The 52,073-nt window shown below is 40.0% G+C and overlaps 1 protein-coding gene and 1 pseudogene across 2 annotated transcripts; both read left to right on the top strand.

Moving 5' to 3' along the window:
* The first annotated feature begins 8,383 nt into the window (after positions 1-8,383).
* Positions 8,384-51,490, top strand: ZNF133 (zinc finger protein 133). Of its 2 annotated transcripts, XM_074317234.2 has the most exons (5): positions 8,384-8,765; positions 9,952-10,194; positions 45,468-45,594; positions 45,732-45,827; positions 49,562-51,490. In XM_074317234.2, exons 2-5 carry the CDS (start codon positions 10,159-10,161, stop codon positions 51,157-51,159), a joined length of 1,857 nt encoding a protein of 618 aa, XP_074173335.1. In that variant the 5' UTR covers positions 8,384-8,765; positions 9,952-10,158; the 3' UTR covers positions 51,160-51,490. The 2 variants fall into 2 exon arrangements, with proteins under 2 accessions (XP_074173335.1, XP_019566284.2); XM_019710725.3 differs by lacking the exon at positions 9,952-10,194 and having other exon boundaries at positions 8,390-8,765.
* LOC109434050 (refilin-B pseudogene) lies at positions 30,771-32,871 on the top strand (annotated as a pseudogene).
* Positions 51,491-52,073: the final 583 nt, after the last annotated feature.

Consider the following 52,073-nt stretch of genomic DNA (forward strand, 5'->3'; position numbering starts at 1 on the left):
TCCTTCCTTTTCCTAAAATGATGGGATGATCACACAAATAATAGCCAAATTATCAGGTTTTCAGTTCTACATCTCCATGTTTTCAGAGTCATTCAGTCATTCTCATAGGACTTCCTGTTTTCTAACAGAGTCACTTCAATTTCCTTTTGATATTATGTATCTGTGGTTTGAATTGATGGGTCAAAGTATTTAATATCCTATTAACAACACACTGAACAGCAGCAACAGGAATAAAGATATAAATAGCCTAACTAACATTTGTAGAGGATACTTCAGCTGACTTCCTATTTGGCCAAACCATGTCACATAAAAGAAAATTTGACAGTTGAGTTTGTCCTACCTGGGATAACCAATTGGCTTGTTTGTGAACTTTATTATTCATAAGCATTTACCCAAGTGATTGCGAGCACACAAATGACAACTTGTTTGGTCTATAAATATCCCAAAGCAATTCCTTGTCCAGTATCTTTGCAGCAAGTGATTTAAGGCTTTTCTGTTGTTTGTATAGCAGACCCAGATTACAGGGGCCACAATTGCTATCATAAGGGACAGGTGTCACACGCATCCTACTAAATTCAAGCACGCAAAACCTAGGGAGAAACCTGGACACAAAGCAATGGAAACCAGTTATCTCCAACTCCTCCTGGGAAGTCTGCATTTCAACAGGCACATTGATGAGAGAGGATTAAGTCATTTGAGATCTCACCAAGGAGTATAGACATATTAAACCAAATAATGACATAAAACCATTCCTCAGGGGCAGATTCCATCCTCTCTCCAAAACCAACATTGTGTGGTGATCATACCTTGGCATGAATACATTAAGCCAGGAGAGGTACAACCAGAGCAAATTTGGTGCATTCTATAAGTATATTTCTCAGATGTCAGAAAGTCAATGTAACAAAATGTGCCTAAGGTTCATTCAACCATAATAAGGACATTGAATGTTATACTATTAATTATATCCTGCAATTTAACATCAGCACAATTATGTATTAAAAGGTTTTACAGGAAAGCTAATATATAGTATAGCTGAAATATTCAATCTGTATTTTCAAAGATAATAGTAATACCAACTGCATGCCTGTGAAACTTTTAACTCATTAAATGAACTTATTTTACCGAATATCACTTACCTGTGAGGTGTATTTTTGTGAGTCAAGATGAAACATTAACTTTTTCTATGGATGAGTTTTATCACAATCGTAACTGATGACTTTTTAGTAGGTGCCCTACTAAGGTACCTATCTCATTGGTATTCCAGAGAAAGGGTGACAAACCCAACACTTAAAGTTCCTTATGCAGCTATGGCCTTAATAATTCTTTTTTTCACCAACTTTACTAGGTAAAATTTAGTATACACATTTAGAAAAATGCATATAAATAATGTATATAATTTGGTGAGCTTGGACATATGTACGAGTACACACTTACGTTACTATCATCATAATCCAGATAATAAACACATTCATCATCTCCAAAAGTTATCTTGTGCCCTTTTATGTTTGTGTGTAGTAAAAATACCTAGTATGAGATATACCCTCTCAACAAATTTTTAAGTGCACATTACCTTATTGTTAAGTATAGGCTCTTTGTTATTTGGCAGATCTCAGAACTTACTCATCTTGTATAACTGTAACTTTATACCCATTGAACAACTCCCCATATTCCCCTTCCCCAGTCTCCTGACAACCATCATTCTTTTGTCTACCACTATACCTTTGACTATTTTAGATGCCTCAGATAAATAATGTAGTATTTGGCCTTCTGAGACTGACTTAGTTCACATAACATAATGTTTTCTTTTCCTGGTCCATCCATGTCATTACAAATGACAGGATTTCCTTCTTAAGGCTGAGTGGCCCTATTGATTCTAAAAAGTAGTTGCCTATGTAAAGCATTAGTCCTAGAATTAGAATTACCAGAAAAATAAATATAAATTTTGTGATTAAAAGTAATTATCAAATGTACTTGCTCTGCTGGCCATGATGGAATAATTGGTATCAGATCATCAGTCCCATCATAAATAACCATACCACTGGAGAAAGTATGAGATAACTATTTTCATATAACTCATAAATGAGTCCAACACTTTCCCTGGCTAACTGCCAGGCTTGACAATTCCTGACTATGATACAGGGTAGTGGTGCCAGAGCACACTGGTCCCACTAAGGTAAGAAGGCAGAAAAGCATTTGGGATGGTAAAGAAAATGAAATTTGTAGAGCTGATCAGAGGGGAGGAAACTGTGTAGAGGGGGCAGAGCCTGTCCTTGGCTGAGGGTGGGCTTTACCTATGGATGTTGAACTATGCAAGGATTACCAGAGAACAGTTGCTATGGGGTTAAGAGAACAGAAATACTAAAATCTGAACAGGGCTGGCAATTGTAGAAGTTCTGACCTAGCCAGAGTGGATAGATTTCATTAACACCTCAATCATTCATCTGAGAAACCAGAAAGGCCATGCCACAGCAGTAAAAATCACACCTTATGGAAAGATCTTCTCTAGACACACTAATTGAACCTAAAATAAAGACTTAATATCTGTATGGGTGAAAGAACTTGGAGTTTGAGCCCTGCCAAGTTAGAAGGGCTTGATAAATACCTTGAACTTTCAAAGATCTACCCTACTGCCACATAAAATGAAGCCTACACAAGTTCAAAATGACCAGCCAATAATTAAAACTACCTACAAGAACAAAAAACATTCTTAAGAGGAACATAAGAGAATTTAGTGTTATCAACAAAAATTCCCAGCTTAAAAATTTTTAATTACTGAACACACAGAAAAACAGGAAGTATGACCCATAGTCAAGAAAGAGAAAGCAGTTAACAAAAACAGACCCTGAGATGGCCTAGAGGTTTTAGCAAACTGGCTTTACAACAGCTGTTGTAAGTATATTAAAGGAACATACGGGGGCAGCCGGATGGCTCAGAACAAGAGCTGAGCTCTGAACAGCAGGGTTGACGGTTCAATTTCCACATGGGCCAGTGAGCTGTGCCCTCCACAACTAGATTGAAGACAATGAATTGCCATTGAGCTTCCGGAGGGGCGGGCTGATGGCTCAGTTGGTAAGAGTGCAAGCTCTCAACAACAAGGTTCAATTCCCGCATGGGATGGTGGGCTGCGCCCCCTGCAACTAAAGATTGAAAACGGCGACTGGGCTTGGAGCTGAAATGCGCACTCCACAACTATATTGAAGGATGACTTGGAGCTGATGGGCCCTGGAGAAATACACTGTTCCCAATATAATTTAAAAAATAGTAATTTTTCTCTCTTTTTTAAAAAAGGAACATATGTACCCAATGAGTGAACAGATGGGAGGAACCTCAGGTGAAGGGTATAAATTATGAAAAAAGAACAAAGTGGTAATTTTAGAACTGAAAAGTATAATATATAAAATTTAAAAATTCACAAGATGGGCTTAAGAGATTGAATATAGCAAAAGGAAGGTCAATGAGCTTGAAGACAAATCAACAGAAATTAACCAATCTGACAAACAGAAAAAAAAATACTGGAGAAAACTGGACAGAGCCTCAGTGAACTATGGGACAACCAAATGGTCTAATATATGTGTAATTGGAGACACAAAGGGAGAATAAATTGAGAAAGGGGCTGAAAATTATTTAAAGATACAACAGCCAAATTTGAAACATCAGAGTGGAAATTAGGGTGTGGGAAGGGAAAAGCAGGGTCACTCAAGCAATCAGTTATCTAAGTCACCCAGGGCTTTCTGAAAGAGGGACCTTCATGGATGGGGCAGTCTGATTCCCTATCTAGTTCTGTAGCTGGTAGCTTTGTCATACAGCTGGCAATATTTATTTGAGATGGATGTCTCTGAAACGCATGCTTTGGCAATAAAAATCTTAATGTTAAGTGCTGACACTACAAGATTTATTTTTTCTTAATTTCCTTATAATACAGCTAACTCTTTAAATGTAATGCCATAAGACAGGGGTTCATAACATAAGGTGTTGGACAATTGTTTGCGAACTCATCCTAGAAAAAGTGCTACCTACCTCGTTGCTGAATATCACTACAGTCACCTTCGAAGTACTCCCCTTGGGAAGCTATACACTGATGCCAGCACCTAACCACCCTACAAAGCAATTTTGGAACTCTTTTTCTGGAATGGCCATCAGAGCTGTCGTCGTAGTACCCTTGATGTCCTGAATGTCATCAAAAAATCTTCCTTTCAGTATTTCCTTTACCTTCGAGTAAATAATGAAGTCATTGAGGGCCAGATCAGGTGACTAGGGAGGGTGTTCCAATACAGTTATTTGTTTACTGGCTAAAGACTCCCTCACAGACAGTGCCGTATGAGCTGGTGCATTGTCGTGATGCAAGAGCCATGAACTGTTGGCAAAAAGTTCAGGTCGTCTAACTTTTTCATGCAGCCTTTCAGCACTTCCAAATTGTAAACTTGGTTAACTGTTTTACGAGTTGGTACAAATTCATAGTGCCACAAGATGGTCATGGGGGTTTGAAAATTAATTTGGGGAACGTACAGAGGGATAGTGGATGGGGGGAGGGGGGTTCACACAGTGTGAGGGATATAAATGATAAACGTCTAAGTTTTGCTTTGTCTTGTGCACCTGAAACTAATTAAAAAACAAATAAATAAATTTGAAAAAAATATTCATAGTGAATAATCCCTCTGATATCAAAAACATTGTTGCAACAAGTTCATGAACTTAATTGTCAGACCTTGTATATAAAAAATTAAAGGTATAAATGCCAAGAGACTGGGGCTTCTTCTTGTTTCCTCACAGGGCATATTAGTGCCACTCTTTTCTGTTTCAGTGTTTAGTGCACTGAAAACCATGATTTTGACCAACTTGGAGAAGGCAAGCACTAGACCATGACCACATAGTCAATTGCAACCAAATGTCCTAAGGCAAACCTGTTGGCTTAGAATACAAGAAAGCCAAGTAGGATAAAGGTATTAATTGCCTCCCTCTGACATTTGACACACAATTTTTGGGGCAGCCTTGGCCACACAGAGCTGGTGCTCATTTAAATTAGGGCAACTGAAAGAAAAGCATGAATAGAGAGACTGTGTAAGCTAGAGAAGGAAAGCCCAGGGAGAGGAAGCGCTGTTTCCCAAAAGGGAAAGGAGACAAGTATACCAGAAACCCCTCTCTTGGGTAAAGGTGAAAGTCTGGAAAGAAGGCAAGGCCAGGCAGTCTAAACAGCAGCCTAGGAAGCGAGTAATTTCCTCCCTAGTACCTCAATGATGTCTCCTCCTTCCTGACCTGCTGACTGCTGTGCCAACTGCACTCAACGCCCCCCCCCCCCCCAACACACACACAGCTGGACAGGGGCCCAGAAGATGTTGTGGCTTCTATTAGACAGCTCTGCTGGGGAATGAATTTTGGTGTGGAAAAATGGAATTCCTGCTCATAGGGGGGAAAAGAATGAGGCAATTCTAGGAAATGGCTTAAGCTGCCATTTTAGAACTCAGAGCTAAACTGGGTAGGGGAAGCCCATAGTGTGGCACCTCTGAAGAGTGAACTCTCAGCAGTGGCAAAGGGGATGAGTAGGGAAGGAAACCTCAGATCAGCAGACAGCATATTAAGTCTACTCCCTAATAGGTGGATGAAAAATGTCCCCCACTTGAAGCAAGAATATCTAGGAAGAAAATCCAGCCTGGAGAAAAAGCTTGAAGTTTACACACCGCTCTTCTTCCCTCCCCCCTGCCCCACCATACACCCACACCCCTATCTACCTATTGTCAACTGTACAAAAACAAACAAAAAAAACCATCAGACTATCCCAAGGGGTGAGGGGGAGACATGGAAATGCAAATCGTTGTTGTCAAGTCCAATCCTATGGCACAGGTCAGTTATGCCTGGCAGCTGTTGCATCCATTGCCTTTTCTGCATTTAAGGGATTTAAGCTGCTCATTGGGTCAGATTTTAAGTTGTAAGGGAAGCAATTGTTACTGAGTGAGACCAGTCTGCTGGTAGTTCTTCGGTGTCACCTCTCTGTATTGATTTTTCTGAGCAGCACTCTACAGCCTCCACACCTCCTAGATGAAATCCAGTCACAACCCTGAATGCCATGAAAGCCTGCTATGCCAAACAGTTCTCCTCACTGTTGCCAGACTTGCTCACAGTTCAAAGTGAGGAGCAAGAAGGCTGCCTTGAGGAAGAGAGGTAAAATGTCTAGATCTTGCTTTTGAATCCTGGTACTTAGATTCCAAAACCATTAACTCTGTTCTCTATCCAACCAGAACCACATGTTTACCATCTAGGTCCTATTCTGGCTATTATGGGGTTTACAAGCAAAAATAGATTTCCTAACCTTGAGGTGTTTTAAATTTAGGAAGACTACACATAAAAATAAAACATCTGTTTTAGGAATGGGAAGATTACTTGATCTAACTTATTAGCTTTAAGGATCTGAGCCCTGAATGGACTAAATCTTTGCTACTTAATGTGGTCTGATGTTGACAAGCTTAGTCAACATCATTTGGAAGCTTGCTAGAAATGCTGATGCTGGGGCTCCACCCCAGTCATGCTGATTCAGACTTTGCATGTTTATAAGATTCCAGGTGATATGTATGCACATTAATATGAAAAGCACTGGGTTAAATAATCTACCCACACACACAGTTTAGTAATAGCAACAATTAACCAACAACTAAACTTGATTTTCCAAAATAGGGTCTTTTCTCTACATTATCACGTGACACTTTCCTTTCTTGGGGTGAAAGCAGCTTTGTTACAAATAATGGATGCCAGGGCCCCACTCCAAACTCATAATCTTTTGAAGGTGGTGTTCAGGCACTGTATTTTTAAAAGCTCCCATGGAGAGCCAGGGAGATTCCTCTGAATCTCAAGAAGTCACCACAGGATAGAGATCAAGGAAGGTTTCATGAAAGATAGCTGGGAATTTGGTGTTGAAGGATGGACAGGATCTGGAAGAGTTAGGAAAGAGGAGCAGGCAAGGTATTCCAGATGATGTATGGAGTGGGGTAGAGTGGGGTGGGTAGTACTGCAGGGAAGGAGGAGATGGAGAAAAAGGCAAGGAGGATTTTAGAAAGCAGGCAATCCAGATTTCTACATGGAAACTCCTAACTATTAAATGCTGACAACTCTTTCAAATGTGAAACATGAGGCTGGCCAAACCAAACATCTGTATGCCACATGTGGACAGTTAGAGGGCATCCTCACCTATATGCATGGAAAATCAGCCAGATGCAAGACCATTTGCTACTGAAAACCACCCTCATTGAATCTAGGACAACCTTCCCAGTGGCTCAGACCGAGACCCTGGCCTTGCTACCTGCTCTCTTCCCACTGGCCTTTCTCCAACTCTTCACCTTGCCTTTTCCCATCAGGGAAGCTCATACAGCCCCTCATCTTGGAAGTCTCTCCTGGTCTCTTATTGCAGGATGCTGAGATTCCAGCTATTCCTGTAGGTCGCATATAGCACCACTGGACACTTAAACATAGAAGTCCTTGCATTGTTACTTTGAACTTGCTTGTGTGTTAACAGCCAATTTCTGGGTGAATGACTGAGTTACAGGTGTGGCTCTCTGAGAGATGTCCAGATAGGGTTCTAAGACTAGGCACTTATCTGGGGCCTGCTGGGCGGAAGTGAATTCATTACGAAAAAGGTAGCCTGGGGGGAAAAGAAGGGAATGGATTCAACCTTCTAGAGCTTAGAAAGAATTTTATAAAATTTGCATCTCTCCCTGGTCTCTAAGACACGTGGACATTTTCTTGGTCTTCCTAGAGAAGGAGTAAGTTTAAAAAGCATACCTAAGTAGAGAATTTAGAGGGTGCCGGCGTGGAAATGCCCCCCTACATGTGAAGTGGGGCTTGCTCTCGGGCTCCCCAGTTGAGGTGTCCCAGGTGGCACCAGCGCAGCCCTGTTCTCAACCAAAGCCCCGAAAAAAGACCAGAGCCAAGCCGACAGGCGGGCTCTGCTCTAAGCTATGGCCTAAGAGTGAGGTTTCTGTCCCCGCAGAAGAATGAGAGTTTGACCATAATTTGTGGATTCCAGCAGAAGAAAAAGGTCTCTGGGCACTCGCAGTGAAGTGTTCGGGTTGAGGACGAGTGCTCAGAATCTGGGTCTACCTCGCACTGACGAGACCCTGGGAAGACTGCTGTATCTCTCCTAGCTTCGGTCTCTCCATGGGGTTAGTCGCAGTTAAAAAGGTATGTCTGCTAGCCGAGAACACGCCTGCCAAGCGCTCACAGAATACTGGGCACAGGTTTGCAATCCGTAACTGGACCCGCGAAACTTTACTACCGCACGGTATCCGATCAGCGTCAACCTCAGAATCCCAACAGTCAGTCCCGGGACGTCATTTCCGCGCGCCGAGGGCCGGGCCTGGTGCCCGACGCGGAAATTACTACAGGCGTCACTGGGAAGTGTAGTCTTTGAGGCCAAGGTGTTAGAAGAGGATCACAGCATGACGGAGAACTTCAGCCAGGTTCCTGTACATGTTTTGTGAACGTGGTTTTAAGAAAAAAGAGGATGAATACAGGTGCCACAGTGGTCATTATCCAGTGACCGGAGAACGTTGCCTGGAATCAGCAACCTCGGAAGCCAATGGGAGCTGCTGGCCGTGAGCGTGCTTCTGGGTGCGCCGTGGGCCCAGCGCCAGGCCGAGGATTCTGGGTAGTGTAGTTCCGGCGCGGTGCTGGAGTAGATCCCCAGCTGGAGGCTGAAGTGACCCCTTGTTCTTTAGTGGCGTTGGTGAGGGAGACTCCCGGGACCTTTGCCGCAACCGTGCCCTTCCCTGCACAGAAAGGTAGGTACTGAAAGGCTGGCCTGTGGACAGGCTGGGGACGGTGCAGATGGCGGGGAGAGGAGGTAGTGGTGCGGTCGCGCTGTCGTGGCTCAGGCCGTGCTCTCCCGGATGTCTCATTTGGGGGTGTGGGCGCGAATCTCCGAGGGACGTGGGTCAGCTCAGCGGTGAAGTCTAGTGGTGGTGGTGGGTGCTGGGCTCCCGCCTTTCGTCCTAGGGTTCCTGTGGGTCGGACATGTTCGGCCTTGGCCGAAACAACGATATAAGGAGAGGGGTCGCTTATGCCACAGGTCCCCGGGTTTTGAGGAGTTGAGTAAGCAGGCTTTGGGGGCCTGATATTTCCCAGGTGGTGGAGTGGAAGCTGCCCCTGGGTCCATGTATTTGGGTTTTTGTAGGTGGAGGCTGATAGTTTTACTTTGGGCCCAACTACCCTCCGCTTTGCAGAGGCGGGGAGAGGGGCCGGCGGGCTTGGTCAAACGTACCCGGCTTGGACTAGGTGTTGAAGTGGCCATTTTGGTTCTGTCTTAGGGTCTCTATTTGGCAGGCCGCCCCTGGGTTCGGGCCTTGGAGGATGAGGTCGGGTTGGGGCCCACTGGGCAAGTTTTTGGAAGGTCCCGGGGACTGTCACTGATCACAGGACTCACAGATTCCCACATCTCTGGTGTAGTCAGGCTTTGGGATTTTAAATTCCATTTTAACTTTTTGTTACAGAGAAATTTCAGACAAAAGTAGATAGAACTTCATAGACCCGTCATACAGATTCAATGCTTATCACCTCGTAATCACTCTTGATTCGTTTCAAAATGACGCGCTGAAAATCCTTACAACTCACAGTTGTTCACCATTACTGCCCTGTTTAAGAGCATGGCCTCCTCAACCTTATTTCATCCAGGCTTTGTCACTTAATATCTGTGTCACCTTGGTCAAAAGACTGACCTCACTGTCTCAATTTTCTTATCTGTAAAATGGAGATAATAAATCATATTTCATTGGGTTGAGGATAGAATAAGGTAAAATTCTTGCAGTGCCTGAGACAGTCTCTGGTATTAACTTTCCTTATTAAGAGCAAAGGTGACACAGGATCAGCTCAGGGTCAGCGTCAGTAGCATGTCTGGGCAGGCAGTGTTCACAGCCCACATATCAGTTCTGTTTCCAGCAAGTTGCCCACAGTCTTTTTCTTCTGTGGCAGGTCCATTCCTGATGCCTTTAAGGAAGAAGAGGCCCTACCCTGCTGGAACTTGAGTGTTTCTAGTGACTCTCCTGAACCTTTTTGTTCTTGTTCTGTGCCTCCCCCACCTACCCACCCATCCTCTACCCCGGCAGCTATTGCCTGCCCCAAGATGGTTGCCTGGTGGGCAAAGAGAGGACTCCTGGGCTCCTGGAAGCCCAGCTTTAGATGGGAACCACTTACCTTTTGTATGCTGAACCACTGGTAGGTTTCCTTCATCAACTTTGACGTCTTGTGCCCAGATTGTCCCATCCAGGGATTAGAGCCCCAGCCGGTTTCCCCAGGAAACAAGGCCTATTGTAAAGGTGACAATTTTCGGAGGGCCTATTCTTCAGACCTGGTGTCCTCGTTCATGACTCCTCCATCCTTCCCCTAGCATTTCTTCTCTCAGCATTTGTTCAGACTGCTCATTTCCAGGGCTTGTCTGCTTGTGAAGTTATCAATATTCTGTTCTCATTCTATCTAGTGCCCTCACTGACTCTTTTCCCTGCTGGAGTAGTTTGCAGCAAATCCTCATCATGTCATTTGACCTTCAGTAGGCATCTCTAACACATAACCACAATTTCATTGTTACACCCAACAACAAAATTAATATTTCTTTCCCCAGTTGTTTAAAAAATATCTTTTATTTATTTATTTTGTCAGTCAGAATAGCCCTCATCAAAGGTAGGAGAGGGAGACATATCTGGAATTTAGCATGGTTGTTTTCCCTGTCACTGCCTCTCTTTCCTCCCATTTCTTCTGATCTTACTGATCTAGGGTAACAGCTGCAACTACTAGTTGTGGTACAAGCATTTTGAATTTTCCTTGCCTCTTTCTTCTTTCCAAACCTACCTCACATTTGGTTGGCTGTTGTGTCCTCTCAGTTCCACCTATATGGTACCCCTTGATTCCTCCTCCTTCCCTTTGTCTCCACTCCTGCATCACCCTACTAGCTTCCTCTCTGTTCTCCACCATCTTCTTCTTTTTTTCTCCCACCTCCTGAGTTGGGCTCCTAATGTATAAATAAATATAAATGCTGCTTAACGATGGGGATGCATCCTGAGAAATGTGTTGTTAGACAATTTTGTTACTGTGCAGATATCATAGAGTATACTTACACAAACTTAGATGGTATAAGCCTACTATACCTCTCGGCTATATGGTATAACCTATTGCTCCTAGGCTACAAAGCTGTACAGCATGTTATTGTACACAATTTTAATACAGTAGTAAGTATTTGTGTATCTGAATATATCTCAACATGGAAAAGTTACAGTAAAAACACAGTATAAAAGATAAAAAATGGTACACCTGTATTTACCATGAATGGAGCTTGCAGGACTGGAAGTTGCTCTGGGTGAGTCAATGAGTAAGCAGTGAGTGGATGTGAAGGCCTTGGACATGACTATACTCTACTGTAGACTTTGTAAACTGTATACTTAGGCTACACTAAATTTATAAAACATTAAGGCCTTTGCACTGGCTGCTCTGTTGCCTGCGGTGCTCTTTTCAAAGTTACTCACTTGGCTCATTCCCTCATATCCTTCAGATTTTTACTCAATTATCATCTCAGCGAGGCCTTCCCTAACCACTATTTAAAATTCTAAAACCTACCCCACTTCTGCTACTTCTTTTTTCCTTCCTGCTATATTTTTCTTCATCTTACTCATCACTTTCTGATGTACTATGTGTTTTATTTACTAATATGTCCGTCTTCTTCCCCCTAGACTTTTACATCAGTGAAGACAGATGTTTTTGTCTTTGTTCACTTCTATATCCTGTGTCTAAAATAGAGCCTGTCACACAGTTGGAGCTCAATAAATACTTACAGAATGAGTGAATAATTCAACCCTGTGTATATAGAGCTATTCTTAGAGGAATGGATTAGGCCAACTGGGATATAGTCTCCAGAGACTCTGTCAAGAGGGACTGTTGCCACTCTCCTTGTCTCTCAGCTGATGTGGTGGTGCCGAGGCATTGAGAGTTCTCAGAGGTGGAATTAGTTGGCCTTGGTGATTGATTTGGTATAGGAGGCAGGGAAATACTTGTGGTGCCTGAATAGGCATGTGGATGATAGGGAAGGTGCTTCTGTTGTTAAGAAAGTTGAGGATAGAAAAGGCACAGTATGGCTGGAAGGGTTCTGATTATTGATTGCTGCACAACAAACCATCCCAAAACTTAGTGGCTTAGAAGAACCATCATGTTATAATCTCTCACAGTTCCTTGGGTTTACCAGGATCAGCTGGGCAGTTTTAAGTTTTACTCTGAGTTATAGATGTGGCTTGTGACTAGTCATTTGCAGATTCCTTTGCGTTAGAACATTGAAAATAGTTCCCTCATGTATTTGACAGTTTAGTGAGTTGGCTAGAAGGCTGAGGTCAACCGGGACAGCTGGGCCTCACTCTCTTTCCATGTAGTATCAGGGGCTCTGCCTCCTCATGGTCTCTCCAGCAGAGATGTTAAACTCGTTATATGGTATCTCAGACCTCCCAAGAGCTAAAGCCTTCTTAAGACTTAAGTCTGTAACTGGTACAGTATCACTTGTGACACATTTATTGGTTAAAGCATAAACAAGGCCAGCCCGAAGGAGCTCCCAGTGTTTTGAAGCTGGAATAATTTGAGCAGCCAAATAAAGTGATAATATTGTTATAAACCATAGAATAAGATGTGAATCCATACTGACATAAATAAATAAATAATTGAATAAATAATTGAATAAATAAGTAAATAGGTGGGGTATAAAGGATAGTTTTTGCTTACAGAAGAATTCCACTTAATGAATTTATAATGAAAGAGGGAAATAGAACATCATCATTTGGCAAGCACCACAGTAATAACTCTTTCAGACAGTTCCCACAAATGTATGCTAAAATTATTGGATGGAAGTTTGAAGAGAAAGAGGATATTTGAATAATTTCAAAGTACCTGTCTCAAGATATTTATTAATTATAAAGGGAAAAATAGTGATTTTACAGTGGAAAAACTCAGCAGACACTGACTTAACCAAGTGATCAAGATCAAGGTTAATATCTGTAATGAGAACTACCAATATCATGAACCCCTGATATGGTTCACTGAAAAGACACATCACTTCTGAGGTATACTAGCCAAAAATGGACTAACCTCCTTCTAATCATGAAAAATCATCCAATAAACTGAAATTGAGGGATATTTTTCAAAAGTATCAAGTTGATGGAAGAAGAAAAGACTGAACTGTCATAGGTTGGAGATTCAACATATACAGCAACTAAATGCATGCAATGTGGATACCTTGAGTTGAATCTTGGACCAGGAAAAAGATGTAAGTGGAAGAACTGGTGACCTTTGATTAAAGAATGTAGTTTAGTTAATAGTATTGTGTCGGTGTTAATTTCCTGATTTTGATCATTGTACTGTGGTTTTCTAAGACATTAACATTAGAGAAAATAGAATGAAGGTTATATGGGAAATGATATTTTTGCAACTTTTCTGTTAAGTCTAAAATTAGTTCAAAATAAGTTAAAAATCCATCAATCTTATATTCTTGAGTTTTTTTAAGTGAGGAATGAATGTTGAGTTTTGTTCAAGAATATTTCAGCACGTATAAAAGCAACCATGGTTTTTCTGTTAACTAAAATGGTATATTATAGTAATGAATTTCCTAATACTGAACTAATCTTGAATTTCTGGGTAAATCCCTCTGTCATGGTGAAACATTTTCTTATCGTGGTGTTGCAATCTTTTAGCTAATATTTTATTTAGAATTTTGCTTCAGTATTCATACATTATATTGGTCTATAATTTTCTGTTTTTTGAGCTATCATCAAGTTTTGGTGTCATCAATATTTTAGATGCTTTATAAAAAGAATGAGGAAGTTTTCCTTAATTTTTCAGTGCTCTGGGACAGTATGCAGAGTATGGGGCCTATCTGGTTTGAAAGTTTGGTAGAATTCTCATACCATCTAGGGTCAATTTTGGTAAATTATATTTCCTTAGAGGTTATTCACTTCATCTAGGTATACAAATTTATTTTCATAGAGGTCTGCAAAATACTCTTATATGACTTTTTAAAAATGTGTTTTAGTGATTGAATAGTTAATTCTTCTCTGTCATTTCTTATTTGAATATTTAGACTTTCTCTCTTTTCTTGATTAAGTTGGCCATGTTTATTTCACTAATTTTTTAAGAAATTGGATTTGATTTATTAGACTTTTTTATTAATTTCTGCTTTTATCTTTAAGTGTCTAAGGCAGTACATTTTCTTCATCTCGCTATTTTAAATGAATCTCATATATATGTTTTTATTATTTTTTAGAAATTCTGTAACTTCATTTTGTGTTTTCCCTTTAACTCCTACCTATTGCCTGTGCAACATTAAATGAACTTTTTTTATTTTCCTCTTCCCTTTTCTTCCATTTTAGTGGCATTTCTACTTTATTAGGAAAGACAGCCATATACCATTAGTATACGACGGAGGTCAGGCAATTAAGTTCGTGAACTTGTTGCAACGATGTTGCTAACCTTTTTTTATGTCAGAGGGATTATTTGTTATGAATGTGTACCAACTGGACAAACAGTTAACCAAGTTTACTATTTGGAAATACCGGAAACGGTGCGTGAAAAAGTCAGACGACCTGAACTTTTTGTCAACAGTTCACGGCTATGGCATCACAACTCACAATGCATCACAATGCACTAGCTCACATGGCGCTGTCTGTGAGGGAGTTTTAGCCAGTAAACAAATAACTGTATTGGAACACCCTCCCTACTCACCTGATCTGGCCCCCAGTGACTTCTTTCTTTACCCAAAGATAAAGGAAATATTGTAGGGAAGACATTTTGATGACATTCAGGACATCAAGGGTAATATGACGACAGTTCTGATGGCCATTCCAGAAAAAGAGTTCCAAAATTGCTTTGAAGGGTGGACTAGGTGCATAGTTTCCCAAAGTGACTGTACTGATATTCAGCAATGAGGTATGTAGCACTTTTTCTGGGATGAGTTCGTGAACTTAATTGTTGACCTCGTATATTTTTCTTCCTCTCTCTTCCATACCATTTAGTGCTGGATCTACAATTAAATAGATTAAATGCTCACCATTGTTCTTTAACTGAGTTTCCCCTATCATGTCATATGTTTAATATTCATCTTCTAGTCGTTTCCTCACAAAGAGCTCATGGCTAGAGAATTCCTTGAGCTCTTACGTGTGCAAAACATTTTTAATAGTCTTACTTAAAGAATCCTTTGGATGGATATAAAACTTTTGGTTCATAATCTCTTTCCTTAAGTTTCTTGTAAATGTAGCTCCATTTTATTGCCTTGCTTTGAATGACTTTTCATTGCCATATTTTTTTATTGTGGATATATATATGTATATGTGTACCATGTTTCCCTGAAAATAAGACCGGGTCTTATATTAAGTTTTGCTCCAAAAAACGCATTAGGGCTTATTTCCAGGGGATGTCTTATTTTTTAACATACAACAATCTACATTTATTCATGTACAACAATCTACATTTATTCAAATATGGTCATGTCATCTTCTGAACACTGTCATAACGTAATTCAATTCTGGCTTGAATTTCTTGCAACTCCATTTCCTGTAGAACCATTGGCCCCAATCTCTCATGTCCAGCAATAGAGCTCTCTTTAAATGAGCACTTCTTGTCCATGTAGGCTGCTCGTAGTGCATTGGCAACACAGCTATCAGTGATTTTATCCCATGAATTCTTCACCCAAGTCACGACCTCTTGCAGGCTAGCTTCACAAAATTTCCACGCTGATTTCTCTCCATTCTATTGTCAGTGTAGTCATTGATTTCCATGTGCAAATGGTCCTTGAATGGCTTGTTTATTGCAATATCAAGAGTCTGGAGATAGGCAGTCATTCCTGCGGGAATCATTATTTGATCTAGTCTTCTCTCTGTAAGGAAGTTCTTCAAGTCTTTAGCGCGGTGAGTGCTGGCTGAATCCCAGACTAGCAGACCTCTTTGGCCACCTTGCAAAACAAGTGGCAGCATTAAATTGACCCACTTCCTTATAACGGCTTATGTGCACCAGGCTTTTTCGGTTTCAAGAACATAATGCCTGCAACATGTTCAACCTTATCTTTCTTGCCCTTACTGATGATTAGAGGTGGGGCTTTCTTTCCATCCAGACGAATTGCCAAAATATAGATAACACGTGCACTTTCATAACCAGTGGAGGGAATATAGATAGACAAGGCACTCCTCTGATCAATTGTCGTTTGACATCCTTAGCCCATAAACACTGCAGTTTCATCTATAGCAATTATGTTGGAGAGTTGGTATTTAGAAAAGTCGATGCCATCAACAAAAGACTTGAATGCAAGTGCACGTTTAATAACTTCAGTATCTTCCAGCTTGAACATATTGTCGATCTTAGAGACAGTTCATATCGCTGAAGGAAGCCATCCAGCCAGTGTTGTGATGCTTTGAATTCTTCTGGGGATATTTCTAACTGTGGTGCCACTGCAAGGGCAAATGCTTGAATATCAGCCCTGCGCACAACCAAGGTCTTTGCTCTCCTGTCAGCAATCCATTCACAGATGATGTTTTCCAGCTCAGGAAATAATGGTTGCCGACCTGATCCACACTTGTGCTTCTTAGCATTTCCCTTGTCCACCTTTTGCCTGAGGTTATCATTCTCTGCTTGCCATTTTTGGACCATTCGGAGATCCTGCTTCTTCTCTTTGCAAAAAGCTGTAAGATTCTTGCCCCAGGAGTCCTCCACGATTCCTTTCTTGTACTCGACGGAAGAGCTCTTTCTTTTTGTACTCATCTTGTCTGGGGGTCAAAATATTATTCCCTTTAAATCTACCATTAAATCAAGTGTTAATTGAAGACTTAAGAGACAGGAGTGGCAACAAAAATGGTGACAGTTAAGAATGATGGTCCACACAAAAGCGATAAAAAATTGCACGCACCAAAATTTAGAAAACATTTCTTTATTTCACATGAGTGCATTAAGTACTTCCATTACAACACATGGCGTATTGAATTATGAAGATTCATATTAGACACAAGCACGTCCGTTTGTTATCAAGTGTGCACATTATTCATGCATTGTGTCTGTGCTCTGATTGGTCATTTCGGCAATAAGTTTGAGTTCATCTGTTTACATAGGTGTTTATATCTCGTCCAAAGGCACCCACTTGGGTATTTACAAATACTTAATTATAATTTATATTATCATTGATTTTAAGTATTAATGTCAATGATATTTATTTATATTTAATTATATGTTAATATTTTATAATTCGTCGTGGGACAAATTATAAAATAGTACGTCATGTGTTACAGTGGATACACTAAATGCGTCTGTCTGGCTGACAATCTTAACGGGCTTATTTTGGGGTAGGGCTTATATTATGAGCATCCTGAAAAATCATGCTAGGGCTTATTTTTCGGTTAGGTCTTATTTTGGGGGAAATACGGTGTATGTTGTGTGTGTGTGTGTGTATACATATATATGTATATATATAATTAAATTTACTATTTTAATTATTTTTAAGAGTATAGTTCAGTAACATTAAGTACATTCACATTGTTGTACAACCATCCCCACTTTCCATCTCCAGAACTTGTTTTATCTTTTCAAACTGAAACTCAGTACTTATTAAACAATAACTCCCTATTTCCCCTTCCCCAACCCCTCACAATCATCATTCTACTTTCTGTCTATATGAATTTGATTACTCTAAGTACCTCATATAAGTAGAACAATACAATATTTATTTGTTCTCTTGTGTCTGGTTTATTTCACTTAGCATAATGTCGTCAAGATTCATCCATGACACGTAGCATGTGTCAGAATTGCCTTTTAAACACACACAATGGGTCCCTCCTCTCTCTCCCTCTCTCTCTCTCTCTCTCTCTCTCTCTCTCTCTCTCTTTCTCTCTCTCTTTCTCTTTCTCTCTCTCCCTCTCCATATATATGTATATATCACATTTTGTTTATCCATTCATCTGTTGATGGATACTTGGGTTGCTTCTATGTCTTAGCTATTGTGAGTAATGCTGCTTGCTTATAAACGTGAGTGTACAAATATATTCAAGTCCCTGCTTTTAGTTCTCTTGAGGATATATCCATCAGTAGAGTTGGTACACCATATGATAATTTTGAGAAACCACTATATTGTTTTCCATAGTGGATGTTTCACTGTACATTTCTACCAGCAATACACAAGTGTTGAATGAAGAGTTTGGTAAGTCTGATGGAAGTCTGATGGTATAATTTTGGCCTAGAATCACTTAGGATTTTTGTTCTTATTCAAAATCTGATAGATTTTCTAGTAGGTATCTCAAAGTCGGTGGTTGTGAATCAACTTTTCCTGGGTACTCTAAAGGCCCTTTAATATTTATATTTAGTTCATCTATTTTTCAAAAGTTTTCTTGGATTATAGTTTTAAATATGAGTTCTGTTCTCTGTTTTGTTTGTTTTCTTCAGGAACTATAATTTACACAAACGATATTTTTTCTTTGCCTGTTTTCCACTTTATAATCCTTTTTACATTATTTTATTGTTATTCTTTTAAGCGCTGTTCCTGTTCTTCAGTGCCTATGTGTTTTCATTTCAATCTATTCTTCATTGGTGTCTTATAATTTACTCTTCATTTTTCATATGATATCGTCTCTTTTTCTGAAGTTGTCAACTCTCATTCTGTTTTAGTCTATTTTTCTTCTTACCTTTTGAATTTTGTTTCTAGTTTTATTGAGATATAATTGACATACAACATTGTGTTAAAGGTGTGCAACATAATGATTTGGTACATGTATATATTGCAAAATGATTACAACAATAAGTTTAGTTAACATCCATCACCTCACATAGTTACATAGTTACAGATACGAATTTTTGATTCAAAATGATTTCTCATATTCCCAAATGTTTGAGGATATTTAATTCAGCTTGGAGTATTTTGTTATGGCTTTCTTTGTGTCACTTTTTAAAATTTTTTGGTAGAATTTTTTTTAGCTGCATTTTGGATTCTCATTTTTCTGTTTTGATTTTCTATAGATGAAAATTGTACGTCTGCATTTTTGTAGATAACTGTGAGATTCTAGTTTTTTTGAAATTTCTAGTTCAGGAAAACCCTTCTGTCAGTATAGTAAGTATGATTTCTTTAGTGGATTACAAGAAGAGGGGAGATTGTGTGTTCTTTCTTTTTTTTTTTTAAATCAAAGTTTATTGGGGTGACAATTGTTAGTAAAGTTACATAGATTTAAGGTGTACAATTCTGTAATACATTATATCTCACATTGTTCACCACCCACAGTCAGTTCTCTTTCCATCAACACATATCAGACCCCATTAACCCTCTTCTAGAGCCCCGCTCCCCCACCCCCGTTTACCTTCTGGTAATCCCTAAACTATTGTCTGTGTCCTTGAGTTTCTGTTCTTTCAGTTGTTTGTCTTGTTCTTTTGTTGTTTGCGGTTTATATGCCACATATCAGTGAAATCATAGGTTCTCTACTTTTTCTGTCTGACTTATTTCGCTTGGCATTATAATCTCAAGATCCACCCATCTTGTCACAAATGGTCCTATTTCATCTTTTCTTACCGCCAAATAGTATTCCATTCTGTATATATATGACAACTTATTTATCCATTCATCTATCGAAGGACATTTTGGTTGTTTCCATGTCTTGGCCACTGTAAATAAAGCTTCAGTGAACATTGGAGCACACGTGTCTTCATGGATAAATATTTTCAGATTTTTTGGGTAGATACCCAGGAGAGGGATTGCTGGGTCGTACGGTAATTCTATTCGTAATTTTTTGAGGAACCTCCACACTGCCTTCCATAGCGTCTGCACCAGTCTGCATTCCCACCAACAGTGTATGAGGGTTCCTTTTTCTCCACAGCCTCTCCAACACTTGTTACTATTTGTCTTGCTGATGATAGCCATTCTGACTGGGGTGAGGTGATATCTCATTGTGGTTTTGATTTGCATTTCTCTGATGATTAGTGATGTTGAGCATTTTTTCATATGTCTATTTGCCATTTGTATGTCCTCTTTGGAAAAATGTTTCTTCAGGTCCTCTGCCCATTTTTCAATTGGGTTGTTTTTTGTTGTTGTTGTTGAGTTGCATGAGTTCCTTGTATATTTTGGATATTAGCCCCTTATCGGGGGCACTGTTTGCAAAAATCTTCTGCCATTCAGTTGGTTGCCTCTTTATTTTGTCGATGGTTTCTTTTGCTGTGCAGAGCTTTTAAGTTTGATATGGTCCCATTCATTTATTTTAGCTTTTACTTCCCTTGCCTTTGGGTCAAATTCATAAAACGCTCTTTGAACCCAAGGTCCATAAGTTTAGTACCTATGTTTTCTTCTATGCAGTTTATTGTTTTCAGGTCTTATGCTTAAGTCTTTGATCCATTTTGAATTAATTTTGGTACATGGTGACAGATAGCAATCCAGTTTCATTCTTTTGCACGCGACTTTCCAATTCTGCCAACACCATTTATTGAAGTGGCTGTCTTTCCTCCATTGTATGCTTTTAGCTTCTTTGTCAAAAATTATCTGTCCATATTTATGTGGTTTTATTTCTGTGTTCTCAGTTCTATTCCATTGGTCTGTGTGTCTGTTTTTCTGCCAATACCATGCTGTTTTGATTATTGTAGCCCTGTAGTACAAGCTAAAGTCAGGGAGTGTGATATCTCCAGTATTGTTCTTTTTTCTTAGGATTGCTTTGGCTATTCCGAGTCTTTTGTGGTTCGAAACAAATCTGATGATTTTTTTGTTCTATTTCTTTAAAAAGTACCATTGGAATTTTGATGGGGATCGCATTAAATCTATATATTGCTTTGGGTAATATGGCTATTTTAACTATGTTGATTCTTCCAATCATGAGCATGGAATGTCTTTCCATTTCTTTGTGTCTTCTTCAATTTCTTTTTAAAATGTCTGGTAGTTTTCAGCATATAGGTCTTTCACATCCTTGGTTAAGTTTATTCCTAGGTATTTTATTCTTTTGGCTGCAATTGCAAAAGGAATTGTTTTTTTATATCTTTTTTTGAGATTTCATTGTTAGTATATAGGAAGGCAATGGACTTTTGTGCATTGATTTTGTAGCCGGCAACTTTACTGTATTCGTTGATTGTTTCTAATAGCTTTTTGGTGGGGTCTTTAGGGTTTTCTATATATAGCATCATGTCGTCTGCAAAGAATGATAATTAAACTTCTTCATTTCCAATTTGGACGACTTTTATTTCTTTCTCTTGCCTGATTGTTCTGGCAAGGACTTCCAATACTATGTTGAAAAGCAGAGATGATAGCGGACAGCCCTGTTGTGTTCCTGAATGTAGAGCAAAGGGCTTCAGTTTTTCACCATTAATTATGAGATTAGCTGAGGGCTTGTCATATATGTCCTTTATTATGTTAAGGTATTTTCCTTCTATACCTATGTTATTAAGTGTTTTAATCATAAATGGATGTTTATGTATCTTGTCAAACACTTTTTCTGCATCAATTGATATAATCATGTGATTTTTGTCCTTTATTTTGTTTATGTGATGTATCACATTGATATATTTGTGGATGTTGAATCATCCTTGTGCCCCGGGGATGAACCCCACTTGGTCGGGATGAATAATCTTTTTAATGTATTGTTGCATCCGATTTGCTTGAATTTTGTTTAGGAGTTTTTGCATCTGTATTCATCAGAGATATTGGTCTGTAGTTTTCTTTTTTTGTGTTACCCTTACCAGGTTTTGGTATCAGGGTAATGTTGGCCTCATAAAATGAATTAGGGAGTACTGTCTCTTCTTCAATTTTTTGGAAGAGTTTGAGTAGGACAGGTATTAGATTCTCTTTGAATGTTTGGTAGAATTCGCTAGTGAAGCCATCTGGTCCCGGACTTTTGCTTTTGGGAAGGTTTTGGATGACTGATTCAATTTCCTTACTGGTGATTGGTCTATTTAGATTTTCCAGTTCTTCGTGATTCAGCCTAAGAGGGCTATATGTTCTAAGAACATTTCTTCTAGGTTATTGAATTTGTGGGCATATAGTTCTTCATAGTATTCTTGGATGATCCTTTGTATTTCTGTGGTGTCCGTGATAACTTCCCCTCTTTGATTTCTGATTTTGTTTATTAGTGTCTTTTCTCTTTTTATTTAGTGAGTCTAGCCAAAGGTTTGTCAATTTTATTAATGTTATCAAAGAATCAGCTGTTTGTGACATTAATTTTTTCTATTGTCTTTTTCTTCTCTATTTCACTTAGTTCTGCTCTGATTATTATTTCCTTTCTTCAGCTGACCCTGGGTTTCATTTGTTCTTCTTTTTCTAGTTCTTTAAGGTGTAACCTGAGGTTGTTTATTGGGATTTTTCTTGTTTCCTGAGATAGGCCTGTAATGATATAAATTTCCCTCTTAAAACTGCTTTTGCTGCATCCCAAAAATTTTGGTAGGATGTATTTTCCTTCTCATTTGTTTCTATGTATCTTTTGATCTCTCCTCTTATTTCTTTTTTGACCTGATTGTTCTTTAAAAGTATGTTGTTTAATCTCCACTTGCTCCCCGTCTCTGCACTTCTTCTTTCCCTCCCCCCCCCCCCACAATTTGCCCACCTTTAGGTGATTTCAGTCGAGTGCCTCTTAGTCTTGCCTGTGTGCTGCACAGGGAGTCCTTTGTGGTGTTGTAGTTGTTCAATTTGTTATAAATTCTAGGGGAGATTTCAAGAGGCTCACCTCATGCCACCATTTTATTGTGTCTCTTGTTCTTTCATTTTTAATTTTTAAGATTCTCTTCTGTTTTGCAGGACTCATAATTTCCTCCTTCTTGCTTGTTTTACCTTGTAGTTTCTAAGGGATGCCTTTCCTTGCTTATAATCCCTCTTTCCCCTGAAGCTTAACTTTGCAAGACTTCCTAATCTCATTCTGTCTATACTTTAAAGTCTCTTTCCTGTATGTAGTAGGTGCTCTGAACTATCAGAATACTTTTTCAGTATATTACCACATATGGTGACCTCATTTTTATGATGGTTGTTTTCAGTCAACTTTAAATCTGCTGTTAGTGCCTCTCTTCTCTTGTTCATGTAGTTTCCCTCTCTGATCTGCTCTACTGCTCCCAAAATGGCCTAATGTAGGGAGTGTGGGAGATAGCTTACTGATTTAATGCTTTTCATTTCTTTATAGGTAATTATTTACAGGTAATTTGGAATTAGCACATTCTCTGTCTAGTAATGCTGAAAGAATGTATGCTTTGTGTAGTTTACTTGTGTCTCAGTAGAAACTTAACTGTTATGTAGCAATCTTCTTTTACTTGATTGGACTCAAATTCTCAACTTGATCTCTCCTGTGGTGAACAGTAGTTGAAATTTGCACAGGTCATTCAGTCTTCCAGGTGTTATTATCCACTTGAGCTCCTTGTTGTCTACTTGTCTTATGTATTCAGGCAAAGTAGTCAACCAAAGACTTTGAGAGGAGCTTATCTGTAGAGTTAGGGCTCCGTCCATTGTTGCTCCCACTTTTCTTGGATTTTACTGTACAAATTCCAGGAAGTCTGGATGCCTCAGACTCTTGGTCAGCTCCCCTTGTGCCACGTGAGGGACTGGGGAGTGCCCTCAGATGAAAAGCCAGTTAGATACAGGTCTCACCCACTCTGTGTCCCTTCTTTGAAGGGTTGTATCCTTTCCAGTTTGTGACTGCTTTTGGTTGCAGTGTCTTTAGATAGTTGTTTTTTATATTTTGATTTATATAGGGTTTATACAGTTAACCCCCATATAATATAGTTGTTAGGTTCCTAAAAAGTGCCATGTTATGCAAATCCATGTTATATGAAACAGAGAACTGGTACAAAAAAGGGGGTTAGGTTCGAAAAAATTTTTTTAAAAATGTACTATTATATTTTTATAACTAAGAGAAATATCTTTGTTAAAGTAACTCTCATCAAAAGTATAACATATTAATATGTATTAAACAATGTTTTCTTCGTCATCACTACTAAGCACCATTAACCGAGGGTGTTTTTCTTTTGACAAGATATCTTCATCCTCTGAACTTAATACTCCACAAACAAAATGGATTTAAAATACTAATTTTAAAATTCTGCAGTCAAATCTGATACGACATTCACGCTTGAATGAAAAATTTCAAATGAGATATCTTTTGCTCTTAAAAGCTTTCATTACGTTCCATGTTATTCGGGGATTTCCCTAATTTCGAATGAGATATTTTTTCTTAAAAACTCTTATTATGCTCCGTGTTGTTCGGGGATTTCCCTAATTTCGAATGACATATTTTTTGTTCTTAAAAGCTCTTATTACACTCCCTGTTGTTAGGGGATTTCTCTAAGTCTCAAATAGTGTTAGAGTAAAACTGTGTTCTAGAATGCCATGTTGTACGAGGGTTACCCCCAATTCTCTAACTGTGTTAGAGCGAAACTGTGTTATAGAGGTGCCATGTTGTCTGGGGGTTACCTGTATTATTAGTGGTTAGTTGAATGCAAGCTATTCTATCAGTATCAGAATCTAATGGTACTGGTTTTTAATTTACTATTTCTTGTTCTTTTTATTGTTTTCTTTATTATTGTCTTCTATTTTTGTTGTTTTTCAAAAATTTTTTTGTTTTTCTCTTGTTCTTTTTAAAACATTCTTTTGTTTCTTTTTTTCTCCCCTACTTTTCTTGAATTGAAGGCAAGTGAAAACAAGTCGTTGGTTTTTTAAATTTATTACATTGGTAATTTAAAAAAAAATGATGGAATATGTATTATTAGAAGTGTGGAAAGGGGTACTTTCATATGTGGTTGTTGGGATTGTGAATTGGTATACCTTTGGAGAACAATTTGGCAGTATAAACGTGTATTCAATATTAAGACTAGTAATTCCACTCCTTTATCACTCCTACAAAAATACTGACATGTGCAAAAAGGTATTGCTTGTAACCTTGATGGTGATAAACACTACAGTCTATCAATTGACAGAAGACTACTTTGTTTAAAATATTGTGGTCTGCTGGTGGAAATAGTATGACAATTATTAAAAAGAATGGAGTTAGATCGATAGTGGTGGTGTACAAACAGCCCCAAGATGTTAAAGGAAAATGAGAATGGTACAGATGGTTTTTATTTATGGGAAAATAACATTATTTGCACATGTACACAAATATGAATGAAAATGAAGAGACAAAGGTATAAATCAAGGAGTAGTCATGAAACAGGAAACAGTTAATACAAGTTACTCTGGGGAAGGAGGTGGGTCCAGAAAGAGAACTAAAGTTTTTACTTTGTAATCTTCAGACTGCTTTGGATTCTTTATAACACTAACAAACATGTTAATTACACACACACACACACATCTATGTAATGAAATTATACCACAAATATAAATTTCTTGAAACGTCTTTTGACTTCCCCTATGATTTGCAGTTTTCATTTCTTTCCTAACCTTTTCTTTGAAATCATAATATTTATTATTAGTTTAATCTGAGTTGTCATAAATCATTACTTCAAACTGATAATTCATTCTGGCCAATTTTTTCCCCTTGGTTATTGCTTTAGGTTTTACTGGTTTTGTTCTCAGTGCAGTGTTTTCTCTGCCCTGGCTACCCAATGAAAAACTGTATACTTTTGACTTTTAATGAAACATAAAAATTAAAGGAGACAATAGTATAATGAACATCTTATGTGCATCATCTTGATTTAACACTTCTTAATATTTTACGATATTTATTGCATCTGTTTTGTGGTGATGTTTAAGAATTTTAAAATAATTTTTATTAATCAAAATTTTTCAAACATGTTCAAAAGAGAAAATCAATAAAACCAAAAGTTGGTTCTTTGAAAAGATTGCCAAAATCAACAAAACCTTTAGCTAGCTTGACTAAGAAAACAAGAAGACTCAAATTACTGACGTCAGAAATGAAAGTGGGACCATTACTACCGATTCTACAAAAATGAAAAGGGTTATAAGAGTATTATGAACTATTGTACACCAACAAACTGGATGACCTAGATGAAATGGATAATTTCTTAGTAACAAAAGCCTATCAAGACAGAATCATGAAGAAATAGAAATTCTGAATAGACTAATAAGCAGATTAAATCAGTAATCAAGAACTGCCTGATAAAGAAATGCCCTGGACATGATGGCTTCACTGGTGAAGTCTGCATTTAAATAACTAACACCGATTCTCAAACTTCTCCAAAAAAATTGAAGAGGGAACACTGTCTAGCTCATTCTATGAGTCCAGCATTACACTGACACCAAAAACAGGCAAAGACAGTAAAGAAAACAACAGGCCAATATCCCTATGAACACTGGTACAAAATTTTCACAATACTAGCAAAATGAGTTCAACACCATATTAAACAAATTATACACTTAAAAACTATTAAAAGAATTCCACTGGTGAAGATGGTGGAGTAGGTAAATGCATGCTTGCCTCCTTCCATGACCATATTAAAATAGAACAATCAACCTGGGTAACCATCTGAAGACTAGCTGAACAGAAGTCCTATAACTAAGGATATAAAGAAGAAGGCACCTTGAGACTAGTAGGAGGGGCAGAGATGTGAAACAGGCTGTCCCCACACCCACAAGTGGCAGTGGAGAATTAGGAGAAACATCCTGACTGCAGAGGTCTTCCATGAAGAGTGAGGGGTCCTAGCGCCATACTGGCTCTCCAGTCTGGAGCACCAGTGCTGGGAAGAGGAGCCCCCACAACATCTGGCTGTGAACATCAGTGAGGTTCCATTCGTCTGGGTAAGATGGAAGGCGGCTGGAAAGGTGTCCTCTTAAAGGGTCCGCGCACAGACTCACTCCCAGGCACTCACACTGGACTCCAGCGGAGGCACTGTGTCTCGGGTGGTGCCATTGACATACAAGAAGAGACTTGAGTTGTGTGGCTGCAGGGCAAGGGCTGGAGGGAAAGTCCCATTGTCCCTGGTTTGAACCCTCTGATGTAGCTGGCAGGCAGATGCCGTCTTTCCTGTGTTGAGCTGTCCCCCCACGTCCAAATTTGAATTTTCATTGTCCTGATAAGCTCTGCTCACTCCACCCTGATGACTCCTTAGGGCTTTGCCCCACCCAGCTTACTCAATGCCAGAGTCCTTTTTGGGGCTGGCAGGCAGCTGGTGTTAGCTGTTGCTGCAGTCTTTTTTGGACATATCTCGTGTCTGCAGGCCCTAGGTGGGCGGCTGGCCACAGTGTGCTTTGAGACTTTTGCAGAGTGAACCCAGGTTCAAAACGGGGGTCAAATCTGAATCCACATTAACCCGTTGAATATCACTTGCCCTATGCTGGTGACACCTTGGGACACCGCCCCATGCAAGTTGTGCATTGCTGGAGGCTGGTGGCCTGTGTGCAGCCGATGTTGGCCTGCGTTGCAGTCTTTCTTGGACAGCTTTCAGGGGTCCACAGGCCCCGGCAGGTGGCAGCTGGCCTTGCTGTGCTCTGAGCCTTTTGCGGAATAGCCCAGTCTCAGAACTGGCATCAAATCTGAATCTGTATGAATCCATTGAACACCACGTGACTGTGCTGGTGGCTCCCTGAGACTCTGCACCACCCAACTCCCAAGGTTTTTTTCAGTGGCTGATCCTTCAGGACAGCCAGCAGGCCTCAGGGTGCCTTCGGCTTTTTGCTGAACTACCGCAGGCCCAGTACTGGTGATGGCCAGCCTCAGTTCACAGCGTGGCCTCTTGCACACATCTCCAGGTCCAACCAGGCAGCAACCAACTACAGATAGTTTTGTAGCTCCTACCAGGTAGCTCTGGACCAGTCACAGGCAATGGTTGACCATGGCCTATACAGGAGCTCCTCCCAAGAGGCCCCAGAAGCAGCATGTCCAGTGGCCAGCTTCAAACCACAACAGAATACTACTCTATTGGCCCCACAAGGAGCCCACCCAAAGGGTTGTCTTGGCAGGCACCAGAGCCTGCTGTGGCAAATCCTGCTCAACTGGGTCAACCAGCAGCTCATATGCTGTGGTCATGACCAGTCCTCACAGCCAGTAAGCCTGAGAGTCAATCCCACCCACTGATGTGCCAACAGCCATCAAGGCTCAACTACAGTAGGAAGGCACACACAACCCACATGAGGGACACTCCTGGAGCATCTGACTCAGCATCTGACCAGGGAGCTTGTGCCACCAGGCGCCACAGGTCACCTACTGCATAAGGCCACCCTGCCAAGACTGGGAGACATAACAGATGTATTTAATGCATAGAAACAAACACAGAGAGGCAGCCAAATGAGGAAACAAATAAACAGAATGTCCCAAGTGAAAGAATAGAGGAAAACTCTAGAAAAAGAACTAAACAAAATAGAACGAGCAATCTACCAGATACAGAGTTCAAAACGCTGGTTGTAGGATGCTTAAGGAATTTAGTGAGAACTTCATCAAAAACATAGTAAGCATAAAAAATGACATTAAAAACCATTAAAGAAAAACGCAGTCAGAAATGAACAATACAATAACTGAAATGAAAACTACACTACAAGGAATCAACAGCAGGTTAGATGAAGCAGAGGATCGAACCAGTGATTTGGAAGACAAGGTAGCAGAAAACACCCAATCAGAACAACAAAAAAAGCAAAGAATTTTTTAATAAAAGGGTAGTTTAAAGGAACTTTGGGACAACATCAAACATAACAACACTCGCATCATAGGGGTACCAGAAGGAGAAGAGAGAGAACAAGGGATTGGGAACCTATCTGAAGAAATAATGACAGAAAACTTCCCTAACCTGGTGAAGGAAATAGACATACAAGCCCAGGCAGTGCAGAGAGTCCCAAACAAGATGAACCCAAAGAGGCCCACACCAAGACACATCATAATTAAAATGTCAAAGGTTAAAGACAAAGAGAATCTTAAAAGCAGTGAGAGAAAAGCAGTTAGTTACCTACAAGGGAGGTCCCATAAGACTGTCAGCTGATTTCTTAGCAGAAACTTTGCAGGCCAGAAGGGATTGGCAGGAAATATTCAAAGTAAGGCCAGAAACTACAACTAAGACTACTCTACTCAGCAAAGCTATCATTTAAGATGGAAAGAGAGATAAAGATCTTCCCAGACAAGAAAAAGCTAAAGGAATTCATCATCACCACACCACTATTGCAAGAAATGTTAAAGCAATTTCTTTAAGAAGAAGAAGAAGGCTGGTGGGAAGAACATAAATATGAATAATAAAATGGCAATAACTACATACCTATCAATAATTACTTTAAATGTAAATGGATTAAGTGTTCCAATCAAAAGACATAGGGTAGCTGAATGGATAAGAAAACATTCTGTTTACAAGAGACCCACTTCATGTCAAAAGATACACACAGACTGAAAGTAAAGTGTTGGAAAAGTGCTCCATTCACCTGAATGGAAATGAAAAAGAAGCTGGGGTAGCAATATTTATGTCAGACAAAGTAGACCTTAAAACAAAGGCTATAATAAGAGACAAGGACATTTCATAATGATAAAGGAATCAATCCAACAAGATGATATAACCCTTGTAAACGTTTATGCATCGAACATAGGAGCACCTGAGTACATAAAGCAAATATTAACCAACGTAAATAGAGAGATTGACAGTAATATAATCATAGGGGGCTTTAACAACCCCATTGACATCAAGGGGTAGATCTTCCAGACAGAAATTCAACAAAGAAAGAAACTGTACCCTTAAATGACACATTAGATCAGATGGATTTAATTGACCTTCTTAGAGCATTTCAACCCAAAGCAGCAGAATATACATTCTTTTCAAGTGCACATGGGACATTTTCCAAAATAGACCACATGTTAGGCCACGAGACAAGTCTGAATAAATTTAAGAAGATTGAAATCATACCAAGCATCTTCTCTGATCACAATGGTGTGAAACTAGAAATTAATTACAAGAAAAAACTGAAAAACACACAAACACATGGAGGCTAAATAACATGGTACTAAACAACGATGGGTTAACAGTGAGCTCAAGGAAGAAGTCAAAAGATACCTGAGACAAATGAAAACAAAAACACAATGACCCAAAATCTATGGGACACAGTGAAAGCAGTCCTAAGAGGGAAATTAATCGCAATACAGATCTACCTCAAGAAACAAGAAAATCCCAAATAAACAATCTAACCCTACACCTAAAGGAATTAGATAAAGAACACCAAGCAAAACCCAAAGTGAGTACCAGGGAAGGAAATAATAAACACAAGAGTGGAAATAGATGAAATAGGGTCTTTAAAAAAAGCAATACAAAAGGTCAATGAAATCAAGAAGTGGTTCTTTGCAAAGATAAAATTGATAAACCTTGAGCCAGACTCATCAAAGAAAAAGAGGACTCAAGTAAATAAAATCAGGAATCAAAAAGAAAAGTGACAACTGACACTACAGAAATACAAAGGATTGTAAGAAAATGCTACAATTACATGCCAACAAATTTGGCAATCTGGAAGAAATGGATAAATTTGTAGAAACATGCAATCTTCCAAGAGTGAGTAAAGAAGAAACAGAAAATCTTAACAGACTGATAACTTCTAATGAAATCAAATCAGTAATTGAAAAACTCACAAACAAAAATCCTATACCAGGTGGCTTCACAGGTGAATCTTACAAATATTCAAAGAAGAATTAACACCTTCTCAAACTATTTCAAAAATTCAAGAACATGGAAGGCTCCCAACTCATTTTACAATGCCACCATTATCTTGATTCCAAAGCAGACAAAGACATTACCAAAAAGAGAGAAAGACAGAGAGAGAGAGAGAGAGAGAGAGAGAGAGAGAGAGAGAGAGAGAGAGAGAGAGGACAGGGAGGGAGGGAGGGAGGGAGAGAGGAAGGGAGGAAAAGAAGAAGTTATAGGCCAATATCCCTGATGAATATAGATGCAAAAATGCTCAACAAAATATTAGCAAACCGAATTCAGCAGTACATTCAAAACCATGGTCAAGTGGGATTTATTCCTGGGATGCAAGGTTGGTTCAATATCCATAAATCAATTAATGTGATATACCACATAAGCACACTGAAGGGTTAAAATCATTTGATCATATCAATAGATGCAGAAAAAGCATTTAACAAAATCCAGCATCTGTTTATGATAAAAGCTCTCAGCAAAGTGGGAATAGAGGGAACATACCTCAACATAGTAAACGCCATATATGAAAAAGTCACAGCTAACATACTCCATGATGAAAGACTGAAAACCTTTCCTGTAAGAACAGGAATATGACAAGTATGCCCACTTTTGCCCTTTGTATTGAACATAGTATTTGGAAATTCTATCCAGAGCAAGTGGCAAGAAAAAGAAACAAAAGACATCTAAATTTCTTGTAAAAGAAGAAGTCAAACTATCTGTTTGCAAATGACATGATCTGATATGTAGAAAAGATTCCAGATGCACACCAAAACACCTTAGAACTAATATGAATGCAGCAAAGTAGCAGGATACAAAACCAACACGTAAAAATTAGTTGCATTTTTATACACTAACAATGAACAATTTGAAAGGAAATTAAGAAAATAATTCCAGGGCAGGTACCAGATGGTGCGCAGGCAGCAGCCCCAGCCCACATCTGGGCCCCTCGTGCCCTTGTTTGCCCATGGCTCCAACCCCAGCCCAGCTCTGCCCATAGCCATGGTAGGCCTGCTGAGCCTGCAGGGTGTGTCCAAACTCATGCATGTGAAGAAGAAGGGCAGCGGCATCCTGGACAGCCCAGACTCTGGGCCAGCCCCAGCCAATGGGGGCTTACGACAGCTGGGGATTGTGGCAGCAGTGGGGAGTGCACCCTGGCACCTGGGGCACTGGAGCCCAACGCGGCAGCAACCCCAGAGCCCTGAATGCAGCCTCTCCCCACCCCCCTGACCTCCACCTGCGCTCCAAGGATATGCCCCCTATCCTTTGGCGAAGGAGTAGAGTTTGACCCCTTACTACAGATAGAAGTAATGCACACTTCCTTAGTCCAGAGAGGCACTTTGTTAACAATGTCCATGTGTCACTGGGCCTGGCAGTGGCCTCTTGTGGCCAATCACCTGCATCCCCATTTGCACATGGCACAACTACAAGGCTGAGCTGCACTTTGAACCTTGTCACAAGGCCACTGCTTCCTTAGCACCACCATCACCTACCCAGAGTTCCCCAAGACCGTCTACACCACCACCCTGAATTACAACTGCTGCAAGACACTGTGGAGGTTCCTGTCCAGTGTGGAGCTTGAAGCCACAGAGTTCCTGGGCAGTGATTACCTCTCAGATGAGTGCTGACTCAACAAGGCTGTGTGGGGCTGGACCAGTTCTTCCTCTGCCCTGGCCAAGTTGGGCCACACTGCCCTTGAGTGTCACTTATACCCCTAGAAGTCTAATCTAGACATATGTCTAAGCCCAGCCTGGGGAAGAAAAAAAAAATGTCATGGCATCTATAGTAATTGAGAATTTTGTTTTTAAATTTTTTTCAAATTGTTTTTAAAAGGAGTGTATTTCTCATTTGCTGCTGCAGTTTCCCCCAAAGTCTCAATTTGATGAGAAAATAAAAAGATGACTGGAGCAAAAGGAAAATGGCCACAATTTGAAATAGGGAGGGAGGGGAGAGCTCCTCTTCCATTGGTCAGTTTGAGGAAGAGCATGGGGAACTCTCTGGAATGGAAAAAGTGAGTTTTAAGAAATTTCAGCCTCAGATGTCTTCACTGCTATGAAAGTGATGCTAATTCAGTAAGCTGTGACACCCATATGGGTTCAATCTGTGGAGAGTTGAATTCCATTCCATTTTTCATTTCCATTTCTATCTCTTGGAATTCTCTAAATTTTTTTAATGACATCACAAAAATTCCAAATTGCAATATAAGATGCCTTTTTAAAAAAGAAAGAAAAGGTTCATTCTGTTTTCACCTCTGGGATGGTCAGGTCAAGTGGTGGCAGAGTTTGGGAGCAGTGGCTTCCGTTCTGGTTCCTTCCACCTGTTGCTTCTGAGCTCAGGCTCTGGCAAAGCACCCCTCACTCTTGGCATCTGTTAATGTCTCTATAGGCTTGTGTAACTCTCCTAATATGTATTTTTGGGTTTCCAAATACTTTCCTATTTTTTTCATGAGGCAAAACATAGTAAAGAGAAACAGTATTTTCTTTAGAGAGAAATGGCATTTTAAAAGAATGCTTAGGAAAAATGCTTTTTGGGACTCCACAAGGGGGGTTTCACTCATGATGGGAACTGGTGGCCACACCTAGGATGTCTGTCTATATTTCAGGTGATCTGCTTCGTCACAATGGGTGTCTTCTCCAGGCGCCCTGGGTCAACTGATCTTAGGCCTTTGATAATGTCAACATTGCAAAGAATTCTGCCAATGCCTTAGGTCTCAGCCAAAAACAAGGAAAATGCGCCCCCCAGGTGAAGCAAAGGTGAATTCAAAATAGTGAATGATGTCACAAGTCCAATTCCAAAACTTGGGTGCTGCTACGATGGTACACATTTCTTTTTAAGTGTTCAGTTTAGTGTAATTCACACTCATGGTATTAGGTGTGAAATGAAGAAACTTTGTGAATTCAGCTGAACTGGCCTCTGAAGCAGGGGGTAGGGGGCTGGGCTAGAAAGCTGCAGTGGGCCAGGTTGCCTCAGGCTTCACCCCCAACCTGCTCTGCCTCACCCCAACCCTTAATTCTTCCTCCTGCAAATCCCTGAGGTTTTTGAGTGAAGAAAGTGGCACATGGCTTTTTCTCTTCCAGTATTGAAAACAACAAATCATGAATATTTCCTTTGAATATACCCTAATTATGTCAAGGGCTCAAGGGTTACAGAGTATTTTAAGTTCAGACTCCCGCTATATCTCCCTGTTTCTATTGACAGCTTTCATCTGTTCTGAAAGCAGAATTGATAGCTCTGTGGGTACCCTGGAGCCACAGCAGGGACTTTTGTTCCAAGGAGAGCAGGTATGGTGATACTCACGCACATTTAAAGTCAGTGGAGGCCTATAGAGCCAAATTGTCTAGTGTCCTCTTCAGATTTAACAACATTTAGTCTGTCATGCTCGTAACTGATGGGACACATCCCCTCAGTGGAGCCTTCAGTGAGCAGGGTGGTCCCAAGTTTGCCACAGTTAGGCTCAGTCGGGACCCCTCATAGGGGCACTCTCCTTAGTAATGCAGAGCAACAAATACTTCTTGCATTTGGAAGAGTAAATACACAGCATTTGTGGTTAAAAATGGATTTTTCTCTCTGATTCCATACTCTTGTCATTTAAGACAAGTGGTAAATATAATTTTTAAATTATGTTAACAGAATTCCCAAGGCTTTCCTCTGGCCCAATAGGGACACTTGAATGAGCTCAGAACCCAATCCTGGGCAGCATGGCAGGAGAGACAAGTGCAGAAGGATAGGGCCTTTGTTTATAGCATGGTTCTGAAATGTCTATATGAGATTTTGTTTTAGGGGGATTGAGTTAACGTCAGACAAATCATTCTAGGTGTGGAGAAAATCTGAACTATATCAGTCAAGTAAGTAGAAGTGAGTGATTGTGAATGTGTAATGCTAATGGAAAAGCAGGTTTTATTTTAAGTTATTCACTAGGGAACCAACTTTAGTTCTTTCTAATCCTTCAAACCAGCTTGGCTGCAAGTTGCATAAAAGGAAGCATGTGAAGACACAGTAGGACACTTCAGGGTAGATAAGTTACATTATCAGTGGTAGATTCATGTTGGTTTGCAAGGTGGAAACAATGATTTTTAAAGCTCATTAAAAGCCAAACATTCCTAAGTGTATCTGGGAGATACAGTGTAATCATTAATTAAAAAGTCTCTTGTGGGGGTTCCAGTCAAGATGGCACAGTAGGTAAACACTGTGCTTACCTTCTCTTATGACCACATTGAAATTACAACTAAACTACTAAACAACCATCATTGAGAATTGCCTAAAATCCTGCAAAACCGAAGCCTTACAATGAAGGACATGTATTAGAAACCACCTCAAGACTGGTGGGAAGGGCATATGCAGAATGGGCTGGTTCCACACCCATCGGTGACCATTAAAAGTTGGGAGGGATATCTTGGCTGTGGAGATCCCTTTCGTCCCCCGTTCCTCCAAGAATGAGAGGTCCCAGCCCCATCCCAGCCCAGGGTTCCAGTACCAGGGAGAGAAGTCCCCATAATTTCTAGTTGTGAAAAACAGTGGAGATTGTGACTTAGAGAGATGGAGGGCAGCTGGAGTCCCACCCACTTCTCTTAAAGGGACAGTGCAAGGACTGGCTCTGAGCTCCAGTGCTGGGGTAGCAGCTGGAAAGGCAGCAGGGACATGTGGTGGGAACTGAGTTGTCTGGCTTGGGGCAGGGGCTGGAAGGGCAGCTTTCTCCTGGACAGAGGAACTGGCAGAGGCCATTGGTTCTTTGTTGAGCCCTCCCTCCTCCCAGCATGCAGACGCAGGCAGCCACCATATCTGAGTCTCCACCGTTTGTTTGCCATGCCCTGGTGATTTGAGACCCTGCCCCGACCAACTTTCGGACACACCCAAGCTTCTGTCAGTGGCGTTTTCCTACAAACCACCTGCCTTAGCTCATGTTACAGAGTTTCCTAGGCTCCCCCAAAGGTTTGTGGAACCCAGAAAGCAGCGTCTGGCTTGAGCATGTCCTGTACCTATGACTGAGCAGTCCTAAGCCCGGCATTAGTGACAACTAGCCTCGGTTCACAGCGTGGCCTTTTGAGGTACTTCCAAGCATGGCATGGGCAGCAGCCATGTACGGATTTCTCTGGCTCCTGCCAGGTTGCCCCAGGTGGAGCACAGTCTGCAGCTGAACTTGACCTGGATCAGATCCCCTAGTGGCCAGCTTCTAAACAAGCTGGAGAATCACTCAGCTGCCTCCAAGAACAACACACACCTAAGGGGCAGATTGGGCAAGCATCAGAGCCCTGCTGAGGCAGATCCTGTTCTGTAGGGACAGCCCTTGCACCACAACTCCACCACTGTACTCAGCCACTCCTCACAACCAGTGAGCCCAAAGGTCAGTCCCTCCCACTGATGTGCAAATAGCAACCAAGGCTCAACTACACAAGGAAGCGCACACAATCCACACAAGGGACACACCTGCAGTGCATGGCTCAAGTGACCAGGAAGACTGCACCACTGAGCTCCACAGCACACCTACTACATAAGGCCGTTGTACCAAGAACGGAAGACATAGCAGCTTTACCTAATAAATAGAGATAAACACAGAGAGGCAGCCAAAATGGGGAGACAAACATGTCCCAAATAAAAGAACAGAACAAATCTCCAGAAAAGGAACTAAACAAAATGGAGACAAGCAACCTATCAGACAGAGAGTTCCAAACACTGGTTATAAGGATGCTCAATGATCTCAGGGAGAACTTCAATAAAGAGATAGGAAGCATAAAACTGGAGGTAGAAAACATGAAAAATAACAAGTCAGAAATGAAGAATACAATAACAGAATTGAAGAACACATTACAGGGAATCGTTAGTAAATTAGATGAAGCAGAGGATCCAACCAGTGATATAGAAGATAAAGTAGCAGAAAACAACAAATCAGAACAGCAAAAAGAAAAAAATCCCCCAAAATGAAAGTTTAAGGAGCCTATGGGACAACATCAAATGTACCAACATTCGCATTATAGGGGTACCAGAAAGAGAAGAGAGCAAGGAATTGAAAACCTAGTTGAAGAAATAAGGACAGGAAACTGCCCTCACCTGATGAAGGAAATAGATTTACAAGCCCAGGAAGCTCAGAGAGTCCCAAGCAAGATGAACCCAAACAGGCCAACACCAAGACATGTCGTAAAATGCCACAGGTTAAAGACAAAGAGAATCTTAAAAGCAGCAAGAGAAAAGCAGTTAGTTACCTACAGTGGAGCCCCCATAAGACTGTCATCTGATTTCTCAACAGAAACTTTGCAGGACAGAAGGGATTGGCAGGAAATATTCAAAGTGATGCAAAGCAAGGACCTACAACCAAGATTACTCTACCCAGCAAAGCTATCATTTAGAATCAAAGGACAGATGAAGGGCTTCCCAGACAAGAAAAGGCTAAAGGAGTTCATCACCACCAAACCAGTATTACAAGGAATCTTACAGGGACTTCTTTAAGATGAAAAAAAATTAAAATATGAATAATAAAATGGTAATAACTACATGCCTATCAACAATTACTTTCAATGGGAATGGATTAAATGTTCCAATCAAAAGATAGGGGGGCTGAATGGGTAAGAAAACAAGACCTTTACATATGCTGCCTACAAGAGACGCACTTCAGATCGAAAGACACACACAGACTGAAAGTAAAGGGATGGAAAAAGATATTTCATGAAAATGGAAACAAACTAAGAAACAAAGAGCTCGGGTAGTAATACTTATATCAGACAAAATAGACTTTAAAACAAAGACTATAAAAAGAGACAAAGACAGACCTAGTAATCCCACTTCTGGGTATTTATCTGAACAAAGCCAAAATGCTATTTTGAGGGGACGTGCTCATCCCCGTGTTCATTGCAGCATTATTTACAGTAGCCAAAATATGAAGTCAACCTGGGTGTCCCTGAATGGAAGAATGGATAAAGAGGTGTTATGTTTATACAATGGAATATTACTCAGCTGTAAAAAAGAATGAAATTTTGCCATCTGCAACAACATGGATGGACCTAGAGGGTACTGTGCTGCGTATAATAAGTGACAGCAAAAGATGAATGTTATATGATTTCACTGATAAGTGGAATCTAAAGAACAAAATTAACAAATGAAAGAGAAACAAACTCATAGGTACAGAGAACAGTTTGGTGGTTGCCAGATGGGAGGGAGTTAGGAGTGGGTGAAGAGGGGAAGGATTAAGAAGTACAAATTGGTTCTTACATTGTAGTCATGGGGATGTAGGATATAGCATAAGGAATATAGTCAATAATATTGTATTAACTATGTATGATGTCAGATGAGTACTAGATCTATTGTGATAGATGGGAAAGGGGTTGGGCAGGGTGAAAAAGGTGAAGGGATTAAATACAAATTGGTAGTCACAAAATAGTCATGTGGATGTAAAGTATAGGGAATATGATCAAGAATATGGTAATAACTATGTATAGTGCCAGGTGGTACTAGTCAAGGGGATCACTTCCTAAATTATATAAATGTCTAACCACTATGTAAAATAATATTGAATGTCAACTCTAATTGAAAAATTTTAGAAGGTGGGAAAAGATCAATAATATTGTAATAGCATGGTACAGTGTCAGATCTTTGCTGGACTTATCATGGTGATCACTTCTTTAGCATAAGGAATATAATCAATAATGTGGTGATAACTGTATAGAGCTAGGTGGGTACTGTTGAATAACTATGATGTACACCTGAAACTAATATAATACTGTATGTTAGCTATATTTTAATAATAATCTTTAAAAAAAAAGAAAAGCATCTTTCCACCTCTTAACCCCTACCCCAACCCCTGACAGTCACTGATCTTTTTACTGTCTCCACAGTTTTGCTTTTTGCAGAATGTCATAGAGTTGGAATCATAAAATATGTAGCCTTTTCATATTGGCTTCTTCACTTAGTAATATGAATTTAAGATTCCTCTATGACTCATTGATTTTTAGCATTGTCTAGATGTACTGGTTTACCCGTTCACCTACTGAAGGACATCTTGGTTGTTTCCAAGTTTTTGCACTTATAATAACGTTGTTGTAAAAATCAAAAAAAGTATCTCTTCTCAGTCTCTTACATTATGTCTTTCATGTGATAAGGGTGATTTTATTTTCAGAGAAAAGCTTTTCTTTTCAAATCCAGCCAGACCTTGTAAAAAAGAATGATTACCTTTTCATTTGACACTTTTCCTGTTTCTAACCTTAGGAAATTCAGAATAGTATTTGACAAAAACTATTTTTTTTTTAAATTTATTGGGGTGACAATTGTTGGTAAAATTACATAGCTTTCAGGTGCACAATTCTGTATTACATCTATAAATCCCATTGTGTGTTCACCACCCAGAATCAGTTCTCCTTCCATCACCATATATTTGATCCCCCTTACCCTCATCTCCCACCCCCCACCCCCCTTACCCTCTGGTAACCACTAAACTATTGTCTGTGTCTATGAGTTTCTGTTTCTCATTTGTTTGTCTTCTTCTTTTGTTGTTTTTGGTTTATATACCACATATCAGTGAAATCACATGGTTCTCTGCTTTTTCTGTCTGACTTATTTCGCTCAGCATTACACTCTCAAGATCCATCCATGTTGTCACAAATGTTCCTATATCATCTTTTCTTACCGCCGAATAGTATTCCATTGTGTATATATACCACAACTTCTTTATCCATTCATCTATCGGAGGACATTTTGGTTGTTTCCATGTCTTGGCCACCGTAAACAAAGCTGCAGTGAACATTGGAGCACACGTGTCTTTATCTCTAAATGTTTTCAGATTTTTTGGGTAGATACCCAGGAGAGGGATTGCTGGGTCATATGGCAACTCTATTCGTAATTTTTTGAGGAACCTCCACGCTGCCTTCCATAACGGCTGCACCAGTCTGCATTCCCACCAACAGTGTATGAGGGTTCCTTTTTCTCCACAGCCTCTCCAACACTTGTTACTATTTGTCTTGTTGATGATAGCCATTCTGACTGGGGTGAGGTGATATCTCATTGTGGTTTTGATTTGCATTTCTCTGATGATTAGTGATGTTGAGCATTTTTTCATATGTCTATTTGCCATTTGTATGTCCTCTTTGGAGAAATGTCTCCAAGTCCGTTTCCCATTTTTCAATTGGGTTGTTTGTTTTTTTGTTGTTGAGTTGCATGAGTTCCTTGTATATTCTGGATATTAGCCCCTTATCGGAGGCAATGTTTGCAAAAATTTTCTCCCATTCAGTTGGTTGCCTCTTTATTTTGTCGATGGTTTCTTTTGCTGTGCAGAAGCTTTTAAGTTTCATATAGTCCCATTTGTTTATTTTAGCTTTTACTTTCATTGCCTTTGGAGTCAAATTCATAAAATGCTCTTTGAACCCAAGGTCCATAAGTTTAGTACCTATGTTTTCTTCTATGCAGTTTATTGTGTCAGGTCTTATGCTTAAGTCTTTGAACCATTTTGAATTAATTTTGGTACACGGTGACAAATAGTCCAGTTTGATTCTTTTGCACGTGGCTATCCAATTCTCCCAGCACCATTTATTGAAGAGGCTGTCTTTGCACCATTGTATGTTTTTAGCTTCTTTGTCAAAAATTATCTGTCCATATTTATGTGGTTTTATTTCTGCGTTCTCAATTCTATTCCATTGGTCTATGTGCCTGTTTTTCTGCCAATACCATGCTGTTTTGATTATTGTAGCCCTGTAGTACAAGCCAAAGTCAGGAAGTGTGATACCTCCATTATTGTTCTTTTTTCTTAAGATTGCTTTGGCTATTCGGGGTCTTTTGTGGTTCCAAACAAATCTGATGATTTTTTGTTCTATTTCTTTAAAAAATGCCATTGGGAATTTGATGGGGATTGCTTTGAATCTGTATATTGCTTTGGGTAATATGGCCATTTTACTATGTTGATTCTTCCAATCCATGAGCACGGAATGTCTTTCCATTTCTTTGTGTCTTCTTCAATTTCTTTCAAAAATGTCTTATAGTTTTCAGCATATAGGTCTTGTATTAGAAAATTCCCTCAGCTTCTGTATGTCTGGAAAGGTCTTTATTCCTCCTTCATATCTAAAGGATATATTTGCTGGATATATTATTCTTGGCTCATGATTTCTCTATTTCAATAGTTTGAATATTTGGTTCCACTCCCTCCTGGCTTGTAGAGTTTCTGCTGAAAAATCTGATGATAATCTAATGGGCTTTCCTTTGTAAGTTACTGTCTTCTTTTCCCTGGCTGCCTTGAGGATTCTTTCTTTGTCGTTCATTTTAGGCAGCTTCAATACAATGTGCCTTGGAGAAGGCCTGTTGGGATTGAGGTAATTAGGTGTTCTATTTGCTTCTTGGATTCGAGGGTCCAGTTCAGTCCACAAGTTTGGGAAGTTCTCATCAACAATTTGTTTGAATATATTCTCTGTTCCCTTCTCTCTTTCTTCTCCTCCTGGTATGCCCATTATTCTTATATTGCTCTTTCTGATGGAGTCAGAAAGTTCTTGTAGAGTTCTTTCATTTCTTTTAAGTCTCAAGTCTCTTTCTTCTTCCATCCGTGTCATTTCCAGGTTTCTATGTTCGATTTCACTGATTCTTTCCTCCATCTGGTCAACTCTACTACCTAAGCTGGTTATTTCATTCTTAATTTCTTCTATTGAGTTCTTAATCTCCAGAAATTCTCTTTGGTTCTTTTTTAAAATTTCAATCTCTTTCGTAAAATGCTCATGCTGTTTTTTGATTGAGTTTCTGAGTTCATTTAACTGCCTATCTGTGTTTTCTTGCATCTTGTTGAGTTTTTTCAGAACTGCAATTTTGATTTCTCTGTCATTTAAGTCACATATTTCTGTATCTTTAATTGCCTTTTCTGGAGATTTTTCACTTTTTTTCTGAGCAGTCTTGTTGCCTTGGTTATTCATGGCAATTACTGATTTACTATTTCTCTTCCTACACATCTACAGGAGTGGCTTCTGCAACAAGTTGATAGGAAGCGGTCTTTGTTTTGTTTTCCAGTACTTGTTGGTAGAATGTTTTATTTTTTCTCCAACTGCAGCTTATTTTTCTTCTCCCACACGATAGTGCTATGTTTTCTCTGCACTATTCCAGCTTCTCACACAATGGGGGGATTCTATGGGAGACGGGCTGCTCCTCTGTTAATAGTTCGTCTAGGTCACAGGGCGGAGTGTCCCGGTGGGTATGCGGAGAGCTTTTGATGTTCCAAAGCTCTTCCAGCTCCAGATTCAGAGCCCTGTTTCAGCAGTTCTGTTTACTTCTGCAGGGATCTGCCCAGATATGTGGGGCCAGGGGCGGGGTGAGTTGTGAGAGGTGGCCCAGAGCAATGGCGGCGACCACCACCACAGCCGGTCCTGCTTCCACAGCTCCCTCCCCTTTGCCGGAACTAGTTGGGCTGCGAATTTGTGTCTGTGGTCCACATTTCTGAGTACAGCAAATATTCTGTTCTTTTGATCTGACACAGCTACTGTTCTGTTTCTAGCACCGGGCAGGTGGGGGCAGGGCGAGCTCTGGGAGGGTAGGGAGGGGGCTGCTAGTCTCAGTGCCTAAGGCTTCCGTTCTCTGCTCGGCAGTGCGGGCTTAAACCACCGTTTTCAGCCTTCTTCCCTCAGTCTTTTCTCCGAGGTCTCTGCCATGAGCGTTGGGTTCAGCCGTGGTATATGCTGTCCCCTCAGCCCTGTGGGCCACAAGCAGAGCCCTAGCAGTCCGAGTTCTTCCCTCTCCCGCAGCTGCGGTAGTTCCGGGAAGCAGTGAGCTCGGAGCACTGAGCTAGGTCTGAGTCCTGCGCCCGCGCGGCTCCGTCTCTGCATTGCTCCCTTTCCTCCTCCCCCCACCCGTGCGAATCTCCCACCTGTAGGTGATTTCGGTAGTGGGCCTCTTCGTCTTGCCTGTCTGCTGTGCAGGGAGTCCTTTGTGGAGTTATAGTTGTTCGATTCATTGTAAATTCCAGGGGAGCTTTATAGAGGCTCTCCTCACGCCGCCATTTTTCCTCCGTACAAAAACTGTTTTTTAAATTTATCTTTGATGTCTGTCTCACTCCATTTTCCTTTGTAACTTCTTTGTTTAACAATAAATTATATGTTTTTTTAAAAGGAAAATTCCACTTACAGTAGCATCAAGAAGAATAAAATACTTAGTAGTAATTAACTTAAGCAAGGAAGTGAAACACGTGCATTGAAAACTATAAAACATTGCTGAGTGAATTAAAGAAGACAAGGAAATGAATGGAAAAACATTACATGTTCATGGATTGGAAAAGTTAATATTGCTAAGATGACAATAGTATGCAAACCAGTACAGTGTAATCCCTATCAAAAACCCAATGACTTTTTCCCCAAGAAATAGAAAAATTCATCTTAAAATTCATATGGAATCACAAGGGACTCTGAAAAGCTAAAACAATCTTGAAAAAGAACAAAGTTGAATAACTGACAGTTCTTGATTTCGAAATTTTCTACAAAGCTATAGTAATCCAAACTGTGTGATACTGGGATAAAGAAAGAATTACAGACAATGGACCAGAATAGAGAGCCCCAAAACGAACCTTCACATAATGATCAAATGATTTCTGACAAGAGTACCAAGACCATTCAATATGGAAAAGATAGCCTATTTAGTAGATATTGTTGGGAAAACTATACCTATATGCAAAAGGATGTTTGTCAGATCATTACCTAACACTATATACAAAAATTAACTCAGTGGGTGAAAGAACTAAACAAGAGCTAAAGATATAAATCTCTTAGGGGTAACATAAAACTATAAAACATAAGGGAAAACTCCATAAAGTTGGATTTAGTGATGATTTTTTGGCTATTACACCAAAAGCCCAGGCAACAACAACAAAAAAAGAAATGGGACTTCATCAAAATGAAAACCTTTTTGTGCATTAAAGACATGGAATATATTTGTCAATTATTTATCTGATAAATGATTAAGATCCAGAATATATAACGAACTCCTATAACCCAACAATGAAAAAACCAAACACCCAATTCAAGAATGGGCAAAGAACTTGAATAGATTTATTATTATTATTGTTATTGTTATTATTATTAGTTTCATGCGTACAAAGCAACATAATAGTTAGACATTTACACTACTCACAGAGTTATGAGTTCGTGAACTCAATTGTCAGACCTTTGTGTGTGTGTGTGTGTGTGTGTGTGTGTGTGCACGCGTGCGCGTATTTGTCTATTATTCTAATACACCTTCAGTTGTACAGCACATTGGTCATGCATCTACACAGGAATAGACATTTTTGCAAAGAAGATATACAAATGGCCAACAATCACATGAAACTATGCTAATCATCACTAATCATTAGGGAAATACAACTTAAGGCCACAATGAGGTACCACTTTATACCTATTATATACGTATTATATAATAGGATGGCCATAATAAAAAAAAAAAAAAAAAAGAAAACAAGTGTTGGCGAGGATATGGAGAAATTAGAACCCTTTTGCACTGCTAGTGGGGATATAAAATAGTGCAGTCACTATGGAAAACAGTACAGTATTTACTGAAAAAGAAAAACAAAATTACCATGTGTTCTGGCAATTCCACTTCTGGGTATTAACCCAAAAGAATTGAAAGCAAAGATTCAAACAAATAATTATACACCAATTTGCATGGTAGTATTATTCACAGTAGTTAACGGGCACAAACCAAATGCCCATTGATAATGAATGGCATATACATACAATTGAATAGTTTTTACTCTTGAAAAGGAAGGAAATCCTGACAACATTTCTGCATGAATGAATATTGAAGACATTGTGCGTGAAATTAGCCAAACACAGAGGACAAATATTGTATAATTCCACTTATTTACATTACATAGAATAGCTTCATACTCGAAATGAAAAATAAAATGGTGGTTACCAGGGTTCGGTGAGGAGGAGGGAGTTATTGTTTAATGGTTATAGAGTTCCAGCATGGGATGATGAATGAGTTCTGGAAATGGATACCGTGGTGATGGTTATACAACAATATGAATATACTTAATGCTACTGAAGTGTACACTTATTATAAAAATGATAAAAATAGTAAAATTTTTGTTGTGTATATTTTATATTAAAAATTTAAAAATCCTAGACTGCAACAGTCTTCTCTTCCTTTGCCCACACTGTCCTCTGCTTCTCACATGGGTTAGCTGGAATACCTAGTACTTTTCTCTTGCCACGATTCCTGGCCATCCTTCAAGACCAAACTCTTGGGCCTCTCTCATGAAGTCTTTCCCGATGTGTGTGTTCCAGTATGCCCTCCATTTTGGAATAGTGTTAAGGATATACGAGTAAAACTGGGCAGGAGGATGAAAATGGGGTTTAGAAATGAATTTGTAGATGAGTGACCAAGAAGGTCCGCCCTGATCATCCACAGTGTAGGGCCATAAATTTCACAGGTGAGAAAACCGAGGTACTGGTTGATGGCACAAGACGACCCCAAACCTAGGGTGTGCGATTCAAATCTGTGCTCTTTATCACTTTCCGCTTGTGCCACTCAGGCCTGAGAAGGCCAAGGGGGCTTGGGATTTAGGGGAAGGACCGAGTTGTAGTTTAGTCTATGCCATTACTGAATTGTATGAACTTTAGTCACTCAGATGCTTCAATATTTATTTGATTGGTCATAATTTTTAATCTTTAAAATTCTTAAAACTCAGAAAGTCTGTTATGCTTTACTACTATTTAATTTTTATATGTTGTCTGCTCTTCTCTCTCCCTAGATTTAAAGTTCCTGAGAGTTAGGGACTCTTTTTTGCATGTATTCTCTAAACAGCCCACCCAGAATCTTGAAGGTAGATTCACAGGTGCTGCTGGATAGCTAATAACAAAGGTTTACAGGTCTTGGAACACATGGTGGCAGGATCTAGATATCTCTCCTGCCTGCCCCAGGGCAGTCTTCTCCCTACCCTTCACCCTGAGTCATGGACAAGGCTGGCTCTTCAGTGAACAGGGCTGTGTTTTGTGTTATAGGCACACATGGCATTCAGGGATGTGGCTGTGGACTTCACCCAAGAAGAGTGGATGCTGCTGAGCCCTGCTCAGAGGTCCCTGTACAGGGAGGTGATGCTGGAAAACTACAGCAACTTGGTCTCACTGGGTAAGCCTGACATCTCTTAGGAATCTTATTCTTGCTGCTGTGTACTTTAGGATGTGCTTGAAGCAGCTATCTTGCTTTCTGACTTGGCCCTCGAGCCCATAACCTGTAGCCACCTTGTTTTCTTTTCCTGTGAGCAGGAATTCCATTTTCTAAACCAAAGCTCATCACCCAGCTGGAGCAAGGGAAGGAAACCTGGAGAGAGGAGAGAAAATGCCTACCAGCCACCTGTCCAGGTGAGTGGAGAACTCTGGGCAAGTGGAGCAGAGAACTGCAGGCAGCTCGGGGGTGGGAGAGAGGAAACATTGCTCAGGTGCTGGAGAGAGAAGCCTTTCTCCTCACCTCTGGGTTGCTGTTTGCATTTCCTGGCAGGCTTCCTTCCCTTCCAGACCTTCATCTTCACTCGAGTGTGAAGGGGCTTTCCTCCACTAGAAGCCTTTCTTTCTCCCACTGTGTTTGCCTTCTCTACCTCACTCAGTTCTCTTTCACATTCATGGGCTTCTTTTTCGTTACTATTTTTTTTAAAAAAGATCACACAAGAATGGTGGGGGCGGGGGGGTGTGTGTAAGGGGAAGAGGGAAACTAAGTGAGCTAAAGAAAGAAGGTTAATAAGCCCAGGAGGAAGGCTAAAAATCCAGTTCATAAATTGAAATGGAATTCTTAAAAAACTGAGCCAAGAATAGTTTTTAGATTTTTTAATGGTTACGTATGTACCTATATAATATCCTCAGTTTTACTTTAGCCCTCAAAGCTTAAATTATTTACTATCTGACTGTTTAAGAAAAAGTTTGCTGACTCCTGTTCTAGGGGATTACAATATACAGCCCTAACTTTTCTAATTCTATTTATTCTGGTTCCCATTTTATGTAAAAATATAAGAACATTGCAATTGCATAGTTCCCAATTAACCCCTCCCCCCAGCATCCTTTATAGTTGTCATTTGTGTTATACCTACATACATTGTAAACTCCCTAATACAATGTTAAAATATTTGTTTTAAACACTCATGTATTCTTTAAATCAAGATAAAACATATTCTTTTATATGCATCTAGATAATTTACCAACTTCTATACTCATTCATTTTTTTCCTGGAGATCTGAGTTTCTTCACCCTAAAGGACTTGCTTACCATTTTTCTGTGGTGCAGGTGGCAGTGTATTTGCTATATTTTGTTTTTCTGAATGTATCTTTACTTCACCTTCATTCTTGAAGGATATTTTCATTGGATATAGAATTCTAGATTGATTTTTCTTTTTAGTGCTGTAAAGATGATGTTCCCCTTTTCGATACTGAAGCATCTGAATGACTGAAGTTCATACAATTCAATAATGGCATAGAGTAGCTGTCATTTCCATAATTGTTACCCCGTTTTATCCCCTCTGACTACTTTCAAAGTTTTCCCTTTGTTTGGTATTCAGTTGTTTGACCTTAATGTGACTGTTCAAGCATACTTTTCTTTATATTTTTCCTGCTTGGGATTCACTGAGATTTTTGAATCTGTAAATTTACAGCTAGAGCCAAATTTGGGAAATTTTCAGACATTGTTCCTTCACATGTTTTTTTCTGTTCCCTTTTTGGGACTACAGTTACATGTGTATTAGTCCTTTTGGTATTGTCCCACATGATAGGTTAAGGAGCCTATCTGTATTTTTAAATCTTTTTTTCTCTCTGTTCTTCAGATTGGATGATTTCTGTTGATCTCTCTTCAAGTTTACTGTCTCGTCTGTCATCTCCAATATGCTGTTAAGCCCCTGGCCAGTGCATTTTTCATTTCAGATATTGTACTTTTTAGTTCTGTCATTTCCATTTACTTTTATTATAATTTTCTCTTTTTGTTTGATATTTCTTATCTGTTTATTAATGATGAGTCAATTTTTCTTTACTTTCTTTAACAGAAAACTCAGATACTTAATCTATATATTATTAAATGAAAAAGTTGCAGAAGATATACACTGTTCAGTATTTTGTTTAAAAAGGGAAGTGTGTGAAAGACTGTATACTGATACGTTTATGTGAACACAGAAGTCTGTATTGTTATTTACCATTACTAGTGATTACCGTGATGGGAATAGAATTGGAGAGAGTGGGGCAAGGATTTCTGGGAATTTTTCTTTCTGCTTAGCATTATTTTTAAATTATAATGGTATAGATAACTTTAAAGAATTATGTGTGTGTGTTAATTTTTGAAATACTTTTGTCAATTTTATAAATGTCTCATGCACAAAAAAGTATGTTTTCTTTTTCTATGTAAGAAATTTTCTATTTCTGTTTTATTAAATTTTAAAAAGAGTCTTACAATTAATTGTCTTTGAATCGAGGGAATATAGCATATATAATAGAAATTATTCCTATTATTTGGGTTGTTGCTATCCTTACTTTTTATCTGCTAGGAAGAGTCATAAAGCTCCCCAGTGTCATTGTAATTTATATCAAATTCGCCATTTATTTCTAAGTTTTTGCCTTATATTTCACTTCAGTAAACTGTTAAAGATTCATGACAATTATAATCTCATTTATTAATGAAGTTTTTAACATTAAAATTCTGTTTGTTCCATGTGATATTTGTTTAACTTTCCCTTTCTTTCTGGTTAGTCTTAACACCAACTTTCTTGTGTATTTTTTTGGTATGGTATTTCTGTGTTCATCCTTTTATTTTTAAATAAAAATAATGTGATTTGGGTGTTCTTCTTTTAAGTAGCAGCATGTAGCTGGTATTACATTTTATGCCAAACTAAGTGTTGTCTTTTATAATAGGGACTGTGTCCCTTCCACATTTACTGTAATAACTGATAAGTTTCACAGGACTTACTTAGGAGCTGACTATGGGGCAGATGCATAGGTGCTTGACTACAGTGATAGGAGAGGTCAGGGCAGAGGAAGTAAAGCATCTACTTCAGCTTGGGCTGCCAGAACAAAATACCACAGACTGGGTGGCCTAAACAGCAGAAGTTTTTTTACAGTTCGGAGGCTTATAGTTCTTGGAAAATCAAGGTGTCAGCAGGTTTGGTCTCTTAGGAGGCCTCTCACCTTGGCTTGCGGATAGCTGCCTTATCACTATGTCCTCACGTATTTTCTCTGGGCGTACACATCCCTGCTATCTCTTCCTCCTCTTATAAGGACACCATCATATTGGGTTAGAGCCTCACCCTTACCAGCTTTTTAAACCTGAATTACCTTCTTAAAGGCCCTGTCTCCAAATACAGTAGCATTTTACATAAGGGAATAATTCTGAAATGTAGATGTATACATAGTTGTTTTTTAAAAGTTCAGTTCATTGATCAGGGATAGCGTGTTCAGGTAGATCCAGTAAGATCTGTACCGGATTTTTCAAATTGTGTGGTTATTTATTGCCTTCAGCTGACTTTGTTGAAAACCTACTGCCTTGTAGGAATTCTGGTACAAAATAATCCTCTTTTTTTATTTGTTAGTGAATGGGGAAACTCTAGTTCAGATATCTCACACACAATTTCTTTAGCCACTTTTGTGCTGCTTCCTGCACTAGGGGTTCTCCAGTCTGAATGACTACTCTCTCAATCTATCCCTCTGTCCTCATAGGGAAATAGCAAAAGATAGGACATTTCCACATGGATCCCCGGTTAGATATCTGTCAAAGAAAATGCTTATGGACACAGTTTATATCAGTGTGGGTCGTTGTTAATTAGAAGATAATTGTAGTAAGGGGAAAAGATTGTTGCATAATGGCCCTATTTAGAGAGCCAAAACTGCCTGTGATGCTTTTATAGTCTGATACATAGAAGAGGCTTAGGAGTAGGTTTTCTGGATTGTAATGGAAATTGGAAGATGTGATAGGCTGGAAAAGTAGATCATGTAAAGGAAGTCTTGACTGGGTCGCACTTAAGTTTTAAGCATTTTGAAGAACAGGGAATCGAGTCTTGCCATCAGACTTGGGGGAATGGCTCAGGTTGCCCCACCGAGTCTCAGTTCTGACTCAGACTCTTCTCTCTGCAGCAGAACCAAAGCAAGAACTCCACTTCTGTCCTTTTTGCCCTCCGGATTTCTCCAGTCCTAAGTTCCCCATGCAGCACATGCTGTGTAATCATCCCCCCTGGACCTTCCCATGCTTGTGTGCAGGAACTCATGTCCAGCCAGGGGATCTGTGCCCAGGGGACCAGAAGAAGCAGGAACAAGCCTCTGATCCAAGTTCCTGGAGGGAAACAGCAGAAGGTCATGAGAGAGGAGCCAAGCTTTCATTTGGAAAGACAAAGAAAAGGACTTTAGCAGCATTTTCCACGCCACCCCAAAGGCAGCCAGTCAGCTCTAGGAATGGCATCAAAGGGGTGGAAATAGAGGCCAGCCCCACTCAGGTGGGGAATCCTGAGGAAACAGACAAATTGCTGAACAGCATAGAAGTCTTAGGATTTGGAACAGTCAATTGTGGAGAGTGTGGACTGGGCTTCAGCAAAATGACAAACCTGCTTAGTCACCAGAGGATACACTCAGGGGAGAAGCCATATGTGTGTGGGGTGTGTGAGAAGGGCTTTAGTCTAAAGAAAAGCCTTGCCAGGCACCAGAAGGCACACTCGGGAGAGAAACCTATTGTGTGCAGAGAGTGTGGACGAGGATTTAACCGGAAGTCAACACTCATCATACACGAGAGGACACACTCAGGCGAAAAGCCTTATATGTGCAGTGAATGTGGGCGAGGCTTCAGTCAGAAATCAAACCTCATTATACACCAGAGGACACATTCGGGGGAGAAGCCCTATGTGTGCCGGGAATGTGGGAAAGGCTTTAGCCAGAAGTCAGCTGTCGTTAGACACCAGAGGACACACTTAGAGGAGAAGACCATTGTGTGCAGTGATTGTGGACTAGGCTTCAGTGATAGGTCGAACCTCATCTCACACCAGAGAACGCACTCAGGCGAGAAGCCTTATGCCTGCAAGGAGTGTGGGCGATGCTTTAGACAGAGGACAACCCTCGTCAACCACCAGAGGACACATTCAAAGGAGAAGCCTTATGTATGTGGAGTGTGTGGCCACAGCTTTAGCCAAAATTCAACCCTCATCTCACACAGACGGACACATACTGGGGAGAAGCCTTATGTGTGTGGGGTGTGTGGACGAGGCTTTAGTCTGAAGTCACACCTCAACAGACACCAGAACATACACTCAGGGGATAAGCCCATCATGTGCAAGGATTGTGGGCGAGGCTTCAGCCAGCAGTCAAATCTCATCAGACACCAGAGGACACACTCAGGGGAAAAGCCCATGGTATGTGAGGAGTGTGGGCGAGGCTTCAGCCAGAAGTCAAACCTCATTGCACACCAGAGGACACACTCAGGGGAAAAGCCGTATGTGTGCAGGGAGTGTGGGCGGGGCTTCAGTCACCAGGCAGGTCTCATCAGGCACAAAAGGAAACACTTGAGGGAGAAGCCTTACATGTGCAGGCAGTGTGGACTAGGCTTTAGCAATAAGTCCGCTTTAATTACGCATAAATGGGTACATTCAAAAGAGAAGCCTTGTGTATGCACAGAGTGTGGCCAAGGCTTTATCCAAAAGTCACACCTCATCTTACATCAGGTGACACATCAGGGGGAGAAGCCTTAGGTGTGCAAGACCTGTGGGCAAGGCTTTAGCTGGTAGTCTCACCTTAACAGACACAGGAGGATGAAACATCTCCACCACAATCCACCACTCCAACCTGACTCTCAAACCTCTTCTCTGTTTGGGGCAATATTCTGACTCCTTACGTGGTCTTTGAAAGTAAAGATGGTGGTGAGGACTAAATCAACATTTTTACACTTTCATGAAATGGAGTAGAAAAATGCATTCCATAAGTGGTCAGAGGACATTTGGCTTAGTTTACTTTCCCCACACTAAATCTTCATGTTTTGTGGCCTTTTGTTTTAATAAACTTTGCTTCTTTACAAATCTGTAACCTGGCTGTGTACCTCATTCACTCATCTATAACGATAGGGAATAAGGAGTGGTACAGATATCTTGAACTCTTCCAAAATCCACTGTTCCACAAGAACTCAATTCCTTGGGAGACATAAGAACTGGGTCACTAGTATATTGATTGGAAAGTGGTCCCTTGTATTAGAGAATCTAGGAACTGTGTTCAGGGATTTCAGGTGAGGGGAGGGAATCTTCCAGGTTTCTTCCAGAAAACATGTCTTCCTCTGGAGTCCACTTTCATCTGCAATTGCCCTCTTGCCTTGGCTTTTATGACAGCTCTCTTGCTTGCATCTCTTCTTACCTCTCAGGTGTTTATTGCCTTTGCTGAATCATCCACTAACCACCTCTTTTGCTTTTCTCAGGCTTTAGTCTCTGGTTCTCCCATCATGGAGCGCCCTCAACACCCTCAAGTCCCCACACTCAAGTCTCAGGGCTTGGTGTTTGAGCTATGACCAAGCAATTCTTTAGTCTCAGAATCTTGGGTCTCCAGCCACACTCATATCAGGTCACCCCTCGCTATACCACCTCATCAGCACTCCAATAATATAAAGACCTTTAACCAT

This window comes from Rhinolophus sinicus, chromosome 13, assembly GCF_057876585.1.
Source record: "Rhinolophus sinicus isolate RSI-liver-muscle chromosome 13, RSI-T2T, whole genome shotgun sequence".
Classification (NCBI taxonomy): Eukaryota; Metazoa; Chordata; class Mammalia; order Chiroptera; family Rhinolophidae; genus Rhinolophus; species Rhinolophus sinicus.

Excerpts from the sequence above, each read along its gene's own strand:
- ZNF133 (XM_074317234.2), top strand. The coding sequence starts at position 10,159 with ATGGGAACCACTTACCTTTTGTATGCTGAACCACTG. Across the intron at positions 45,595-45,731 it reads CAGCAACTTGGTCTCACTGG|GAATTCCATTTTCTAAACCA; the intron begins GTAAGCCTGACA and ends TCCTGTGAGCAG. Across the intron at positions 45,828-49,561 it reads CCTACCAGCCACCTGTCCAG|CAGAACCAAAGCAAGAACTC; the intron begins GTGAGTGGAGAA and ends TTCTCTCTGCAG.